At 43.7% G+C, this 72089-nt stretch overlaps 1 protein-coding gene and 2 long non-coding RNA genes across 3 annotated transcripts; 2 read left to right on the top strand and 1 right to left on the bottom strand.

Annotated features, from left to right (window-relative positions):
• Positions 1–14628: 14628 nt before the first annotated feature.
• On the top strand, positions 14629–15938 carry LOC310785296. The gene is made up of 3 exons (XR_014553161.1): positions 14629–14663; positions 15538–15605; positions 15854–15938. It is a non-coding gene; the product is annotated as an uncharacterized lncRNA (long non-coding RNA).
• A 12226-nt stretch (positions 15939–28164) lies between these two features.
• On the top strand, positions 28165–29955 carry LOC310785801. The gene is made up of 3 exons (XR_014553195.1): positions 28165–28207; positions 29549–29668; positions 29870–29955. It is a non-coding gene; the product is annotated as an uncharacterized lncRNA (long non-coding RNA).
• A 2082-nt stretch (positions 29956–32037) lies between these two features.
• On the bottom strand, positions 32038–52535 carry LOC310784812 (GTPase IMAP family member 9-like; the record flags this gene model as incomplete). The annotated part of the gene is made up of 3 exons (XM_083645852.1): positions 32038–32085; positions 36011–36675; positions 52517–52535. The coding sequence occupies 3 exons, from the start codon at positions 52533–52535 to the stop codon at positions 32038–32040; spliced, it is 732 nt and encodes a 243-aa protein (XP_083501978.1).
• Between the last annotated feature and the right edge of the window lie 19554 nt (positions 52536–72089).

The raw sequence follows: 72089 nt of genomic DNA, 5'->3' as shown, positions 1-72089 counted from the left end.
AACCTAAAGGGAGAAAAGGAGCAAATAAATATTGATGCTTAAATGATTTCACAACAGTATTGCAACAGCATGCAACTTTTATATACTAATATTATTCAGTTATGGAGTTATTTTTCCGTGACAAGTCTCATCCTAAAATGAGATATTCCTCTAAATCTGGTTAATCGGAATATTTAAAATGAGTTATACCCCTAAATTGGCCTTCAAATTGCCTCAAATTTCGTGCCCTTTTATGAATTTGAGCCCCTGCCCTTCTAATGTTCTGTGCACGTCCCTGTGCTTGTGTGTAATAAACCCCCAAAGGCCCATTCTGAGATAGGGAAAAACCTTTTGCGGTTTACATTTCAAATACATTTTTATTTTAACATAACCACTATAGACTAATATTAGTCTATAGTGGCTCACTCAGTGGCTGACAGTTTGGGGTCATAATTTAGGGTGTTTTTACACTTCATTCTGCCCACTATGTTGAGCCTCTCTGAACCTCAGTGATATGGAATTGCAGTGTTTCAGATGCCTTCTGTCACTGAGTATATTCTACAGCCATTTGTATTTGACTAAAATCCCTAAATAATGACCCTGTTGTTAGCAGAGCAATGGTGTAAATAAAGGTTAAGCCATCACTGGAGTCTTGAGAATGGTCTTGCATTGACCTGGTCTCGGTCATGTGGTCTCAGTCTCGTCCCCCCTCGGTCTTGGTCTTGGTCTTGGTCTCATTGACCCCCGCCCACCCCTGGTCTTGGTCTTGGTCTTGACTAGGTCAGGGTTTAGGACAGGTGGTCTGGACCCCAACACTAAGCAGCACTTCTATATAGTCACTGCTCAGTTGGATGTTGTTAATAATATAATCTGCATGCCTGCTGTAAACACTATTATTCACAGACTGTGTATAGTTCCTTGTGAACATTTTGTTCCTCCTCCTTCTTCTACTTATTCACAACAGGCTGCTGACAATGAAGAGAATTTGATCTACAGTGATGTTCATCACATTAGGACACCTCCAGCCCAGGTACTGTATGAATGTGTCCACATGCACATAATGATACAGTTTGCATGTTCTCCCCATATCTGCGTGCATTTCTTCCGGGTGCTCTGGTTTTGTCCCACAGCCAAAGACATGCAGGTCAGGTGGATTGAAGACTCTAAATTGCCAATAGACATGAGTGTGTTTATGTAGTGTATATTATGATGTATGTAACCTATATCATCATGTCTATCAGGGATGTAATACCAAACGGGCCTACTGGGCCCAGGCCCCCAAGAGCTCAGGGGGCCCATAACCAGAGATGGGGACTTGAGACTTGGTGACTCGAGTCGACTCAAGCCCCTGTTTTGATGACTTGCGACTTGACTTGACAAAAACATAAATGACTTGAGACTTATTTGGACTTGGAAGTTAAAGACTCAAGACTTGACTTGACTTGAGAGTTGATGACTTGGTTGTTAGTGTTTGTCAGTTTAAATATTAAATATGAACAAATGTAATATAATCTAACAATGTTTGATGTTGTAGCCTGGCTGTCAGTGTTTTGACTGTTTATCAGTGATCGAGAGGAAGCATTTTGATTGAGAAGAGATAAATACTGTACGTTTAAGTCATTTGTTTTTGTTTGATTAGATTGTAGTCTTGTCAGTATTTCACTGGAAATTGTTTTTTACTGACTTTTGTTTGTTTACATTTATTTCACTGAACATCAATAATTATAATATAAATTAATTTCATTGTCATGAACAGGTTAGATAAGTTGGCCAATAGCACTGCAGGTACTAATACCTCATATTTTTTGTAATAAAGGAAGGTAAGACTTGGGGTGGGGGGAAGTAACTTGACTTGGGACTTGACTTTCCTTGACTAAGGACTCGACTCGACTTGACAAAACCTGTGACTTGACTTGTCCAAAACAAAGTGACTTGAGACTTCAGACTTGGACCAAATGACAAATGACTCCAGTGGAGCTGCTCAGTAGCCAGCAGAGCACTCCTGAAAAAGAGAGCATTGCTCTCAGTGCAATCTGGGAGCCCAGTCTATTTCAGCATGTAAATTGTCGAAATAGATTTATGCATCCAGGCCCAGGGGCCTGTCATGTCATAATCCGCCTATGACGTGTATAGTATTTATGATCATGTAGTATTAATTTGATATGTAGCTACTGTATGCTATGTAAAAGTCCTTTAAGACATGCTTGTGATTATATAAATACAGACTACTACTACTACTACTACTACTACTAGACTGGACTACTACTATTCAAAGGGGAACACACAAAAATGGAAGTCAAGTAACTGTAGTCGAAGACATGAGATTAATGTTGTATTTCAAATTGGTCCTTGTAGGTCCCACAGACCAGTGATCCTGATGCTCTGTACAGCAATGTTGATCCTGATGCTCTGCACAGCAATGTTGATCCTGATGCTCTGTGCAGCAATGTTGATCCTGATGCTCTGTGCAGCAATGTTGATCCTGATGCTCTGTACAGCAATGTTGATCCTGATGCTCTGTACAGCAATGTTGTGAAAGACAGGAAAGTCCAGGAGGTAAACATCAAGGCTGTGTCCACATTAACAGGCCAAACCACTATTTAATATTTCTGTTCAAATCATAGAAAAGCAATGAAAAAATACTACTATTACTGCAAAGCTGTTAGTATTTTTTATTGTTGTTACTGCTAGTGCATTCATTTAATGTCATAATTTGCTTGTGTTTGCCTGCTTTTTTCCATTAGACTGAAGCAGCAGAAGCCAGTGTGATCTACGGTACAGTGGTTCCACACTAGAACATGACCAGTGTGATCTACGGTAGGCCTACAGTGGTTCCACACTAGAACATGACCAGTGTGATCTACGGTACAGTGGTTCCACACTAGAACATGACCAGTGTGATCTACGGTACAGTGGTTCCACACTAGAACATGACCAGTGTGATCTACGGTACAGTGGTTCCACACTAGAACATGGCCAGTGCTAATAAACCCAAAAGGCTGGAGGACATTGATGCTACAACACATCTAATGATAATGTCGTATTGATGTGATGTGGCACTTATGTCCTCAGTTATGAGTTTGGAGAAATGGACACGGTAAGAGAGGTTATCTGAGTTACTGAAGCCTTTCTGTCGGCTCCAACCAGTCTGAGCTCTCTCATCAACAAGACATTTCCATCCACAGAGCCACCCCTCACTGGGTGTTTTTGGTTTTCACACCAGTGTCAATTCTAGAGAGGTGGTAATGCAACTTAAAGGATGCCAACTGCCATAAAAAACCACAGAAGAAGAAGAAGAGACTGTAGTGCAGCGATACTCAACTGGCTTTGCCCGGGGGCCACTTTTGCAAAATGACAGGAGGCCAGCGGCCAGTTAATAAACAAACATCAATATTTTTTCTGTATTTGATTGTAGGTTTTTGGGGTGTCAGCTGGAGTTTAGTCTGACAATTTTGTGCACACAGGATAGTTAGTTAGTTAGGTTAAGTTAGTTAAGTACATATAAGTGTGTGGGCGGCGAGAAGGTGGTGATATTTGACAATTTAGCTGGAGCTCAGTCAAACTTTATTGAACATGAGATTTCATTGTGAATTAGAAAATGGTTGGGGGGCCACTCTGCACCCTATCGCGTGCCGCATCTGGCCCCCGGGCCACAAGTTGTGTATCACTGCTGTAGTGTGTGAAAAAGATCCGCCATTTCAGAAATACTTCACTGAGTGCACATTTTGATGTTTGATGTGACGCTGCTGACCTCTATCTGCATGATCCTGCATTGCACTGCTGCCACATGATTGGGTGAATGGATCATTGCATAAATAAGCAGGTGTACTGTACAGGTGTTTAAAGTGCTCCGTCAGTGTATATATATATATCGAGGGATTCGAGTCAAAGTAAGTGAGATTTGGGGCAAATATGAGTTATATCAATTAAAAGGTCTCAGTGAGATATTTTCATTTAAAAAGACACAACTGAAATCATATGAATCAAAAGTTTTAATTAAGCAAAAAACTGAAAGCCGTAACAGTAAAAGTAAGGGTTTGTTTGCTGCCAAAAGGGTGTAACAGCACTTTTGACACTGAACAAGCAATGTGGCTAGTTAGTTAGCACTTAGGCTAGTTAGTTAGCACTTAGGCCAACTCAACATGCATGCTGACATAAGTAATGCTGCCAGCATAATCATATCATTTTTAGTAGCCTATCCTATTCATATCCCAATTAATAGTTTAGGTCAATATTAGATTAATGTAAATATGTTAATATTCCCATGAAATACTACTTTAGGCATATAGATTCAAAATGTTATTTTATAATGTTATGAGCGAGTGTGAACTGGTCAAGATGAGCTCTGGTAAAGACTGCAAAGCTGAACTTATCCCTCAGTGTTATGAGGAGTTTTACAGGTCTTTTTTTAGGACCCTGGAGCTCATATACCCTAGCTGACATATGTCAGACATGGCAGTAAAGCTATAGGACTCTTGTGGTGCTCAGATGAAATGTAGGGGTACTCAAGAACCCCTAAAAAGGGTAAAAATGCCACTGATTTTGATCATTGTTTGGGTGAAGTAAAAATATGTATTTATGTACAGATCCAGTTTGTATATCATGGTGTACATAAATAAAAGTTGTATTATCTACCTTGGCTGTTGCAATTGATTATTTAATTTTGATGTCAGTGACTAAATTAGAGTTATTCTTTGCTGTAACTGTCTCATCAGCCACTGACTGGTTTGTCTACTGGTTCCCATGATGGCACAAAGCATGACTCAGTACAATCAACTGAGTTGTACAAGGCTTCTATACCTCCATTTTATTATCTATAGAACCTCCTAATCTGCTCCCTGGCTGGATAGCTTCACTCATTCAGCTGTACAAAAACACTCATATAATATACATGACAACACACTAGAAACAACAATGTAGAAACTCATGTGACTCACCCCTAGATGGTGCAAATCGCTCTCTCCTGTGTTATTCTGCTGTGAAGAAACATCTCCCTTCACAGTGTGAGCCGAGGGCTGCTGATGTCATGCTGTGAAACTTTTCATATTTATATTGTGGTAAATGTAATATACAAGTGAAAGAGGCAGTAGGCTCTACTCTGGGCTACTGGGCTGATATGAGACAGCACACGTTCTCATGTGGACTAGAATAGTGAGATCTAGAGCGAGGCATGTCAGAGATAACACTAGTTCATTCAAGAACACTCAAGTCATAGAATTAACCATTTATTGTATTATGAATACAATGCATACAATTATGTTTGGCGTTGAACGCTCCGCTCTTAGAATTAATTTAATATTTAATTTAATATTTAATTAATTTAATTCTCCCTGAACTCGGCTCAGCAAGCATGCTACGCCGAGCAGGGAGAGCAAGCAAAATCCCCCAAGGGAATAAAATATTCCAGATACATTTAAACCATGGAAAGTAAAAGAGGGAGCCTAAAAGCAAGACATGGAAACATGTTCATTTTTTGAGCCATGCAGACTCCAGAGCTACAATACATGATAGTATTTGATCTAAAAGGTGGAGGCTGGGGTGGAGGGGGTAAAGCGTTGCCAGCAGCCGCAACGATCAGCAAGGTGGGGAACAGATTAGTGAGTGAGAGGCTGCCATATTTAAACGGACCGCCTTGTTGTGAGAATGACTGTGATTGGAGAATTGGTTAAACGGTGAACCAAACAGAAGCTGTCAGCTGGTACAGCTGGGGCGTAGCCTATGACATCATGTCTTGAATGAACTAACGCAGGCTTCATTTGTGTCTCTCAAAATGTTTAAATGATCCATTTCAAATAATTAATTTAAAACACACCACTTTCTTTTTAAGAAAGAATAAAATGCATGAACCTGATTAATTGTAACAATTGTATAAAACATAGCACAATAACATTATAGATATCATTTTAAAGCAGGTCCAAAATATCTTAAAAATAGTGCTGTGCTTTATGTGCTGTTCTAAACAAATTAAGTCCTCTGTTATTGAAGAAAGAATCCAGACTGCTTATTATGTTTCCACCCTGGGAGTGAAGCAGTTTGAGCTGAGGTCCTGACTCACTCCTGCACTTTGTCTGCCCACAGAGCAGCTAGGCTGTGCCTGCTCCTCCTATACTGACATGGACCGACGGACGTAGAGGAGGTGTTGGAGGAAGACAGAGATGGCAGCTGTGCTCGTGGATAAAGAGGAACATGGGTTCTGAAGGTCCAGGGCAAAGTGATTGTGCTCAGGCATTTCCCAGGCCACCACCTCCTGGCCACAGCGTTCACAGCTGAGCTCTGGCCAGGCTGTTGCTCAGAGGAGTCAGGGGAAGGCTGGGGCAGAGGAGAGGACAATCTGACCTCCAGGAGTGATTTTCCTCTGGAGGAATGTCCAGTTCTTCCCTCAACTCTTCAGACAGCGATTGATGAGATGGAGACTTTGACCTTTGTCTTAATGGCTACCTCAATCTGTTCTTTGAGGCAACACCAGCAAGTCCCACAGTGTCTAGTACTGTGTTGCCTCTAGAGCCCCTTTTAGATTCACCAAAAACCCAGTCCACAAACCCCCGTCTTTTTCTGTTAGTGACAGCTGATTAGATGGATCTGCAAACGACACGCTATTCATCGGATCAGCTGTGAACACACGTTATATACGATAAATAGCACACCAGCTGAAAACGGTATATTTTGCATCTTGATAACATATCATTTTTGGCCTTTTACACTCACACACAATACATCCTCAATTATGATGCAATACTTTAAAAAGAGCCAGGGCCCTAATGAAACCAATATCAGTGATGCTGGGGACGTACGTGTCCCCGTCACTTCTTCAAATGGCAGATTTCGTCCCCATCATTTTTTTAAAGCATAATTTGTTAAAAATTTTCCTATAAAAATTGCTTGCACCAAGAAATGTTAACTAACAAATAAGAATGCATTTATAATGTTTTATTTGCACAATAAGAAAACATACAATGCAATGAAAATGTAGAAAGAATTATTGTCCAAAAATGAGTAGTGTCATTCCTTCAGGTGTTTGTACTTGGTCATATTTTGGGGCAGTGATATTGGATATTGTTATTGCTGTGCTGACTGACATGGTGCTTAGATGTGATATTGGCATTGTTCGTTTGACATGGTTTTGCAGCTGTGGATGTGATGCTTATGGATGACCGTACTTGTGCGGTCGACATTGTATGTTGTGCATTGTATGCTGAGCCTATTTTCATATTGTCCACTCTGTAGTAGCCTATAGGCATGCCCTTTAATTATTTTTTATTTATTTTCCATATTATGCCTAAAATTGCATAATATGTGATTTTAGCAGAGTGGGATTTTAGATGAGACTGGGAGACAACAGTTCTAGTCTCCAATCTGAAATAAAACTGCTTGTGCTGCACAGGCAGAGGTGTGAGTTTCATGTCACACTTTGCACACTAGTGTTAAACGGCCCCATGCAGCCAGTAGAGAGCACAGTGTTGACTCATTCTAGGTGACAACTCAAACTCCCACGATGCTGTTTGACCTTGATATGTAGAAGACTATTAAAAATGCTTTTTTTCATCCGAGCCCTTATCCAAGAGTGTCAACACAAATTGACACTCTTGCATAAAGAAATCACCACATTGCGGGAAATGAAATCTTGGTCTGCATTTCACAATAAAGATATCAGTGACATTCTTAGGGGGGAAGTACGTGTAGTAGGTTTGTACGTGATAATCCCTTATTTTTAAATGTTGGTTGTGCTATTTCGTTGTATCCACTCAGTGGCACAGACAGGGTCGGACTGGCCTTAGGGAGCATAGGGAGTTTGACCGGTGGCCTGGCCTGCTAAATGGCCTGCAGGTGCATAAAGAAACACCACAATGCAGGAAATGAAGTGTTTAACCCTCAGAATTTGCCTAGGCCCCTCCCATCTTTATGCCCCCCCCCCTCCCTCCATTATCATTGTGTAATTTGCACTCTGGTAGCAGTGCACAACAATTCACCAGAATGCAGGAAGTGTCTTTATAACTCAGATCTTAGGAATGGGAAATGATAACTGAAAGACAGTGGAAGACCACAAACTCTCTGTCATGGAGGGAGTTCCAATGGAAAAACCTAGTTAGATACTTTTTAACGCCAATTCAATCAAGGGGAGGTCAAACAGGCTGTTGGAGGGGGTGTGGAGAAGAAAGAGCGGATCATTACCATATATTTTGGAGTTGCCCTGTGATAAGTATGTTTTGGGGGGAAATAAGAAAGAGTATGGAGAAGGTGCTAAAGATTGAGATTCATCACAGTTTTGAGGTTTTGTATTTGGGAAGGGTGCCCGAAATGATCAATGGTATTGAAGATATGTACATGTTTAAACTGATGCTAGTTGCCAGCAAAAAGGCTATAACGAAGAGATGGTTGAATAAAAGCCCACCGGCTCTGTCAGACTGGCTGAATGTAATGCATAGCATATATGTAATGGAAAAGTTAACATTTGCTCTGAGACTCAAGACTGATGCTTTCGAAATGTACTGGGAGGGATGGGGTGATTTTGTCAAACCGTTGAGAACAGATTTTTGTTGAAATAAGAGACTGAAGGGAGGTTGATGTATGCTACATGTGTCCATTTTGTATTTTGTTTCTGGTTTTTTGGTTTTTGTATATGTTTTTGTTTTGTGTGTGTATGTCTTGTGTGTTGCAAAAAAAAAAAACAACAACAACTCAGATCTTCCTGGTGGAGGACCCCCAGACCCGCTTATTAAAAAGTGCCCTGACTGCCTGACTGGGGCTATATTTCGCTCTATATTTCCTGGCCTGAACGATTCTCCCAGTCCACCCCTGAGCACAGCACAATACTTCTGTCATCTTTCACCACATTGAAAGTCTCACACCATCAAACCGCTCATGCAGGGGAAATGCTTAGAACTGCAGTTGTGGGTGTCGGCTCGTCGCAGCCGAAATTAAACTGGTTAAAAACATGAGCAGTTTGAGCTTCCGTTTGTTTGTTCTTCTTTTGATGCAAACTTTTCTCAAAGCGATATAATAATCTTCCCTGTGTGCGTAGTTCTATTGCTTATCCTCATCTCAAATTATATTAATAACAATAAAATACCAACTTTTGGCTGTTAGAAGACATGGCAACATTATTTCATTAAGTTAATTTCCAAAGAGTCTTCTTTCCCTACATTTTAATTTGTAGACGCATTCATAGTTTTCCTACAGCATCCCTGTGGAAAGAGTGAGGTCAGGTGTGTGTTGGGAGGCAGAGAGAAACAAGGACCGCCCTCCTCCTCCATGTATATGCCTCTACGCCCCGGACTCTCCTAGTAGCCTGGGGCCCCCAAATCTGCAGGGGTCCCCTAAGAAATGTATTTTAAGCACCTGGACGAGAAAATCAATCCCTCATTTGGATTGAAAAAAGACCCTTGCTCTAGAATAGGCTTTTCTGCACACCTTATAGCTTTTTCATATTTACATAAAAGTATGACTTTACTCTACTCTCTTATAAAAATGTCTAAAATGGCTTTTCCCTGCCACCTGTTGTGCAGCAGAAATTCATACGCAGCAAATGAGTCCCTGCATGGAACCAGTAAATAATAAAGAAATTATGAGTTATGACAGTTACAGTCAACCACAGGCTGATCTTTTCCATGATTGGAAACTCTTGTGTGAGACAACAAAGTCTTTTGTGGGATATTGGATCAAATATTAGTAAGAATAGATGGTGACAAAAAAAAAAGGTGATTGAACTATTTCTATGTGGGGAAATGAAGGAGACTTACGCTTTGTGGAAGTTGCAACAAACAATGCACAAAACTATCTATTGATTCTATAGAGAGCCAAAGTGGAACGTCACTTCCTGCTTCAGCACTGTACCAAATATTTTCATCCACCATTTATTTTCCCATACACATTTCGTAAAATGCTTATAAAAATTGTTTTACTTGTTCAAACCAAACGGTTCAGATATATTTAGAAACAGGAGAGACCACATAACATTTCACTCGGACCAAAACGTAAAAAAAAACTTGAGAAAATATTTTTTCAATGTTTTTTAAAGTTTTGGTCTCAGTGAAATGTTCTATGGTCTCTCCCGATTCTAAATATCTCTGAACTGTTTGGTTTGACCAAATACAACCATTTTTATAAGCATTTTACGAAATGTCTATGGGAAAATAAATGGTGGATGAAAATCTCTGGTACAGTGCTGAAGCAGGAAGTGACGTTCACTTTGCCTCTCTATACAGTATAGAGCCCACATATGAGGACAAACAAAAATCAGAAGTGTCAGCAACAATATAGGCTTTGGTTGATGCCTAACTGGAAAAGGGAAGCAAATTAAACTCATTCAAATATATGTATGTAATGTATTGTAGATAGAGATATGAATGCAGTATATTTGACTCTGTATGCTCAATAGATACGCAGCAGCTTATAGGACAGGAGGTGTGTTCAGAATGAGGAGGAGCAGCAGTTAGCCCTGCAGTAAGAGTGACTAGAGAGGGAGGTAGTGTTCACTCTCATATTGAAGCAGTAAGAGTGACTAGAGAGGGAGGTAGTGTTCACTCTCACATTGAAGCAGTAAGAGTGACTAGAGAGGGAGGTAGTGTTCACTCTCACATTGAAGCAGACATGGCTTTGACCTGCATCCCTCTGCTTCTCCTCTGTGGACTCATTGGTAAGTGAGCAAAGTCTTCATGAGAACACTCTTAGTTTAGCTTGAATAACTGTTACCTGTGATGATGATGATGATGATGATGATGATGATGATGATGATGATATAAATGTTGTATAGTAGTGACATGATATTCTGGAGTAATGAACTTTGATTCACATATTTAAAGTGACAACCACCTCTAATATTATAAGATGAACTGTTCTTTCCTCATTATGTTTGAATGAATTTACAGTCTACAGCAGGGATACTCAACTTGCTTTGCCCAGGGGCCCCTTTTTGCAAAATGACAGGCGAGGCAGCCAGGGGCCAGTGAATAAACAACAACATTATAAATATTATTTTTTTATGTAACGGATTGTAGGTTTTGGGGGTGCCAGCCGGAGTTTAGTCTGACACATATATGATTTTTACATGCTGCCATGAACCCAGACAGCATCAATCTGAACCAAATAATCAAAGCAATAACCAGAGTGACAATGCAAACACAGACAAGTTCAATATCAGTGTATTGGAGCTACAATGAAAACCACTTACAAAAGAAAAATGTCCTTTGCAGGCAAGTCCAAATAGTCTAATCCAGTGATTCCCAACCAGGGGTGCGTGTACCCCTATAGGGTACTTGAGCAGCTTGCAGGGGGTACTTTAAAAGATTGGGGATTACAATTAATTTCCAAAATGATAGGAAAATATTCCAAGTCATTTCATAAGCTCATTGCACTATGCACGCTGCAACTAGTTGCCCCCTGACAGGTGTGAACTGTTACACTCTGTGAAGAGGTCACGCAAACTAGCTACTAGCAAACATGAATAAACGTCCAGTTGATGTCACTATGGATTCAGGTTTAGGGACCAAAGGAAAAAAGAGCCCAAAGACCAAACCCCGGCAGTTCAGTGAAATATATATTTTGCATGGATTTATTTACTACTACGTAGGCTATGCGTGCGTGGATCCACTGCAACCAATGTTTTCTTTGCGGCACAAAGAACGCGCATGAGTGAGGGGTACTTTTGGCATGGCAAACAAAGGGGAACATGAGACAAAAAAGGTTGGGAACCACTGGGCTAATAAACCAAACTAGATGTTATTAAACAATCAATAACAATAAACAAGTTAGAAATTAATTGTATTCACTTTAATTCAGTTCTCAAGTCTGTTCAGAGTAAACCCACTTCCCAAACAAATCAATAAATCTCTCCAAAAAGCAATTCAACAAAATGTCTCTACTTTGTGCACACAGGATAGCTAATTAGTTAAGTAGCGTACATATTGTCCCTGGGTGGTGAGGAGGCTGCGATATTTGACAATTTAGCTGGAGCTGCTCACTCAAACTTGATTTAGCATTGGTTTTCATTGTGAATTAGAATGGTTCAGGGGCACTCTGTACTCTACACTATCGCGGGCCGCATCTGGCCCCTGGGTCCTAAGTTGAATATCACTGGTCTCTAGTTTCTATGTTTCTGATTGTGATATAGTTGTGAGATCTACATGAAGCCAAATAAAGGGATTATATTGTAAACTATGTACCTCATGTTGTTGTTGTTGCAGGAATTCACAGCATAACTACAGTGAGCAAAGTGTCAGTGAAGACAGGAGGCAACATCTCTATTCCTTGTCTCTATCAAGAAAAGTACATAAACCATGTGAAGTACTTGTGTAAAGGGATGAAATGGGAGAGCTGCAGTACTGTGGTAAAAACAACCCAACGTACTTCAGGAAGGTTTTCTATCTCTGATGACACCAAGCAAAGAATCTTCACTGTGACCATTAATGACCTGGTGGTAGAGGACACCTCTTATTACTGGTGTGCTGTGGAAATTAATGATGGGGCAGATGATGGACAGTATTTTCACCTGTCAGTCTCCAGTAAGATCAAGTTATTCATTTCAGAACATGTGAAACCCTTTCTGTGAGATTATAACACCTTTGTGTGTGTGTGTGTGTGTGTGTGTGTGTGTGTGTGTGTGTGTGTGTGTGTGTGTGTGTGTGTGTGTGTGTGTGTGTGTGTGTGTGTGTGTGTGTGTGTGTGCATATGCTGCTGTGCATAGTGCTGTCACGAATTGGCTATAATTGGGATAATGAACTAATTATTATAATTTGTTGAATGACAAGATTGAATGTAAATGGAATGGTTTGAAGATATTTGAATGTATGCAACATGCTGTTCCATATTTGATATTTCATTATCATCATTTTGCCAGTGTAGAGTATTACATACAATGTTCTATTGATTGTTGCTTGTTCTCCCTCAAGGTACATCTGGACTCAATGTGGACCAGCAGAACATATCAGGATTTAATAGAGGAGATATAATTATCAGAGGTCACCATAGTATCCCTGGACAAATAAAGTGGTGTAGACTGGGATGGTACTGTGAGAGACAGTCTGGATCAATCGATGGAACACAAGTGACAATCTTCAGTTCCTCAAGTCTGTTCAATGTGACTATGAGTGGACTGAAGGTTGACAGCAGTGGTTGGTATTGGTGTGCTAAAGGACACCTACAGATGCCAGTTCATGTCACTGTTCATGAACGACCCTCAACAACTACTATGAGCTCCACCATAAGTATAAGCTCCACCACAACAAGTAAGAATCAAACCTTCTTCCTCATCTTTCATATTGTCACATATGACTGCCTAATAAAAATGAAGCCATTAATCGGACACACACACGTATCATAAGTCAAACTCTAAAAAAGTTCAAATAATCATGTATAAAATTCAGCCTTGTCATTTACTTTGGAAATGTGGGTTTATGATGATTCAAAATGTATGATCAAAATAGTCTGATAACAAATACAATGAGGATGAACATGTATTTTCACACTACTTCCTCCAACCACTCACCAACATTCCTCCGTGCTCACAGGTACTGAGCCATCTAGTGGTCAGCCCACAAACTCCACTGCAGCTGGAGACAACCTGCCAGACCCACAGCAGAGGTCAGTCTCCTTTATTTAGAGCTAAGACACCTACCATGTTCTCACAACACCATGGATTCAAATCTGATTCACATTTGCTCTCCACCCCTGTATATCCTGTCCCTCTCCACTGTATATCCTGTCCCTCTCCACTGTATACCCTGTCCCTCTCCACTGTATATCCTGTCCCTCTCCACTGTATACCCTGTCCCTCTCCACTGTGTATCCTGTCCCTCTCCACTGTATATCCTGTCCCTCTCCACTGAATATCCTGTCCCTCTCCACTGTATATCCTGTCCCTCTCCACTGTATATCCTGTCCCTCTCCACTGTTTATCCTGTCCCTCTCCACTGAATATCCTGTCCCTCTCCACTGTACATCCTGTCCCTCTCCAGTGTATATCCTGTCCCTCCCACTGAATATCCTGTCCCTCTCCACTGTATATCCTGTCCCTCTCCACTGTATATCCTGTCCCTCTCCACTATATCCTGTCCCTCTCCACTGTATATCCTGTTCCTCTCCACTGTATATCCTGTCCCTCTCCACTATATCCTGTCCCTCTCCACTGTATATCCTGTCCCTCCCACTGAGTATCCTGTCCCTCTCCACTGTATCATGTCCCTCTCCACTGTATCCTGTCCCTCTCCACTGTATATGCTGTCCCTCTCCACTGTATATCCTGTCCCTCTCCACTGTATATCCTGTCCCTCCCACTGTATATCCTGTCCCTCTCCACTGTATATGCTGTCCCTCTCCACTCTGACTGTCTGATAAAGGCAGCAGACTAAAGATGATCAAACACTAGTTTAAAATAGTGTCCACCTATAATTTTAATCAAATGTAGCTCATCTGCATGTCTTCTGCTAGATCCACTGACCTCAAGATTTTCCTCATCCGCCTGGTCTTGGTGGTATTGCTTGTAGCGTCTGGCTTGTTTGTCTGGAGGATAGTGATACATAGTAAGTCCATGGCAAATGCTGATTATGCAAATTCACAACACAAATATTACTTGTGTCAAATATTTTCTTGAAAACTGATTCATCCTACAGTCATTTTGAGAGAGAATGACATGATATTACCTTGTGTTTGTTTCAGAGAAGGTCAAAGCTGAAGCATCAGCCATCACAGTGGTAAGATAGAGCCATGTCATTTCCCAGTATCACCTTGCAGGCTGATGTGTGGTCATCACCTCATCATTTGCATATATCTATCTATACTTTATGGATGGATTAGGACACACAATAACCTTCTAACAATGTAATTTAGGGTCTTATGTGCATAATCGTATGCAAACTTATTAGTTTTAGTCCAAATCCTAAATATTGCCATTTAAGTTTTTTGTATATGTTCCTTATGTTGGGTTTGAAGTAAGCGTGCTGATGCACGAGACTTGTTCACAATAAACTCTGTGATCCAATCAGGCTGAAATGCCTCTACCGGAAAAAAGAAAGAGGAAGAAGAAGAAGGAAAAAAAACCATTACGGGTGACCAGAGAAATGCTTAGTTTTTCATAATCCTTCAAATTTAAGCTGGGTGGTTAATGACACATTTTTCTGTGGTGTGACAAACTCAAAACACATTTATTTGTATTGTCCAGGGACTTTAAGTCCTTGACCATGCAAGTACGGTGGGTTTCTACAAGTTAATGTGAGTTGTTCCTATTCCTCCTCTGTCTTCTGCTTATTCACCACAGGGTGCTGACAATGAAGAGAATATATGCATTAATGTTGCACAGATTAGGGAAACTCCTAGCCAGGTCTGAATGTGTTGACATACCCCGTAACTCCATAATCAGTAATCCAATATAACGGCGTTGTGTTGATAGTAGTTGCAGCAACCCATGTTAGGGGCTTGCCCAGGGGTGGATTTGAACCACCGACCTCCAGCTTCCAAGGCGGTTACACTTACACTCCATCATAGCCTCTTTAACACAGTGATAAATCATGTTGTACTTTAGGGCACTGGCTCAGTGGTCCTCCTCTTTCTTCTGCTTATTCACAACAGGCTGCTGATGCGGTCTCAGGAGAACCTGAGGAGGGCTGAGAACAATGAGAAGAAGTCACAGATGTTTTGTATGTTCTCTTTTATTAACTCTTGGTTTCATCTTGTATCTTCATTTCAAATCTCTTTATGTTCTTTGGGTATCCTAGCTCAAAACACATTATGAAAAATTCCCCAATATACATATTGGGGAATTTTTCGACAATTATATTTAATTTTACAATTAAATATACCCAATTCAAATATATTCTATATATGTTTCATTGAATATCTCAGGAATACAAGGAAGGTGCAAATGACTTCCTTTTTTTCATCACAGGAAACAACTTCACCACTTCACTTCACTGGAGGGCTCTTGCAATTGTAGCACTATCAGAAGCTTTGTAATCCAGCCTTGAACTACACGTCCATTTTGAGATTAATATATATGATCATTATTGTGCTTACTGAAAGCAAGGAAAATCTATGAAATCTGCCATCCTTAATATTTGTATTCTTTCCACACAAAAGTTTAACGCATATTAACTCCCACATTCTTCACACCACATAGACATGCCAGACCTCAAAATGTGTGGCTCATTGATGACAGGTACCCTACGGATTCGTCAAGCGGTTTGGGCGCTATTCGTGAGTACGTGCAAGTTTTTTTCCTATTCACTTGAATGGGGTTTGGAAAAATCTTGCATTAAATTAGCGGTATCTCAGAAACGATATGACCCAGAGCTACCAAACTTGCTACGGAGGTTCACAGAGGGACCTTTTACTATCCACGAAAGAATTACACCAATTGACCTGATGGTGGCGCTATAACAGCCCTCTTTACATTTTGGTCCATAACTTTTGAACCGTAGGGTCCCCAATCATAATTCCCTGGATTTCTTGGGTCCTTCCGCATCTACTGATATAGGCCATGCCCATTTCCTTCTGATTAGATTTTCTGCCATTTTGAATTTTGTCCAAAATCTTTTCTTTTTTTTGTCAAATTTTGTCCAATCTTCACCAAACGAAAGCAGACATCATGTGTGGACTGTCCTGCACAAAATATAATTATATAATTATACATTATCATACTTATATAGTGATAAAAAATAATAGTAATAATAATAATAGTAGTAGTAGTAGTAGTAGTAGTAGTAGTAGTAGTAGTAATAATAATAATAATAATATAATAATAATAATAAATATAGCCGCAAGCGGCGATGCGGGGTCCAAGCTTCCGGTGAAAGTTTCAAAGTTTCAAAGTTTCAAAGTTTCAAAGTTTCAAAGTTTCAAAGTGTCAAAGTTTAAACATTTATCATTTCAAGACGGTTTCACGTATCCAAATTCTTTATACAACTTTAGATCAGGGAAGTCCAGAGATGACACAGAAAAAGTTTGGGCTCATTCGGGCAAATGGCCTAGGACGAGTTCGTTTTTTTTTTTGGAAAATCTAGCAGGCTTAAATGGGTGTGAGTTATGGGTCAATACGCAAAAGGGTCTGTTATAGCGCCACCATCTGGCCAATATGGCTAATTTTTTGTCTCTGAGCAGTGGGGCACATTTCCAACCTATGTGCAAGGTCTGGCTACTGTAGCCCTTACGGTTTTTGACGTGCATGCTGTTTTAGGGCAGAATAATAATAAACATTACAGATACAATAGGGATCCACGCACTTCGTGCTTGGACCCCTAATAATGGTGGTGGTGGTGGTGATGATGATGATGATGATGATGATGATGATGATGATGATGATGATGATGATGATGATGATATAATATAATATCAGAATATACTTGGGTGGAAAAAACTAAAGGGCTTCTTTATGAAAAATGTAAATAGTTTTTTTTGTTCTCTGTTTGTTTTTAATACATTTGTGTGAGATTCAATTTCTGCCTTGTTTTTTCTTTTGTCCTTATAGTCATATAAGAATTGATATATGAATATGACATCATTGCAGCATACGTGTGATGATAGCCCTTGTACATAAAACTCTGGAGGTCTATCACTTGATGGTCCATTACAGGGTTGAGGTTATACAAGCAGCATTATTACACAAGGAGACAGACGGACCAAAAATAGGACAAAATAATGCTTAGACCCCAGAGGGTTAATATCACTTTTTCTTTGCACAACTCTGTTCCAATAGCAGCAATACACATATTCTGCATACTGTATATTGTATAATCCTGTATGTGTATGTACATGCTCCCTATACCTTATACAAGGTTCACAATTTGCTTAGAAATGTGCTTCAATTAGCATTAGCATTTATAGGTATACCTGGTTTATATGTAACCAAAATCACCATGACATTTATGTAAAAAATCACCGCCATGGCTTTACCAATTTCTGTAATGATTTGATGTTGTACTGCTCATTAACTCATTGACTATAATTACTTTACTATTTTGCAACCACAAATGCAAGGATTGTCCCCTATAGCAAATTATTGATTGAGTGCTTATTTTGTTGATTGATTATGAACTATGGCCCTTCTAAGATGTATTTTGTGAACTATGTTCTTCACCATTGCAGAACATTGCTGTACAGGGAGAACATGTATCTTGCTTTGAGGGAATAGACTGGATTGTTATGTCTCGTGAACATCAGATTAACTATTGACGTCATGGAAATATACTGAGTTGGAGAGAGGTTGAATGAAGTGGAAAAGTACTGCCCTCCAGGGTAGGGGGCGGGTGTCATAGTTTCAGTATATGATGAGATGTAACAATGACTCGTGGCTTTTTCATGACAACGTGGTCGGGAAGAGACCTCTGTGCACAGATGTTATTGTAGAATAAAAACTCCTAAATACACTTGAAACGGATATCTCATTATTGATGCATCAGCAGAGCATTTCAGCTAATTTTGCCATCACCCCCCCCCCCCCCCCCCCCCCCCCCTTTGACTGAACTGTAATATTTTAATCATTGTTGGGTGAAGTACAATGTATTTATGTACAGATCCAGACCAGTTTGTACCGTAATTTCCGGACTATAAGCCGCGGCTTTTTTCCCGTTTTTTGGCCCTGCGGCTTATATAACGGTGCGGCTTATCTATGGATTTTTTCAGAAAAAAAAAAAAAAATACAAATAAAATCTCTCTTTTTTAGCACTCTTTCTAACTATAAATCCACTTCTGTTTTAATTTCCTCTCTTGCCCTCTTTTCACCACACCGCGGACACTGTGTGCACTGTAAAAATAAACAAAGGTGGTGTTGTGTTATGTTGTTTTGTTGAAATGTTACGGTAATACGGTAAATGGGAGCTTCCTCAAACAGCCATCTCTTTCCCGACAATCCCCTCTGTGCGTGACCCCTTACATATGGTAATTACGGTAAGCAAACGGCCACTCGGCCAACAACTCCCTCCCCCGACTACCAGGAGAAAATCACAAACTTCAGCGAATTCACACAAAGGAAGATCAAGGAATATTCCATCGAACCGGAGCAGATCATAAATATGGATGAAGTGCCTTTGACGTTCGACCTGCCACTCACTCGGACTGTTAACAAGAAAGGTGAATCGTCGATCACATTGAGAACCACTGGGCACGAGAGAACGAATTTCACTTGTGTTCTCGGCTGCTCTGCATCTGGAGTAAAGCTGCCGCCAATGGTGATTTTTAAGCGGATTACGATGCCGAAAGAGAAAATTCCCAGTGGGATATGCCTCAGAGTCAACAAGAAAGGGTGGATGATGGAAAGTGTCATGAAGGAGTGGCTGGCTGAGTGCTACGTCAAGCGCCCTGGAGGATTCTTTCACCAAAAAAAAGCTTTGCTCGTTCTCGACAGCATGAGGGCTCATATAACAGATTCCGTGAAAGCAGCCATCAAGACCACAAACTCCATTCGGGTTCCGAAAGGCTGGACTGCTGCGTGATGATGACGCCGGCACAGCTGGGCGCCTTCAGAGGCTGTTCGATTCCGACACCGACAGTGACGAAGAGGAGTTCCTTGGTTTTGAGAGTGACAACGAAGGAGAGAGGAGAGTGGTTGACAAAGCCACCCTGAACCTGTTCGTTTCCGACACTGAAGTTGAGGACTTTGCTGGTTTCAGTACGGAGGAAGAAGAGGAAGACGAGGATTAGTGACTTGACTTTGACTCTGACTCTGTTTTTGACGCTGCACCTTCACCTAAAAGATGAAGACAAGGATTACGGTACCTGGTTTGATTGTTGACAGCACCTTTTGTTGAAATGTTAATAAATGGGAGCTTCCCCAAACAGCCATCTCTTTCCCGACATTCCTCTCTGTGCACGAACCCTTACATATGGTAATTAAACATCAAAACACCCGCGGCTTATAGTCCGGTGCGGCTTATATATGTAAAAAACAGTCAATTTTGCTGCTGCGGCTTATATACCGGTGCGCCTTATAGTCCGGAAATTACGGATATCATGGTGTACATAAATAAAAGTTGTATTATCTACCTTGGCTGTTGCAGTTGATTGTTTAGTTTAGTCAGTGACTACATTAGAGTTATTCTTTGCTGTAACTGTCTCATCAGCCACTGACTGGTTTATCTACTGGTTCCCATGATGGCACAAAGCATGACTCAGTACAATCAACTGAGTTGTATAAGGGTTCTATATACCTCCATTTTATTATCTATAGAACCTCCTAATCTGCTCCCTGACTGATGCACGACACAAGAAATAGCTTCACTCATTCAGCTGCACAAAAACACTCATATAATATACATGACAACACACTAGAAACAATGTAGAAACAATGTAAAGAAAAGCATGTGACTCACCCCTAGATGGTGCAAAATCGCTCTCTCCTGTGTCATTCTGCTGTGAATAAACATCTCCCTTCACAGTGTGAGCCGAGGCCTGCTGATGTCATGCTGTGATAGAATTTTAAACTTTTCATATTTATATTGTGGTAAATGTAATATATCTACCAAGTGAAAGAGGCAGTAGCCTCTGGGCTACTGGGCTGATATGATACAGCACATGTTCTCATATGGACTAGAATAGTGACACCTCACCTAAAGGCATGTCAGAGATAACACTAGTTGTGTCTCTCAAAATGTTTAAATTATCTATTTCATATAATTAATTTAAAACACACCACTTTCTTTTTAAGAAAGAAGAAAATGCATGAACTTGATTAATTGTAACAATTTTATAAAACATAGCACAATACCATTATAGATATAATTTAAAGCAGGTCCAAAATATCTTAAAAATAGTGCTGTGTAGAATCCAGAGTGCCTATCATGTTTCCGCCCTGTGAGTGAAGCAGTTTGAGCTGAGGTCCTGACTCACTCCTGCACTTTGTCTGCCCACAGAGCAGCTAGGCTGTGCCTGCTCCTCCTATTCTGACATGGACCGACAGACGTAGAGGAGGTGTTAGAGGAAGAGAGAGGTGGCAGCTGTGCTCGTGGATAAAGAGGAAAATGAAGGTCCAGGGCAAAGCGATTGTGCTCAGGCTAGGATGTTGCTCAGAGGAGTCAGGGGGAGGCCGGGGCAGAGGAGAGGACAATCTGACCTCCAGGGTGATTTTCCTCTGGAGGAATGTTCAGTTCTTCCCTCAACTCTTCAGACAGCGATTGATGAGATGGAGACTTTGACCTTTGTCTTAATGGCTACCTCAATCTGTTCTTTGAGGCAACACCAGCAAGTCCCACAGTGTCTAGTACTGTGTTGCCTCTAGAGCCCCTTTTAGATTGGCCCAAAAACCAAGTCCACAAACCACCGTCTTTTGCTGTTAGTGACAGCTGATTAGATGGACCTGCAAACGACCATGGCTATTCATCGGATCAGCTGTGATCGGCACGTGATATACGATAAATAGCACACCAGCTGAAAACGGTATATTTTGCATCTTGATAACATATCATTTTTGGCCTTTTACACTCACACAATACATCCTCAATTATGATGCAATAGTTTAAAAAGAGCAGGGCCCTAATGAAACCAATATCAGTGATGCTGGGGACGTACGTGTCCCCGTCACTTCTTCAAATGGCAGATTTTGTCCCCATCATTTTTTTTAAAGCATAATTTGTTAAAAATGTTCTGAAAAGATTGCTTGCACCAAGCAATGTTAACTAACAAAAAAGCATACATTTATAATGTTTTTATTTTCATATTGTCCACTCTGTAGTAGCCTATAGGCATGCCCTTTAATTTTTTTTTTCAATTTTCCCCCTCGCGGTATCTACTCTCTATACTGATCCTCCCATTATGCACTGCCTAAAATTGCATAATATGTGATTTTAGATGAGACTGGGAGACAACAGTTCTACTAGTCTCCAATCTGAAATAAAACTGCTTGTGCTGCACAGGCAGAGGTGTGAGTTTCATGTCACACTTTGTTAAACGGCCCCAGCCAGTAGAGAGCACAGTGTTGACTCATTCTAGGTGACAACTCAAACTCCCACGATGCTGTTTTACCTTGATATGTAGAAGACTATTACAATGCTTATGCAAGCCCTTATGCAAGAGTGTCAACACAAATTGACACTCTTGCATAAAAAAATGACCACAATGCGGGAAATGAAGTCTTGGGCTGCATTTCACAATAAAGATATCAGTGACATTCTTAGGGGGGAAGTGCGTGTAGTAGGTTTGTACGTGATAATCCCTTATTTTTAAATGTTGGTTGTACTATTTCATTGTATCCACTCAGTGGCACAGCAGGGTCGGACTGGCCTTAGGGAGCATAGGGAGTTTGACCAGTGGCCTGGCCTGCTAAATGGCCTGCAGGTGCATAAAGAAACACCACAATGCAGGAAATGAAGTGTTTAACCCTCAGAATTTGCCTAGGCCCCTCCCATCTTTATGCCCCCCCCCCCATGTTCAAATGAAGCCTACAAGTGCCTGCATCATATTGTGCCATCCCCCCCTCCCTCCATTATCATTGTGTAATCTGCACTCTGGTAGCAGTGCACAACAATTCACCAGAATGCAGGAAATGTCTTTATAACTCACATCTTCCTGGTGGAGGACCCCCAGACCCGCTTATTAAAAAGTGCCCTGACTGCCTGACTGGGGCTATATTTCACTCTATATTTCCTGGCCTGAATGATTCTTCCAGTCCACCCCTGAGCACAGCACAATACTTCTGTCATCTTTCATCACATTGAAAGGCTCACACCATCAAACCGCTGATGTAGGGGAAATGCTTCTGCAGTTGTGGGTGTCGGCTCGTCGCAGCCGAAATTAAACTGGTTAAAAACATGAGCAGTTTGAGCTTCCGTTTGTTTGTTCTTCTTTTGATGCAAACCTTTCTCAAAGCGATATAATAATCTTCCCTGTGTGCATAGTTATATTGCTTATCCTCATCTCAAATTATATGAATAACAATAAAATACCTACTTTTGGCTGTTAGAAAACACTGCAACATTATTTCATTAAGTTAATTTCCAAAGAGTCTTCTTTCCCTACATTCTAATTTGTGGACCCATTCTAGTTTTCCTACAGCATTCCTGTGGAAAGAGTGAGGTCAGGTGTGTGTTAGGAGGCAGAGAGAAACAAGGACCGCCCTCCTCCTCCCTGTATATGCCTCTATGCAGCGGATTCTCCTAGTGGCCTGGGGCCCCCAAATCTGCAGGGGTCCTCTAAGAAATGTATTTTAAGCACCTGGATGAAATCAATCAATTGAAAAAAGACCCTTGCTCTAGAATAGGCTTTTCTGCACACCTTCTAGCTTTTTCATATTTACATAAAAGTATGACTTTACTCCACTCTCTTAAAAAAATGTCTCAAATGTATTTTCCCTGCCACCTGTTGTGCAGCAGAAATTCATATGCAGCATTCCTGTTGAGCAAATGAGTCCCTGCATGGAACCAGTGAATAATAAAGAAATTATGAGTTATGACAGTTACAGTCAACCAACTATATCCACAGGCTGATCTTTTCCATGATTGGAAACTCTTGTGTGAGACAACAAAGTCTTTTGTGGGATATTGGATCAAATATTAGTAAGAATAGATTGTGACAAAAAAAAATCGACTTAACTATTTCTATGTGGGGAAATTATGTGTTAAGAGAGGCTTATGCTTTGTGTAAGTTGCTTCAGCAAAAATGCTTATAAAAATAGTTTTACTTGTTCAAACCAAACGGTTCAGATATATTAAGAAACATGAGAGACCACATAACATTTCACTTGGACCGAAACGTAAAAAACTTAGAAACATAGAAAATATTGTTTCTATGTTACCGTATTTTGTTTTAAGTTTTGGTCTGAGTGAAATGTTCTATGCTCTCTCCCGATTCTAAATATATCTGAACCGTTTGACTTGACCAAGTATAACTATTTTTATAAGCATTTTACGAAATGTCTATGGGAAAATAAATGGTGGATGAAAATCTCTGGTACAGTGCTGAAGCAGGAAGTGACGTTCACTTTGCTTCTCTCCCACATATGAGGACAAACAAAAATCAGAAGTGTCAGGAGTAATATAGGCTTTGGTTGATGCCTAACTGGAAAAGAGAAGCAAATTAAACTCATTCAAATATATGTATGTAATGTATTGTAGAGGATGGAGATATGAATGCAGTATATTTGACTCTGTATGCTCAATAGATACACAGCAGCTTATAGGACAGGGGGTGTGTTCAGAATGAGGAGGAGCAGCAGTTAGCCCTGCAGTAAGAGTGAGGGAGGTAGTGTTCACTCTCACATTGAAGCGGACATGGCTTTGACCTGTATCCCTCTGCTTCTCCTCTGTGGACTCATTGGTAAGTGAGCAAAGTCTTCATGAGAACACTCTTAGTTTAGCTAGCTGTTACCTGTGATGATGAGGATGATGATGATGATGATGATGATATGAATGTTGTATACTAGTGGCATGATATTCTAGAGTAATGAACTTTGATTCACATATTTAAAGTGACAACCACCTCTAATATTATAAGATGAACTGTTCTTTCCTCATTATGTTAGAATGAATTTACAGTCTACAGCAGGGATACTCAACTTGCTTTGCCCAGGGGCCCCTTTTTGCAAAATGAGAGCGGCCAGGGGCCAGTGAATAAACAAACATTATAAATATACATTTTTTATGTAGTGGATTGTAGGTTTGGGGTGCCAGCCGGAGTTTAGTCTGACACATATACATTTTTTACACGCTGCCATGAACCCAGACAGCATCAATCTGAACCAAATAATCAAAACAATAATCAGAGTGACAATAATGCAAACACAGACAAGTTCAATATCAGTGTATTGGAGCTACAATAAAAACCACTCACAAAATAAAAATGTCCTTTGCAGGCAAGTCCAAATAGGCTAATCCAAGTGATTCCCAACCAGGGGTGCGTGTACCCCTATAGGGTACTTGAGCAGCTTGCAGGCGGTACTTTTAAAGATTGAGGATTACAATTAATTTCCAAAATGATAGAAAAATATTCCAAGTCATTTCATAAGCCCATTGCACGCTGCAACTAGTTCCCCCCTGACAGGTGTGAACTGTTACACTGTGAAGAGGTCACGCAAACTAGTTACTAGCAAACATGAATAAACGTCCAGTTGATGTCACTATGGATTCAGGTTTAGGGACCAAAGGAAAAAAGAGCCCAAAGACCAAACCGCGGCAGTTCAGTGAAAATATATATTTTGCATGGATTTACTACGACGTATATGTGCGTCTGTGGATCCACTGCAACCGATGTTTTCTTTGTGGCACAAAGAACGTGCATGAGTGAGGGGTACTTTTGGCATGGTAAACAGCTAAAGGGGTACATGAGACAAAAAAGGTTTGGGAACCACTGGGCTAATCAACCAAACTAGACGTTATTCAACAATCAATAACAAATACACAAGTTAGAAATGAATTGTATTCACTTTAATTCAGTTCTCAAATCTGTTCAGAGTAAACCCACTTCCCAAACAAATCAATAAATCTCTCCAAAAAGCAATGTAACCAAACGTCTCTACTTTGTGCACACAGGATAGCTAATTAGTTAAGTAGCGTACATATTGTCCCTGGGTGGTGAGGAGGCTGCGATATTTGACAATTTAGCTGGAGCTGCTCACTCAAACTAGATTTAGCATTGGTTTTCATTGTGAATTAGATTGGTTCAGGGGCACTCTGTACTCTACCCTATCACGGGCCGCATCTGGCCCCTGGGCCCTAAGTTGAGTATCACTGGTCTCTACTTTCTATGTTTCTGATTGTGATATAGTTGTGAGATCTACATGAAGGCTTATAAAGGGATTATATTGTAAACTATGTATCTCATGTTGTTGTTGTTGCAGGAATTCACAGCATAATAACAGTGAGCAAAGTGTCAGTGAAGACAGGAGGCTCCATCACTATTCCTTGTCTCTATCATGTAAAGTACATAAACCATGTGAAGTACTTGTGTAAAGGGTATACTTGGGCCGGCTGTGATTATGTGGTAACAACGAAGCAACGTACTTCAGGAAGGTTTTCTATCTCTGATGACACCAAGCAAAGAGTCTTCACTGTGACCATTAATGACCTGGTGGTAGAGGACACTTCTGGTTACTGGTGTAACATGGAAATTGATGCGGGGGGAGATGGTGGACAGTATTTTCACCTGTCAGTCTCCAGTAAGATCAAGCTATTCATTTCAGAACATGTGAAACCCTTTCTGTGAGATTACACGCCTTTGTGTGTGTGTGTGTGTGTGTGTGTGTGTGTGTGTGTGTGTGCGTGTGCATGTGCGTGTGCGTGTGCGTGTGCGTGTGCGTGTGCGTGTGCGTGTGCGTGTGCATTGGCTATAATTGGGATAATGAACTAATTATTATCATTTGTTGAATGGCAAGATTGAATGTAAATGGAATGGTTTGAAGATATTTGAATGTATGCAACATGCTGTTCTATATTTGATATTTCTTTATCATCATTTTGCCAGTGTAGAGTATTACACACAATGTTCTATTGATTGTTGCTTGTTCTCCCTCAAGGTACGTCTGGACTCAATGTGGACCAGCAGAACATATCAGGATTTAATAGAGGAGATATAATGATCACAGGTCACCATAGTATCCCTGGACAAATGAAGTGGTGTAGAGTGCGTGGGTCCTGTGTGGAGAGATGGTCTGGATCAATCGATGGAACACAAGTGACAATCTTCAGTTCCTCAAGTCTGTTCAATGTGACTATGAGTGGACTGAAGGTTGACAGCAGTGGTTGGTATTGGTGTGCTAAAGGAGACCTACAGATGCCAGTTCATGTCACTGTTCATGAACGACCCTCAACAACTACTATGAGCTCCACCATAAGTAAGAATCAAACCTTCTTCCTCATCTTTCATATTGTCACATATGACTGCCTATACGATGGCTAATAAAAATGAAGCCATTAATGGGACACACACAAATGTAACATAAGTCAAACTCTAAAATAGTTCAAATAATCATGAAGTATAAAATTCAGCCTTGTCACACTACTCACTCTTTATAGAGACGCTTCCTCCAACCACCCACCAACATTCCTCCGTGCTCACAGGTCCATCTAGTGGTCAGCCCACAAACTCCACTGCAGCTGGAGACAACCTGCCAGACCCACAGCAGAGGTCAGTCCCCTTTACTTAGAGCTAAGACACCTACCATGTTCTCACAACACCATGGATTCAAATCTGATTCACATTTGCTCTCTCTGTACATCCTGTCCCTCTCCACTGTATGGACTTAAAATTGACATTTTATTGCTCTAGTTTATAATTGTCAATATTAGTGCAAAAAAGGAAAATTGTAATTATAATCCAAACACACAAATGTGTCAGATAACTTTTATGGTTGTGGGGGGAAAGTGTGTGTCTTTAATCAAACATACCTCATCTGCATCTATCTTCTGCTAGATCCATTGACCTAAAGATTCTCCTCATCCCCCTGGTCTTGTTGGTTTTGGTTTTAGCATCTGCCTTGTTTGGTTGGAGGATAGTAATACATAGTAAGTCCATGGCAAACGCTGATGAATCAAATTCAGAACCAAAATAATAATTGTGTCATTACATTTTAAATGTTTTCTTTAAAAAAAAATTACATGATATTTTAAATGATTTTCTTTAAAAATTATTACATGGTATTTCCTTGTGTTTGTTTCAGAGAAGGCCAAAACTGAAGCATCAGCCATCACAGTGGTAAGATAGAGCCATATTTCCCAGTATCACCTTTGATGGTCATGTGTTGTCATCGCCTCATCATAAATTATCTTCTTTGTGATAGTATAATGCTTTATGGACTGATCATAGGACACTCGGAACAAACAACATTTAAGGAACGTGACCATGCAAATAGTCTACTGGTGTAATTATTTTTATATAACTGAGTGTGAGTTGTTGGTCATACTACATGGATTATAGCAGCACTATAGTGCTGTGCTGTAGTAGTCGAAACCGGTCTTGGTCTCAATATCACATTTTGATGGTCTCGGTCTTCTGGAACTCGTCCCCCCTCGGTCTTGGTCTTGGTCTTGGTCTCGTTGACCCCCGCCCACCCCTGGTCTTGGTCTTGACTAGGTCAGGGTTTAGGACAGGTGGTCTCGACCCCAACACTAAGCAGCCCTTCTATATAGTCACTGCTCTGTTGGATGTGATGAATAATATAATCTGCATGCCTGCTGTAAACACTATTATTCACAGACTGTGTATCGTTCCTTGTGAACATTTTGTTCCTCCTCCTTCTTCTACTTATTCACAACAGGCTGCTGACAATGAAGATAATTTGATCTACAGTGATGTTCATCACATTAGGACACCTCCAGCCCAGGTACTGTATGAATGTGTCCACATGCACATAATGATACAGTTTGCATGTTCTCCCCGTGTCTGTGTGCATTTCTTCCAGGTGCTCTGGTTTTGTCCCACAGTCCAAAGACATGCTGGTCAGGTGGATCGAAGACTCTAAATTGCCCATAGACATGAGTGTGTTTGTGTAGTGTATATTATGATGTATGTAACCTATATCATCATGTGTATCAGGGATGTATTACCAAACGGGGCTACTGAGCCCAGGCCCCCAAGAGCTCAGGGGGCCCATAACCAGAGATGGGGACTTGAGACTTGGTGACTTGGACTTGAGTCGACTCAAGTCCCTGTTTTGATGACTTGTGACTTGACTTGACAAAAACATAAATGACTTGAGACTTACTTGGACTTGGAAGTTAAAGACTCGAGACTTGACTTGACTTGAGAGTTGATGACTTGGTTGTTAGTGTTTGTCAGTTTAAATATTAAATATGAACAAATGTAATATAATCTAACAATGTTTGATGTTGTAGCCTGGCTGTCAGTGTTTTGACTGTTTATCAGTGATCGAGAGGAAGCATTTTGATTGAGAAGAGATAAATACTGTACGTTTAAGTCATTTGTTTTTGTTTGATTACATTGTAGTCTTGTCAGTATTTCACTGGAAATTGTTTTTTACTGACTTTTGTTTGTTTGCATTTATTTCACTGAACATCAATAATTATAATACAAATAAATTTCATTGTCATGAACAGGTTAGATAAATTGGCCAATAGCACTGCAGGTACTAATACCTCGTATTTTTTATTATATAGGAAGGTAACACTGCAGTAGCTTGGGGTGGGGGGAAGTAACTTGACTTGGGACTTGACTTTCCTTAACTAAGGACTCGACTCGACTTGACAAAACCTGTGACCTGACTGGTCCAAAACAAAGTGACTTGAGACTTGCTTCAGACTTGGACCAAATGACAAATGACTCCAGTGGAGCTGCTCAGTAGCCAGCAGAGCACTCCTGAAAAAGAGAGCATTGCTCTCAGTGCAATCTGAGAGCCCAGAGTCTATTTCAGCATGTAAATTGCCGAAATAGACTTATGCATCCAGGCCCAGGGGCCCGTCATGTCATAATCCGCCTATGACGTGTGTAGTATTTATGATCATGTAGTATTAATTTGATATGTAGCTACTGTATGCTATGTAAAAGTCCTTTAAGACATGCTTGTGATTATATAAATACAGACTACTACTACTACTACTACTAGACTGGACTAATACTATTCAAAGGGGAACACACAAAAATGGAAGTCAAGTAACTGTAGTCGAAGACATGAGATTAATGTTGTATTTCAAATTGGTCCTTGTAGGTCCCACAGACCAGTGATCCTGATGCTCTGTACAGCAATGTTGATCCTGATGCTCTGTACAGCAATGTTGATCCTGATGCTCTGTACAGCACTGTTGTGAAAGACAGGAAAGTCCAGGAGGTAAACATCAAGGCTGTGTCCACATTAACAGGCCAAACCACTATTTAATATTTCTGTTCAAATCATAGAAAAGCAATGAAAAAATACTACTATTACTGCAAAGCTGTTAGTATTTTTTGTTGTTGTTACTTTTCCTTCCTGCTAGTACTTTTATTGAATGATGTCATCATTTGCTTGTGTTTGCCTGCTTTTTTCCATTAGACTGAAGCAGCAGAAGCCAGTGTGATCTACGGTACAGTGGTTCCACACTAGAACATGACCAGTGCTAATAAACCCAAAAGGCTGGAGGACATTGATGCTACAACACATATAATGATAATGTCATATTGATGTGATGTGGCACTTATGTCCTCAGTTATGAGTTTGGACAAATCAACACGGTAAGAGAGGTTATCTGAGTTACTGAAGCCTTTCTGTCGGCTCCAACCAGTCTGAGCTCTCTCATCAACAAGACATTTCCATCCACAGAGCCACCCCTCACTGGGTGTTTTTGGTTTTCACACCAGTGTCAATTCTAGAGAGGTGGTAATGCAACTTAAAGGATGCCAACTGCCATAAAAAACCACAGAAGAAGAAGAAGAAGAGACTGTAGTGCAGCGATACTCAACTGGCTTTGCCCGGGGGCCACTTTTGCAAAATGACAGGAGGCCAGGGGCCAGTTAATAAACAAACATCAATATTTTTTCTGTATTTGATTGTAGGTTTTTGGGGTGTCAGCTGGAGTTTAGTCTGACAATTTTGTGCACACAGGATAGTTAGTTAGTTAGGTTAAGTTAGTTAAGTACATATAAGTGTGTGGGCGGCGAGAAGGTGGTGATATTTGACAATTTAGCTGGAGCTCAGTCAAACTTTATTGAACATGAGATTTCATTGTGAATTAGAAAATGGTTGGGGGGCCACTCTGCACCCTATCGCGTGCCGCATCTGGCCCCCGGGCCACAAGTTGTGTATCACTGCTGTAGTGTGTGAAAAAGATCCGCCATTTCAGAAATACTTCACTGAGTGCACATTTTGATGTTTGATGTGACGCTGCTGACCTCTATCTGCATGATCCTGCATTGCACTGCTGCCACATGATTGGGTGAATGGATCATTGCATAAATAAGCAGGTGTACTGTACAGGTGTTTAAAGTGCTCCGTCAGTGTATATATATATCGAGGGATTCGAGTCAAAGTAAGTGAGATTTGGGGCAAATATGAGTTATATCAATTAAAAGGTCTCAGTGAGATATTTTCATTTAAAAAGACACAACTGAAATCATATGAATCAAAAGTTTTAATTAAGCAAAAAACTGAAAGCCGTAACAGTAAAAGTAAGGGTTTGTTTGCTGCCAAAAGGGTGTAACAGCACTTTTGAAACTGAACAAGCAATGTGGCTAGTTAGTTAGCACTTAGGCTAGTTAGTTAGCACTTAGGGCAACTCAACATGCATGCTGACATAAGTAATGCTGCCAGCATAATCATATCATTTTTAGTAGCCTATCCTATTCATATCCCAATTAATAGTTTAGGTCAATATTAGATGAATGTAAATATGTTAATATTCCCATGAAATACTACTTTAGGCATATAGATTCAAAATGTTATTTTATAATGTTATGAGCGAGTGTGAACTGGTCAAGATGAGCTCTGGTAAAGACTGCAAAGCTGAACTTATCTCTTATTTACTCTACAAGTGAAAGGCAGTAGCCCTGCTGGTTTTCTAAAACATCCAAACCTTATTACCAGCAGTATACATGTCTGTCTTATATAAATTATGTATGTCTGCATCTGTCACTGGCTGATCACACAGCAAAATATACATACATAGAGCATACATACAGAGTGGGCATTCCTGTGTATATCTGCAAAACCAGCCAATTTCCTTGAATCTAAGAGCAACTGGGCTGATATGATACAGCACAAGTTCTCATATGGACTACATTTGACATAGAATAGTGACATCTAGAGGCATGTCAGGGATAACACTATTGTGTACCTCAAAATGTTTAAATTGTCTATTTTATATAATTAATTTAATATCTTAAAATAGTACTGTGCTTTATGTGCACTTATTCCTACACAAAGTCCTCTGTTCTTGAAGAAAGAATCCAGAGTACCTACTATGTTTCCGATGCAGGAATTAGGCAGTTCTGGCTGAGGTCCTGACTGGCCCCTGGACTTTGTCTTCCCCCGGGATGGCTGTACCTGCTCCTCCTATTCTGACACGGGACAGAGGAACGATGGACGTAGAGGAGGTGTTGGAAGAAGAGAGAGAGATGGCAGTTGTGTTCGTGGATGAAGAGGAAAATGAGTTCTGAAGGTCCAGAGAAAAGTGATAGGCATTGTGCTCAGGCATTTCCCAGGCCACCACCTACTGGCCACAGTGTTCACAGCTGACCTCTGGCCAGGCTAGGATCAGAGGGGTCACGGGGAGGCTGGGGCAGAGGAGAGGACAATCTGACCTTCACAGGTGATTTTCATCTGGAGGAATGTCCAGTTCTTCCCTCAACTCTTCAGACAGCAACTGGTGAGATGCAGACTTTGACCTTTGTCTTTACCTCAATCTGTTCTTTTTTCTGAAGGTCTGAGGCAACGCCAAATAAGGCCAGTCCAACAGTGTCTTAGAGTACTGTGGTGTTGCCTCTAGAGCCCATTTAGATTGGCCAAAAAACCCAGTAATATCCATAAACTACCGGCTTGGCTATTTATCAGATCAGCTGTGAACGCAAGCGATAAAAAAGCACTACAGCTGAAAACAGTATTTCACACCTTGATAACATACCCATTTTTGGCCTTTTACACTCCTCAATTATGATGCAATACATTAAAGCATAATTTGTTAAAAAAAATTCTGGAAAAAATTGCTTGCACCAAGAAATGTTAACTAACAAATGAGAATGCATTTATGTTTTATTTGCACAATAAGAAAACGTACAATGCAATGTAAATTTATAGAAGAAACAAAAAATGTAACGCTATTCCTTCAGTTATTTGTACTTTGTCACATTTTGGGGCAGTGATATTGGATGTTGTTATCGCTGTGCTGACTGACATGCACTGGTGCTTAGATGTGATATTGGCATATAATAAGCATGAGCGCGAGCTGGCGCGCGTGCACTGTACTCGCACGCGCCCAGCAGCTGCCTGGCTAAACACAATGAATGACAGCAGAGGTGTTGCTTTGTAATGTTAGCTGATAAAAGTCACTTGAAAACGGCAACCTGGACAATTTATCAGCCAGAGGGATTCTGGACGGATTAGCAGACGTCATGGTGGCATGTTTGGTCATGTTTTGGATACTCACATTTGATGGAAATAGCTTGCTCCGTACACTCTAATGACTAGGGCTGATGTGAGCGAGACGCGACCAAACGGAACAGTCAAACAATGTTCCAGAAGCATAACAGTAGTAATGTTAGGCATATTTACGACTGTTATTATCCATGCAAGATGGTGACATTATTAGTGGAGTTCTGGGTGGTAATCGATTATCTATATTAGTTAGAAAGCAAGCTAATGTTATGATAGGCAGCCTCAGCAGCCAACTGCTGACCAAAGGGAACAGATATGTTACTGCAGTCAGTCAAACAATGCACAACGGTAGTAAGGTTAGGCATATTTGTGACTGTTACATTATCCACACAAGACGGTAACATTATTAGCTTCTGTGTGGTAATTCCATAGTCTTGTTAGCAAAGAGCTAAGCTAATGTTATCTATAGCCGGACCAAAACCACAATATCATCACAGCAGCCAACAACAAGCTAACATAGCCTTCTTCTTCGTTAGTGTTTAATAATGGCTGGCTGAAGTGCTGGAAGGCAAGCCTTCTTCTTCATTGGTGTTTAACACGTTCACTGCCAATGACGTATTAATCCGTCAAAAAAAATCCAACGGTTGACTGCCAATGACGTATTAACACATTGACTGCCAGCCCTTTTTTCAATGCTGTAGGTAGGTTCTGCCAGGTTTTTTTTTGAGGATTCTGGCTCATTTTACAAGAGCCGAGGATTCTTTTCTGTTAAGACTTCCCCCGTTTCGACGGACTAATAGTGGGATGGAATTGCTGTGTGCCATGCAATCGGTTGGTCAGTGAAAAAGATGAGGTTACTCATGTCACTCTTTTTGTAGAGGTCTGCAAATAGACACTCTTGCCTCTCCTGCATCAGCTTCTGTTTGTGCTGTTTGCTGGTGTTGTCATGTTTGACCTCTGGAGGGTAGAGGGTAGGCTCAGCACTCGGCGGAAGGTAGAGAGCTGCGCGGGCCTGAAATCTCGGCCCGAGCCCTCCCCGGCCCGTGACATGCAGACCCGTGCCCGATCCGGCCCGGATGAGTTATGAAATTAATTGGCCCGAGCCCGTTGCGAGGCCCGAAGCCAATATTACAATATAATGACACATCTCTCCCTCTCTCTCTGTTCCTCAGCTGCTGCTGGCGGCGCGGCCGTCCTGCTCCTGCAGCCTCTCTCTCTATTTGACTCTCTCTCTCTCTCTCTCTCTCTCTCTCTCTCTCTCTGTTCGAAGCAGTCTGCTGTACACCGACGGACACGGCACACACGGCTTGTTTCGTTGTTTTTTTACATACTGACACAGCACGCTGTCTGTCCCTGACTGAGCGGAAAGCTACATCTCATGACATGAGTATGACTGGCAGACTAACGTAACGTCACGTGAGGGTCTGTGGCTGGGGGAGTGTCTGTGCACTCCTCTTTGTCTGACTGCAACCCGATCTCCAAAAAAATTGTAAAATAGCAACGTTGCTATGTTACATTTTCGGCTCTGCTGTGTAAAATCAAGCGAGTACTACAACGTTATTTAATTTAATTATTTAAACGGGCCCGACCCCGGCCCGGACCTATTAATTAAAAAAAGGAAAAAACAAGCCCGGCCTCGGCCCGTATTGGCAGGCCCGAGGGCTCTCTAGCGGAAGGTGGGTCATGGTGCTGGTGGCCTCTGCTGCTTTGCTGCTGCACCTGGCCGGTGGGCGGAGGAGGGTCAGCTCCTACAGTACCTGCTCTGTTGTAGAGTGTGGTCGGAGGAGGGTAGGCTTAGCAGTTGCTTTTCTACTGTGATTATCTTGTTATTTCTGGCTTCTTTCTTTCTTTTTTTGTCCAGATTATTGTAGAAAGTTGTTTCTTGTTGTTTCTTGTTGAGGCCGATGCAAAGAATAAGAGTTTATCTCACTCTAGAATCCAAAAGAAACTTGAAAATTCAGAAGGTAATTTTGGCTGCTGCAGTGTCGCTCAGGTTCTACCTTCTCTAACCCTAACCCTTTTAATGTGTCTATATGTTCTGTGTTGTACAACAAATTCCCTCTTTGGAGAACATTCAAGTTTTCTAAGTGTATGCCCCCTAACTGCTTCAGTTAATAGAGAGCCGCAGGAATGAGTCCGGAAAACAACGATGCTAACACTCCCGGTTCTTCACTGTTTTCGCCTATGGGATTTTTGAATGGGTTTTTGGCGCGATGCTTCAAATAAGGTCTGTGGTTAACACAAGCTTTTTCAAACGCGAACCAGTGTTCAGCAGGATAATCTTCACACATGAGGACCACTTTTATGAGTTTTTAAGCTTTTACGTGCCGTTAAAAGGGCGGCTAGCTAGCAAACGGCTAAATGAGACTACACTGTTGAGTCGACAGGGATATTATACGTCAATAATGTCATCACTTCAAAGGACGAACACAGAAATTCTCTTTCCCTCACCTGGTTCAGCCCGGGGTAATCAGTGCACAGCAGCACACACATCAACAACACTAGGTTGAGTGGTGAGTGACGTGACGTGGAAGCCTATGCGACACTGTGTGTAGTTCTGGATTAGCTTAGCACAAGCTTTTTACTTCTAGGGCTCGCATTTACGCTTCAAAACTCATGAAAGTGGTCCTCATGTGTGAAGAGTATCCCGCTGAACACTGGTTCGCGTTTGATTAAGTTTGTGTTGCCCAGAGACCTTATTCGAAGCATCGCGCCAAAAACCCATTCAAAAATCCCATAGGCAGAAACAGTGAAGAACCAGGAAGTCCGGGACTTCCGCGTTCCGACTACAAAAATACGTCATCCCTGCGGCTCTCTATTCCCCCACAGATTTGTCCGCACCTGCCCCCAAACACGCCGCCAACCTGTTTTAGTTTCTGTTCCGACAGCTCTTCCAGCCAATACTCCCACGATTACACCACCAACTCCTCCAATTACTATCCCTACCACCATACCAATTGGCCCTCCAACAGAACCTACTACAAAACCTTCCACTACCCCTACTATTAAAGTGCTCACAATGGTTGCTACTGCTCCACCAGCAACTCCACCCATAGTTGCATTCTCTTTGTTTATCTTGTGCCTTCGTTTCTCCTTTTCTACCCTCACCTGTTCTTTCTGTTTCTCCTTTTCTACCTTCACCCGTAGTTTCTTTTGTTCCTTCGCTAGTCTCTTCTCTTGAGCCTTCTTGAACATCTCACTGGTGTAGTGCTTTCCTCCATTGTTTTTCACCATCTTTTCAATCTTCTGCAGCAGCTTTGTGACCTGATCCTCATTCTTATTGTCTCTGTTGTCAAATACATGATATCCACCACGGCACTGTTTTGTCAACTCTAAAAGTTCTCCATTCTCTCCGATAAATGTTTTGATGTCTTTACCATCCAGATTGTCTCCATGAGTGAACAGCACAATTGTGTACTTGTTTGCCTCAACACCAAAGATGTCCTGAATGATCTTCACTGTCTTCCCCTCCTCCTTAGTGAATCTGCCCACCTGTAACACCACCAGGAATGCATGGGGACCAGGAGAGGTCATTTTGATGCACTTCTCAATCTTCTTGATGACCTTCTCCTGGGGTTCCTCTGGGTCAAACAGGCCAGGAGTGTCAACCACAGACACCTTTATATCATCCACAGTCACTGTGAATATTTTACAGTCTGATGTCACAGAGGAAGGGGAGGCATCCTTTTTAAATATTTCTTTCCTCAGGATGGTGTTTCCTGCTGCACTCTTTCCCACTCCAGTCTTTCCCACCATCACAATCCTCAATTCCTCTGTGGAAGAACAAGTGCATATCAGTTACATATCTCACATTGTTGAGCTTATAGCAGTGTTGTAATCAAGTCACTATATCTCGCGTTGAGTCTCGAGCCCCAGTGTTTGTGTCCAAGTCCCGAGTCTTCAGTGACTACGTTTACATACACACAATATTCCGGTTATTGCCCATATTCGGAAAATGACAATATTCCAACTAAATTAATAATCCACTAATATTCCTGTTTACATGAGGCCGTAGCTCGCCCTCTCCGACACGTCAGGGAGGGGGAGAGAGAGAGATGCAGATGGAAACAGCTGAGTTTTTCTGTTGAGAATAAACAAGAGAGCAGCACTGACTCTATTCTTACCAGCATCACTTGGTCCATTTCAGGAGCTTGCTGCTGAAAAGTTAGGCGTTGCAATATTTATGCATCTGTGATAGATGGAATTCGGGTATAGCACAATAAATGCATGGCCTGTGCTAAGATTAGAAGGATCATACAGTCATGGGAACAATTGATAAAAGTATGTTTAGAATAGTTAAAGCAGTAAAAACTCATATTTTGTTAAAAGGCACAAAATCGGTTAAAATGCTTGGGACCAATTGATAAAGTATGTTTAGAATAATTAAAAGCAGTAAAAACTCATAGTATTCGGGTATAGCAGAATAACATGAAGCATTTGTTTTTATAGTGATTTCATAGTTATGTTGTGGTGTTTCATGGTTGCATTTCTAGCTATGTTTAGTCATTTGAGAACAGCATACATGTTCTGTTTTATTATGCTCAGGTTTCGTAAGTTTCACAAACAGTAGTAATTACTGGAGGGCACCAGCAGGCGGCGCCTAAGCGCTTGGAGGGATATTGTGGGACGCACTGCTTCCGCCCTTCAGACAAAATACACTTTGATGTGGGAAAGCAGCGTCATCTATTGTTTCCACACCATATCCCCCTTTTACAGGGCTTTACACATCCAAGTCTTTCATAAAAAGTAGGCTAGTACGTTATTACCTCGCAAGCATTTTGGAATTCCGTGGGCGCCACTCTCTCTTTAATTATCTCTCTCTTTAAATCGATGTTTCTCATCTCCTGCCAATCAGAAATGTCGTCTTTTCTTTTTGCATGCCAGAGATGATGGATTATATGATTATATCACCTGTTCTAGCGCTTTCTAGCACACATCAGCTGCCCGCAAACAGGCAACATGCATCGCAAACTGCGGTAAAAACCCTGATTGAGACGCATATTCCGAATGCGCTGTATATGATCAAAGAATCCTCCTAAAACCTGAATAATACTGGAATAACCCACGTCTTAATCGAAAAATGCCAAATTCGGAAAATGCCAAATTCGGAAAAGGCCAAATTCGGAAAAGGGCCAAATTCGGAAAATACAACTGGAATATGCTGTTTACATCATCATTATCAAATTCTGAATATTGTCATTTTCCGAATAGTGGAATATTGTGTGCATGTAAACGTAGTCAATGTTGAGTCGGCAGGGTTGACATTTTGGCATTTTAGGGTGTCAAACATTTGTTTAGGGCACCGGCCATGAGTGAAATAAAATGATTTGGAGCATAGGGTCACTGTGAGCATTTCTTAAAAAGATACTCTGTGTTTTCAGAGAAGCCCACCTGACAGTCTAAGACTGTACCAAGATATTTGAATTTAGAGAGAACAGGGAAATGGAGGAGGTGGGGAGGGAACAAGGGAATGTGGGGGAGGGGAGAGCAGGGAAAGGGAGTAGGTGGGGAGGGAGCAGGAGGAGAGAGAGCCGAACAGGTAGAATATACATGGGTACATATATATATATGGGTGATATGGTCATGAATAGTCACAAGGGATAGTAAAAACAAGTGAAACTGGCTGTTTCCAGATCTTGTTTGGTACACATGATTAGTTCTTTAGTTTTAGCCACGTTGATTTCCAGCTGGCTAATGTTACACCATGATTCAAGAGCCTTAGTGTGGGCTAGATAGTGTATATCGATATCGGTATCGGATCCTATCCGGCCCAAATCACTGGATTGGATATTTGGTGGGAAAAAGAAGTAGAATCCAATTCGATCCATCGCCTAAATTATCACTAAATGCTTCACTAAACTTTGAGCAATGCGCCGTCACGGACACAGATGAACAACCGCAGCATCATGCATGTGAACAGAGTGAGATTGCACTGTGTTGTCAGTCACCACAGCTGTGTTGATCAAGGAAGAAAAAAGCTGCGTGCAATAGAGAGCCACAGGGATGACGTATTTTTGTAGTCGGAACGCGGAAGTCCCGGACTTCATGGTTCTTCACTGTTTCTGCCTATGGGATTTTTGAATGGGTTTTGGCGTGATGCTTCAAATAAGGTCTCTGGGCAACGCAAGCTTAATCAAACGCAAACCATTGTTCAGTGGGATAATCTTCACACATGAGGACCACTTTCATGAGTTTTGAAGCGTAAATGCGAGCCCTAGAAGTAAAAAGCTCGTGCTAAGCTAATCCAGACACACAGTGTCGCATAGGCTTCCACGTCACGTCACCACTCAACCTGGAGGGTTGTTGATGTGTGCGCTGCTGTGCACTGATTACCCCGGGCTGAACCAGGTGAGGGTAAGAGAATTTCTGTGTTCGTCCTTTGAAGTGATGACGTTATTGACATATAATATCCCCGTCGACTCAACAGTGTACTCTTATTTGGCCGTTTGCTAGCTAGCCGCCCTTTTAACGGCACGTAAAAGCTTAAAAACTTATAAAAGTGGTATTCATGTGTGAAGATTATCCTGCTGAACACTGGTTCTTCTGGTTATTTGAAGCATCGCGCCAAAAACCCATTCAAAAATCCCATAGGCGAAAAAAGTTTTACCATCGATGTTTTCCGGACTCATTCCTGCGGCTCTCTATTTAATACGATGCGAGTGTTTTAAGCATTGGAGACTGCCTGCCTGATAGGTCACTGTATCACACACAATCTGACTGCAACCTTACAGAGAGAGGGAGAGAGGAGATCAGATGCAGATATCACTCCAACTAGACACCGGTGAGCCACAAAACACACCACCAGCCGCATCAATTACACGCAGCACAGCATGCTATCACAATCAATAATAGGCTACGTTACCATTCCCAGAAGTGGTCAAATCTACACACTTTCTGCATATATTTCTGATTAACGCTAATAAACACTCACCCAATGCAGCAACGATAAAGTTAGTTTTTTTCTCCGATCCTGTTAGTCCTTATTATAATTAATCCCAAAAGTCCAAATCTTCCTTGAAACGCCAAATAAAACTAGATTAGGCCATGTGCCCGTGTTTACAAACACCATGATCCGTGAACTGCACTCCGCCCCTTGTTTCATGCAACACGAAAGTAGGGGAGACCAGGGACAGTTATAACAAGGACGTGTGTGTGTGTGTGTGTGTGTGTGTGTGTGTGTGTGTGTGTGTGTGTGTGTGTGTGTGTCTGTGTGTCTGTGTGTGTGAGTGTGCGCCCGCGCATGCGTTTGAAGGCTTAAAAAGAAGCAGCAAGCATTAGTGCATTACTAAGTCTATGTTCTGAGCTATAGACTTTCATTTAAGGAATAAATGTTCCACAGATTGAACATGCTGTTTAGATGGCTGGGATACGCAAAGTGCGGTAACACTTTACAATAACGTACACAAATACTGTAGTAGTTACTAGTAAACTAATCATTAACTAATAGTTAGTTAATGAGTAGCTAAGGAATAATTTGTCATTAGTCAATCACTAGTTAATCATAGGTAATGAGTAGGTAGTCATTAGTTAATGATTAGTATCTAAGTTCCTGAGTAGAGTAGTTAATCAATACTTAATGATTACTAAATGTCAGCTCGTGAAGATAGTAGTTAATCATTAGTTACTGATTAGTCGGTCAGTTCCATGAGTAGAGTAGTTCATCGTTCGTTAATGATTATTAAATATCAGTGCGTGAATATATTAGTTAACCATTAGTTAATCCTTAGTTAAGGACACATTGTGAGTATAGTAGTTAATCATTAGTTCATGATTAGTTGTTAGTTCCTTAGTAGAGTAATTACTCATTAGTTAATGGTTAGTCAATGGTCAGTTTGTGAGTATATAGTTAATTGTTAGTTACTCATTACTTAATTATTACATGTCCATTAGTTATTTTTTTTGTGTACCCTATTGTAAAGTGGTGCATCATACTCAGTAGTTTATGAATACTGAATCATTACCTGTCCATTTGTTACTCTTTTTGCGTACCCTAATATAAAGTGAAAGATATCCTTATCAAATAAACACTCACTCCAGGTGAGATTCTAACCCTGAACCCGAAGATTGGTAAATTGTAAGTCTGGGTCTCTACCATCTGAGCTAGCCCAGCCCAGCCCAGCCATTGTTCCCAGGCGCAAACGCAACAAGGCAGAAAAGTGTGCATAATGGTGCGAAGTACATTATGGCGACATATGCCAGGTGCAATAGCGATTCCAACAATCCACATCAGACAGAAGAACTGCTTAAAAGAACCAATAAAATAGGTTTAAAGTCTCAAAAAAGCAGACAGTGGTGAGCACAGGGTCTGCAGCAGAGCTGCGCCCAGGGAACCATGTGACAACTTCAAATCCTATAATAAAATTGCCTAGACCAGGGGTGTTCAAACCTTTGTGAATGGGGGCCAGATTAGATCATGTGAAAATACCTGGGGGCCAGCTGCTTCTCTCATCATATGGTTATAGAAAAAAATCACATACAATACAATTGTACTCTTAAGGATTTTGTTTACTGTCTGAAAACATTAGTTCCACCTGTGTTGTATCTACTTGGTGCTTGTCTACAAATTGTATTATAGTGCTGCTGTCATCATTAGGTGAACAGAGAAAATGCAAAATTAACTTGCTTGATTAACAAATGCTGGGTGGAGGGCCACGTATATTTTGAGAGACAAGCCACGGGCCATTTAAAATCGGTCCGCGGGCTGCAAAATTGGACCGCGGGCCGGACTTTGGACATGCCTGGCCTAGGTGGACGGGCGGGTTGGCGGTGCCTGACTGTCTGTCAGTCACGTTTTGTGTCACAAACGTGACATCAGCGCCCCCACCCTGCCCGCAGACACCCCACCCCCCCACACACACAGACACCCCCCACCCACCCCAACGCTCAGACACCGCCCACCCCCACACACACAGACACCCTCACACAGACACTCCCCCCCCTTTCCACCACAGACACCCCTTTAATAAACGAGAGAGCGAGTGGAGTTTACAGTCTGTGGTTAAACAAAGCTAAACTAGCGTTAATGGTCTCTAGTCGGACCTACGTTACATTGATTAAATGTATCAGCTAACGCAACTTACGTGTTGATGTCCTGATGAGTCACTGTTTCTTCTGTAGCTACTGGAAGCGTGGGCTGAATGTGTGTTATCACTTTCTGGACATATACTGTGTAGACATTAAAAGAGGCCGACTGAAGAGCACCATTTCCAGAGAAGTGCACTGGGCAGTGGGCTATAATAATGTTGTCGCAGTACGCGAGTCCTTTCAACCGGAATAAACACGCACATTTCCGGAAGTAGAGCCTGCCCATAGGGGCGCTCAAAAATAAGGTGAATATTTTAATGTAGAGTATAGCTGGTAGCTTAGCTTAGTACATTTTCCGAGTAGCTTAGTTGTGACTGTCCACAGTTGTCCATACTCACATGTTATTTGGAGGACATATCCTTTTCCCATTAGTGTTACTGTTTGGATCAGGTCTTTATTCTTTTGCTACTGTAGTTTGAGTTGCATTAAAATAATGTGTATGAAGCCTATAGTTTGTCCTGCAAATATGCCCAAGTCTCCAATTTGTTGTTGTTGTTGTTGTTGTTGTTGTTGTTGTTGTTGTTGTTCTAACTTATGTTATTTTTCTTGTTTATTATGTTACAGTCTTTTATTTATTATGGTTTATTATGGCCTGAAAAAATATTTTGGAATTCTGTTTTTGGACTTCTGTGTTAAGTAAACTTCACTGTGATCCTCATTATTATGAATCTAGAAATAAGTTCTGTTCAAAAGTGTTTTTCCTATTATTCCTCTCTCCCAATTTTACCATCTGCAGTAATAGCCTAGTAGCCTAATATTGTCCCCTTGAATATCAGTGGGAAAACCATATGCCTCTTACAGATGTGCTCAAATTCCCTTTTCTTGATCACTGAGATCAAATTGATTGGGCAAATAAAGTAGCTTCGATGTACAGTATAAGCTACTTTTATTTTGTCATGTAGCTTGTAGTGTAGCTTGTTACATTTCCCTGGAGATAGCTTCAATGTAGTGAAGCTATAATTAATGTAGAGTAGCTGGTAGCTTAGCTTACTACATTTTCCGGGTAGCTTCCCCAACACTGGTTTGGTGGTATCCTCTGTAGTTGCAGGGGAATCATCTCCAGCTGGTGGGACAATCATATATAGTCATAAATAGAACATCCCATGCAGAGAAGATAACAAGATAAATCATACAAGGTAATATACAAGTACAAGAAGACACAAGAAGTACAAGAAGACAACACAGTGAATTGTGATTTCGAAACAGATTTTTATATTGGCTGGTGCACAAATAGCAGTATCAGTATATTTAGGGTTTCAAGGTGATTCCCATTAAATTAATGGGCTGCTTATCCACCTTATTTCTAGGCATGATGCCTTACGTGGGTGCTTCTTCCAGTGTAATCCTTACGTTACGTTGCTGACATTGATCCTTCTGTAAATTATGTTTCAAAGCTGCAGGTGAACGGAGGAAATCAGGTCCAGCTTGGCAAAAATCTTGTCAATATCCAGAGTTGTTCAAAGAGCAACAGCTCCATTGTTAATTCTTCCTTGCCAGCCATGCTATTTGCTAAGTTAGAGAAACCTGGGACCTTAGAACATTTACATTTACATTTTGTCATGAAAAACTCTGTCCGGATTTTAAATCAAATAATTAGGAGTGTTTTGAGTCTGCCGTGTCTTTCAATCATTCATTTTTGGCTCCATGGTTAGACAAAAACTACCATGCCTGGAGTGAGAAAGGACTAGTAGTTTCCATCAAAGACCTATACATAGATGGCCATTTTGCATCCTTTGATCTACTGAAGGGAAGTTTGGGTTGCCCGGCACAAACTGGCTCAGATTTCTGCAAATCAGAAATGATGTTCGATCCAAGATTCACACCTTTGAAGCGCTTCCAAATGAACATGCTTTTTTTTAATGTATTGCTGAGCCCTTCTCACTCGAGCATCTGATCTCAAGATTTGTATGTCTGTTTAATAACTGCAACATGGCCTCTACTGAGATAATTAGAGAGGCGTGGCAGGGGGAACTTGGCATTGATTTATCTGACATTATGGGAAAGGAGTCTGTCTGTGGTACAACTCATACATAGATGGAGAGACTCAGGTCCCTGAGGACCAACTCGCTTGGGAGGTTCTCAACTGTCTGTGAACCGTTTCTGGCCCACTTTGACGAGGTTAAGAATGACAGGTGACTGAGGTTGGGGGTGATGGTTGGCTTGCCCAGGGCCTCCCAGAGAGATGGCAGTGCCCCTGAGGTCCAGCCACTATGCCCCCCCCCCCCCCCCCCCCCGCACGCGCTTTACTCATATTATCAATAACAGATTATTATTTGGGTCTAAAGCCCTTGCCTGCTCCCACTTTTTTTTTGCCTTGCGAGTTTGGCATCCTGACTTTTGTTTTGCTCCTGACATTTTGCTATCACCGGTCTTGTTTTGTTTGCTATCACCTGTCTGTGTTGTGTGTTACACCATAAAAACAAAGGTGAAACAAATGAAAAAACGCTCGCACACTACAAGGGCTCCTTTTCAATAGCTTTATTGCACCAAGTGCAAGTGGTAACGTTTCGAGCTACATTAGCTCTTCGTCTTCGTCTAATCGTCTTCCCCCATCCGACTGCACTGGTCGGATGGGGGATTACATCAGAATGGCACTATTTTCCACAGGAGCACTCCTGCCCAAGCATGCCTTGTTACTGCTGCTGTGTTTTATGTATTTGTTCGACTCCTTGCAAAAAAATAAATTAGTTGCCGCATTTTCAGGATGGGAGATATATTTTAGTGTTAAAAAAAATAAAAAAAATTGGCCTGGCTTCAATGCCTTCCCTAGACGCCCCTGGAAGCTTACCCCTTATGGGCGGCCCTGGGCTTGCCCAGCTGGTGTCTTGTGGACCCCTTACGTGAGATCCCAAGCACTTTATCTATTACATACATGAGCGCCTTGAGCAGCTGGTAGAACCACATTGCAATGTTAAATGTCAATGATGTATGTATGTTTTGTAGGGGTTCAAGCCCTGAAGGGGTTGAAACGTTAGGGTTGTACTACAACCCGGGTTTTACGAGTGAGAACGAGAGCTCTCACTCTAGTGCCTTATTCGCTGCGCACGCAGCCCTATGGAAGACTGTAATTTTGCTCCGAAAAATTACTTTTCATTGAAACCGACCACCCACCAGTAGGTGGCGTGGTGCCCCCCTGGGGCTGACGTGGTTCCACATGACTACGTCACGCCCCGTCAGCCCCGGGTACGCCACTCATCCTTCCAGCCAGCTGAGATCCGACGCAACCAACGACGCATCGACGCAGCAAGGCTGGGTAGTGAGAGCTCTCGTTCTCACTCGTAAAACCCTAACGTTTTACTTCGTTTCAAACTCAAGTTCTCACTCTAGTGCCAAATTCAACCGCCCTTGCTGCCGGGAGCACCCGACAGGGTGACCCGAAAGGCATCGGTGAACCACGGCCGTATGGCAACGTTCATGCCTGACCGTCAACCAGAGCGGCAACGATACTACTTTCTTGCCACTGACAGTACCACGTGCGCGAACCGCGAACCGGACACGTTGAGACTGTAGTACCTAACAAACGTGTGATGAGAGGACCATGAGGCCGCGGCACACATGTCCTCCACCGAAACACCACGTAACAACGCAGAGGATGTCGCAACACCCCGTGTAGAATGCGCCTTGATACCCTCCGGGGGTATCTTACCCACGGCAGAGTATGCCAAAGCAATCGCCTCCACTATCCAGTGTGATAAGCGATCCTTGGAAAGGGGCCCACCCTGGGCCTTCTGCCCAAAGCAGACCAACAACTGGTTTGTAGTGCGTAATGAACGCGTCCTGGCCACATAGGCCGAGAGCGCCCTTACTGGGCACAGCATGTGCAAGCGTCTCTCCTCACCCGAACTGAACGGCGGGGGACAGAATGCTGATAAGTCTATGACCATAGACCTAAAGCTGGCATCAGGGGCGGCGCCAGGGATTTTGGGCCCCATGACAGGACATAGTATGGGCCCCACTGATGCCGGCGTCCGAAGGGCGCCGGCCGAAAAATTTGGGCTGTTTGAAGCTGATTTAGAGGATAATATCGCATTTTAAATTATATTAGGATAACACTGTAGTGTTGTCATTATTCAGTCTTAACCATCAATATTTGCTCCTTTTCTCACTCTCATCCCTGTTGAATCATCATACTCTCTCTCTGCTCTGAATACACCAGAGGGAACAAAGAAACACTATCAACTAATGACTAGAAAGAATATTGATACACATGTGGAGTCCAACAGGAGAGTGTTTAGCATGAGACTGTTGTGATATCATTATTCACTCTTAATATCATTATGTTCTCCTTTTCTCATTGGCTGTCATTTGTGGGCTGCTTTTCCTTTCATATAATGGTCATTATGTGGACAAATAAATTGTGTTGATCCTTCTTATTTTTTTATTATTATTATTACTATTATTATTATTATTATTATTAGTAGTAGTATTATTATTAGTATTACAAATAAATCCCCACAGACCCACTGCAATTGTGCCAACTACCATGTCATTCAACACAATGCTGCTGTGTGTGTCTCACCTCCTTCATCAGTTAGGAACGGCTTGCAAACAATTGTTTGCATTGATTAAATGTTCGCTAGACAGGAGGGAAATGTAAACACTCTGTGAAGTAAGCATTTCACTAAGGTCTAACAGGGTCATTTCCAGTAGTTAACTCATTGAGTGCCAAGGACGTCGATCGACGTCAAAGTAAATAGTGACGTAGAGTGCCAAGGACGTCGATCGACGTCAAATGCGTTTTTTTGACGGTGTGACGTGGATCAAAGCCTCAGGCATCTCCTGTACAAATATTGGAGCTATTGGAGGTGTATAACCTATTTTACGGACTCATTAGGTGGCGACAGTGCTCTCCAGATTAGAGAAAGGTCCGGAAAACAGCAGGAAAAAGCTGTGATCAAAGAGAAACCGATGCATGCTGCTGCCAGAGCCATATAGATTGCTCTGTCTGGAGATGACGTTGGCTGCGAACAGCAGTCAATCTGCGCCCACAACTGAGCCTCTCTGTCTCTGCTGTATAGTTTCTCCACACGATTAGCCGCCAGAAAAGCAGCACCCGACGCCAAACCATTCTCAGCAGTCCGGTTTGGCTCTTCCGTGTCGCGCTGGGAGCCGGCGCACAAAAACGGAGCACTCCGTAAATAGACCTGGGTGCGTGTTAGGCTGTGTGTTAGTGTGGGGAGGAATTTGCAGCTGAGGGGGGGGAGAGGGGGATGGGGCACCACCCCGCAGGGCACCACACAACTACACCACGTCACTACATCAGAAAATATTATCTTCAGAGTCAGTGAATGTGCTTGAAATGCTTCATTTCACAAAAGGCGGAATAACTCAGCTTCTAATTTGAAACGCCTGTATTTGCTCAAAACGACCTATCTTCTCCGGCTCATAACTAAAGAACGGAAAATGGTATCAATAAACTTTTTTTTGCTGATGATACAATAGAGCCAGCTCGTTCTTTGTGCGTGTTCGGTGTTTACATAGTAATATCACACAATATTCTGTGGGCCTCGAGAAATCACGGAAAACGCTCTGAAACTCTGGCACTGGGAGCGTCCGTTCTCCAAAAGTGGCTGGCACTCAATGAGTTAAGAAAAGTTGAATAAATGTTCAGATGGCGCCGGACAGACTAGACCAGTGATACTCAACTGGCGGCCCGCGGGCGCCCCCTATGTGGCCCGCGATGGAATTGCAAATCTTTTTTTTTTTTTTTTTTTAGGGCCCCTGTCAGCTTCAAGGGCCCCTAGAATCGTCCTAGGTTTCCCCCCCTATACGGCGCCCCTGGCTGGCATTAATATTTTTAGGTTGGTAAGCCGGGTTAGGTCGCAACGTAACCCTGCGCCCATCATTCCCAAAAACCATACAGGCCTGCTGCACCGAGAGGGCAATCAGGTCACCGACTCTCTTTCCTGATGACAAGGCCAGCAGCAGCGTGGTCTTTAAAGACAGAACCTTTAAATCGGCGGAGTCCAAGGGCTCAAACGGATGACCTGTTAGCCCGTCCATCACCGTAACCAGGTCCCATTTGGGAAAAACGCACCGCGACGGCGGGCGCAGTTTACGCGCCCCCTTCATGAAGCGCGAGACCAAAGGGCACGCCCCCCATGGGGCTCCCTTCAATTCCCATGTGGCAAGCAGAAATCGCGGCTACGTACACCTTAAGCGACCGGGGACTGACCCGCGTCAAGCAGGCTCTGAAGGAAACAGAGAACTGGTCGCACACTGCAGTTCACTGGATCCACGCCCTTACTTGTGCACCAACGCGAAAAGACCCGCCACTTGTACGTGTACTGAGTGCGGGTCGAAGCAGCCCTAGCACTCTGAATAGTGCATACCACATTATCGGGCAAGCCCTGGGCTAGCAACTGGTCCCGTTCAGGAGCCAGACTGGTAGCTTCCACCTGCCTGGGGAGGGGTGGAACACCTCCCCCTCCGCCTGGGATAGGAGATCGGCCCGTACCGGCAACGCGCAGGGCTGACCTTGCGCCAGGCAGACCAGGTCCGCAAACCATGTCTGCCTGGGCCAGAACGGGGCCACTAGAACGTCCTGTCCAACACCTGACGGATCAGGGGGATCGGTGGAAACGCATAGAGCCCCTCCCGTGGCCACGCGTTTGCTAGTGCGTCGTGTCCCAACGGGGGGCTGTCCTCCTGGATCGAGAACCACAGTGGGCGGTGTGTCCCGCGCCGCGATGTGAAGAGATCGACACGGGCACGACCAAACCTGGCCCAAATCTGTTCCACCACCTGAGGGTGGAGGCACCACTCAGTATGACGGGCATAGATAGCCTCGAGACAGCAGGTCGGCGCCGTAATTCAGCCATCCCAGCAGATAAACCGCCGACACTGAAAGGAGATGGGGATACGCCCACAGGTGAATCCCCGCCGCTAACTGGTTCAGCGCCCCCGACCGCACACCGCCCTGTTTGTTCAGGTGGGCGATCACTGCCATATTGTCCGAGCGAATCAGAACATGGTGCCCATGTGTGAGCCGCTGGAAGTGTTACGTGAACGTTGCCTCCACAGTCCCCCCAGCCTGCGGAGGCAACGTTCTCTTTCTAGTCCGACCACATGCGGACTTGTCCGGCAGTGCCGTCCCCAGGAGAGCTCCCAACCAACAATGGGCCCACGGGGCCATTGATGGTGGGCTTGTCCTGAAGCAGAGCCAGGCGAATCGCCTTCAGCTCTAGCACGTTTATGTGGCGAAGCTCCTGGGCCTCCCACCGGCCGTTCGCCGAAAAATGCCCGCAAATCGCACCCCATCCCCAGAGGGAGGCGTCGGTGCGAATCACCATCCTGAGCGGGACAGGGCCCAACCGAGTACCTCTCGAGAGGTAACGGGGGTCCGCCCATATGGCCAGCGCCTGCCGGGCCTGACCTGTCAGAGGAACCCTGCGATGACGGTCCCCGGCCGGGTCCAGGCGAAGCCTGAGGAACCAGATTTGGACTACGGGCGCATGTGTAGCCTCCCCAGTCGGAGCACATGCAGTGCTGAGGCCATCAGGCCCAACATCACTGTGCACTGATACCCAGGGCACAGACCTAACATCCTTGGCTTGCTGTCTGCACCGTGTGAGCCTGTCGCTCTGGCGAAAGGCTCGCAGGGAGTCTAGCTCGAGCCCCAGGAAGGTTGCCGCCTGCGCTGGGACGAGGCAACTCTTCTGCCAGTTCACCAAAAACCGTAAGGTTTGCCGGTGATCGGTCACCACCTTGGTATGTTCCGTGGCACGGACCCTCGAGTCGGCCACTATGAGAGCGTCGTCGAGATATAGGAAGATGCGGATCCCCCTCATGCGGAGGGGAGCCAAGGCTGTCTCCACGCACACCGTGAAGGTTCGCGGGCTGAAAGACTTGCCGGATAGCAAGACACAGCACTCGTAAGCCTTCCCCAGGAAGGAGAACCTCAGGTATTTCCTATGTCTCCTGACCATGTGGACATGGAAGAACGCATCTTTCAGATCCACGGAAGTAAAGAAATCCCCCTGTCTCGACGCGTTGAACAGGCGGGGAAAGAGAGCATTCGGAACGGGAACTTCCTCAGCGCCTTGTTGAGACGCCAAAGGTCCAATTCTGGACGCATGGAGCCGTCCTTCTTGGGCACGACAAAGTACCTGTGGTAGAAACCCAAGTGCACCTCTGCCTTGGGAACCGAGCGAATCGCCCCTTTGGCGAGGAACGAATAACCTCCTTGTGGAGTATGTCCATGGACTCCCCCTCCACGGCCGTACCGGGGGTCCCGTCGAACGTGGGTGGGGGCCTGGCAACTGTAGAGCGTATCCCTTCTGGAGGGTGCGCTGTTTAATGGGGACGGGGAACATAGGTGCTCCCAGGCATCAAGCCTGTTGGACAAAGATGGTCTCTTGTGGCCAAGGAGCGGAACCCGTCCTGAGTGTATTGTTGGGCACCAGGACCTGATCCGGTACCCTGATGGGGGGGGCAGGACGTGAGAGGCTACGCCCCCCTGCCGCATGGTCAGCTCCGTAGAAGCTGTGCATGCTGGGGGAGAATTTCTTATGCAAGCTCCGCCTACTGACGCGCCCCGTGGGTGCGTTGTATCGAAGTAACCCCCCGTTCTCTTTTGAGTCCGGCCGCACGCGGACTTGTCCGGCAGTACGGTCCCCAGGAGAGCTCCCGACCAGCAATGGGCCCACGGCGCCATTGATGGTGGGCTTGTCCTAGGAGCCTCTAGCCGAGGCCAGGCCGTAGCCATGGACCAAGGCGAGCCTTGATGACGGGTATGTGACCCTGGGGGAGCTCCCGACTGAACTCGGGCCTTGGGTGCGTTGGGCCTAAAGCTACAAGCCGCAGGCTGGAACTGAGCCCAGCCTTGGTGAGCCAACCGGTGAGCTTGACCTGAGCGCTGCCAACCAAGGCCAGGCCGTGGCCATGGACGAAGGTGCACTGTGCCCCCTGTCAGGCTCCCTGCGCTTGCAGGGGACGCCCCAACAAAGGGAATGTGACCCATGGAGAGCTCCCAACCACCCCGGGCCCTGGGCACCAAGGGCGGTGGGCTTGTCCTTAGAGCTACAAGCCAAAGGCTGGCACTGAGCCCAGACCTTGGCGAGCTGTAACCCCTGCTGGACGCGTAGCGCCAGCAAGGGGCGGTACATCTATTGTAGACCATTCTAACGTTACTCCAGCCGGAGTAAATGTGCGTGCTCTACACGGAGGTAGCTTGCGCCCAATGTACTTAGCACACAGATACTAACTGCACGGGTGCACGCCAGCTATCTGCAACAATACTATCGTTCTGTGCTAAACAGTACTAATGCTATCTGCACGTATAGCTAGCTTTCACACTCTTTTGAGAGCGGACCTTAAGCAGTGTAAGCACTGAGAGACAAGCGTGCGCTAACACAAGCCTACGCACAAGCCGGTGCAGCGAGTCTCTACCCTGAGTAACATGGGGAAGCGAGCGTGACCGCAAGCTGAAAGCCAGCGGCCCGCGAATCTAGTCAATCTCAGAACAAACTCCTCAGAGGAAGTTACAATCTAGTAGATGCTATTTGCACGACGGCAAGCAACACTTAGCAGACAAGCAAGCTGGCTAAGATGGCGTAAGTACTGAGAGAAGTGGCTAACACACTAGTGTGGAGCGAGCTTACCTAGCTAGCGTATTCGCTCAGCTAATATCTCAGAGCGCCCCCTCCGGGGCCGACGTCAGTAATAGCTACACTACAAGCACTATGTAGGTCCCAGCAACGCCTGTGCAGCGTGCTCATGCCCTAGGCAGTGCACACATTCATTGTGCCGGTCGTAACCGGCCAGCGTAGCCTCACAGCTAACAGCACCTGGCTGTCCCCCCCTCTCTCTGCTAACAGGAATTAACGGGGGTTATACCGTGTAAGCTGACTAACAGTAGCCTGCAACGGTAAGATAGCTGGAGTGCTACACAACGCTAGATGCTGGCTGCACGGGAGCAAGCTAGCTATCTAGCTAACTGGAGAGCACGGCTTCTAGCTACTACTCTCGCTTAACGTTACTCCAGCCGGAGTAACGTGCGCGCCCTACACAGAGGTAGCTGGCGCCTAAAGTACTTAGCACACAGACACTAACTGCACGGGTGCACGCTAGCTATCTGCCACAATACTGGGTGCGTTACCCTGTCTGGGGACACAGCCTGCTAATTAGTCTATTGTTCTGTGCTACACAGTACTGACGCTAATCGCACGTATGCAACTAGCTTTCACAATTTTTGAGCGCAGACCTTGGTCAGCTCTCAAGCTTAATATTGGCTACCCCAGCCAGGGAAAACGTTAAGCACGCTACGCGGCGGTAGCCTCTTATACAGGTGTTAACTTTAAGAAGACACTCTTAGCTTTTAGATGACTTGTTCCGACGCCGCTGGTGAAGAGAACAGGATCGGGTCCCCGAAGCCTGCTTTACCTCGTCCACGCAAACCTCTCAAGGTGGGCAAGTGAGACGGAACGAGCCTTATTTCTATAGCTACTGAGAGCGCTAACTTTGAGCTAACACATGGAGCTATTAGATAACACGTCCTCTGCTGGCTGGAAGGAGCGATGAGTGGCGTACCCGGGGCTGACGGGGGCATGACGTAGTCACGTGGAACCACGTCAGCCCCAGGGGGGCACCACGCCACCTACTGGTGGGTGGTCGGTTTCAATGAAAAGTAATTTTTCGGAGCAAAATGACAGTCTTCCATAGGGCTCCGTGCGCAGCGAATAAGGCACTAGAGTGAGAGCTTGAGTTCGAAACAAAGTAAAACCCTATTGTTTTTGTGCTGGTTTGTTATTCTTGTCCTTGTCGTTGTTCATCTGCCTCAACGCAAATTCCTGTGATTTGGTAAATGGCTGAAATTTGGCACAATGACAGATATTGGTGGCTTGTTTCTGCTCAAGAAATATCTTTGGAATCGGCCTGAAGGTGGCGCTATAACTGAAGGTTTTACATTAAAGGCCATAACTTCCACGCCGTTTGTCCGATTTTCAAACTTTCTTTTTCCACATGTTCAGGTGAACCTGCTCTACAAATTTGCCATAAGGACCCTAAAGGTCTGTCTGGAACATTTTTGAGATATTTTGAAAAGTTTGGAAAACACATTTTTGACATCTCCTCCTAGACCGTTTCACCAATTTCCACCAAACTCGCCAGGACCAAGCTCTACAAATTGGCATTTTGAAACTTTTGAAATCTATTTTCGAAGATATTAACCCTTAAATTTGTGAGAGGGCGTGGCCTCTCAGGTAAATTGTCATAACTTCATGCCCGATTAACGAATCTTCACGAAACTTGCTGGGGATGTTCGGGGATCATCACAGACCATGTGTCTCAAATTCTGTGCAATTCGACCAAAAGGGGGCGCCATAAACGCCAGAAATGGGCGTGGCCTAACACAAAAAAGGCCGTAACTCCGCACCTCTTTGTCCAATGATCGTGAAAGTAGGCAGATATATCAAGGAGGATGTCCTAGTTAAAATCTGAAGTTTTGTCATCATTGGTGAAAGTGGGCTATGGTGTAAGCATGTAATAGCGGTAAATCAAGTCAATTTGCATAATCGGTTGCAAACTTCTCAGCCTCATCTGGAATGGCATTTCTGACATGCTATTTCGCAATTTGATCAAAAGGGGGTGCCGCATACGTAAAAAGTGGGCGTGGCCTAAAACAAAATATGCCGTAACTTCACACCCGTTTGTAACGCCCAGGCTGTTTCTCCAATTTTCAAGCAACTTTTTTCCACATGTTCACCTGAACGTGCTCTGCAAATTTGCCTCAAGGACTATTAGGTGTTCAATTTGCACAAGGCTTGAACCCCTGCCATTGCCGCTTGCGGCTATATTTGTTTTTGTTTTTGTTTTTTGATTTTTTTTTCTTGTTTTTCCCTGTGTCTGAGCATGTCTGTCTTGTATTGTCTCATGTATTGTTTCATAAAAAATTTAAAATAAATATTGAAAAAAAGAGAAAGAAACCGCAGCAGAAATCAAATGACTGATTTGAAAATAAAAGCAATAACTTTAGACAGTCCTTCAGTTACAGACATAATTATTCAACGCAGACGATTCTGACATACAGTAAAGCTCCGCTAATTAATACACTTCGATGTGCGCTTTCAATGAATGAGCAAATAGGCGTGTCTGATGCTGTAAAATCTGGAGCTGTCCATACTGCATTGTTTTTGGCTAGTTGTTACAAACCACGCCTCTTTCGTGGGCACGAGCTCCTGTTCACGAGCATTTACATGTGCACAAGCTCAGAGCTGGATAGGAAAATCCTAAATTGACAGACCCAGCTGATAACCGCCGTCGTGGTACTGATTAGCTTGATTGTAATGATCTGGTTAAGCCAAACCAGAAGGCTGTACCACGAATGTTGTATAAGAAGATCCAAGATGGGGTGGAGCAGTGGTAAGCGCTGTCGCCTCACAGCTCGAAGGTCCTGGGTTCGATTCCCACCTGGGACGCTGTGAACGCTGAAGGAATGCGTGCCTGTCCGCATGTCCTCGAGTGCCCACCGCCCGGGTGGGGTCGTCAAAAGGGCCTTTCTGTGTGGAGTTTGCATGTTCTCCCCGTGCCTCCCGGGGGTTTCCTTCATATAGGAATCCCTTCACCAAAACATGCAATATCCTGGTTGCTGATGTGGTGCCTCCTCTGGTCGTTAATGGCGCCTGTTCGGAGGGAGGGGAACTCGTTGGAATAGCGTGTACCTCCCACGTGCTATGTCCTACCGGTGAAGCTTCCCCTCTCAGGTGAAAAGAAGTGGCTGGCTAACTGCCCATGTCTCGGAGGAAGCATGGAGCCAGTTTTCGGCTCTCCCCAGATCGGCAGAGGGTGGAGCAGCAACCAGGATAAATAAATTAAAATGAGCACTAATGGGGGATAAAAATGGGATAAAAAATCGGGGGGGGGGGGGGGGGGGGAGATCCAGGATCTGTCCCTTGATCTGGTTTGGCTAAACCAGATAATTGCCATCTAGCTGGATTCTAGTTAAGTCATACCACGAATGTAGTTATCAACTCGAAGTGGATCCAGGTTTTTCTAATCAAGTTGAGAGCGCGTGCACATGAAAATGCCCGTGCACAGGAGCTCGTGCCCGCAAAAGAGGGGTGGTTTTTAACAACTAGCCAATCACAATGCAATATGGACTGCTCCAGCTTCTACAGCGACAGACACGCCTATTTCCTCATTCATTCAAAGCGCAAATCGTGAAGCTTTACTATGTATGTCAGAATTAAAATCCCTATTGGATATTATTAGTCTGTTCCCGAATGACTGTCTAAAGTTACCACTTTTATTCACAACAGTAATTTCTTTGAAGAGCGGTTTCTGCCTCCATGTAGGCTGGCTACAGCAGCTCAATTCACCCTCTCAATAAACTCAATATAACCTGCATGTCTATTTCCAAAAGCCGTAGGCATTTTTAGACCATTTAGGCTCAATGAATAATAATGATCTCATGATGTGTTTGGTTGCACTGATGGAATAATTCCTATAGGCTAATAGGCTATCAATAAAAAAATGATAATAAAAGTAAAAAAGGCTGCTGAACTGAATCGACGTGGTACGTGCGGGCATAGATTTCATTTATAAAAAATAGCCTATTTTGTGGTCACATATAGGCTATTGGCAGCAGAGTCGCATATCTCCATATTTCATACAATGACTATGCTGGAAACAATATGAAGTTCAATCACATCATACAGGCCAAAAGCAACACAGTTGCAGCTGCAAAATGCAGGAGTAGCCTAGATATGAATAATCTGTGTGCAGGCGATCCCATATTAAATTGCTTAGATAGTAGTAGGCTATTCTGGCATGTATGACCATGTCCAACCCAACGTCAGCCTCAGCTCCATTGCGCAACATTTATGTAACCTTTTTATGCCGGTTTAGTGATATTTCTCCACTCACCATTCAGCTGCAATCAATCGGCGGGGTCAAACGTATCTAGCCTACTTGAGAGCACAAAAATTGAATATATAAAAACATATTCCAAAGTGGCAAGTAGGGCTTAATTTAAATGTAGTCTGCTATGCAACAAGTGCAAGGCTTCAGTCCTCGATTAATTCAACAGGAGCCTTTTTTTTTTTTTCTTCATTTGAATGCAATGTATTTTTCATATGGGGACCATATTATAAATGGTGACTGGCTGTTTCCAGAGAACTAATTGGTAAGCAGGTTAGCCGTAGAGCAGGGATACTCAACTTACTTTGCCTGGGGTCCACTTTCGTGAAATGATAGAAGGCCAGGGGCCAGTTAATAAACAAACAATATACATTTTTCTGTGGCGGATTGTAGGTTTTTGGGGTGTCAGCCAGAGTTTAGTTTGACAATGTTGTGCACACCGGATAGTTAGTTAGTTTAAGTTAGTTAGGTTAAGTACATACATAAGTGCCTGCATGGGTAGCGAGCAGACGGCAGTATTTGACAATTTAGCAGCTAAATCATATATTATTGAAAGATATTCCATATTCCAGACTGAAATGCTATAACAGAAGTGGAGTATTGGCCAGAATGACATGAACATTTGGACACTATTCAGCGGGTATCTTGCATGTTGCGTTCAGGTGCACTGTAAAAAAAAAGAAAAAAAAAGTTTTTGCAATTCCATCGCGTGCCGCACAGGGGGTGCCTGCGGGCCGCAAGTTGAGTATCACTGCCGTAGAGCATAAGTTGCTATGGTGATCTATCTCGGTAAGAAGTTAACTAGCGTTGTGGTACGGCAAACCTAGGGTTAAACCTGAAGTTACCTCGCTAAGCCACTACTCTTGCTTCGTGGTACAGGCCTCAGATCAAGGGACAGATCCTGGATCGTTTATCCTCCATTTGTGATATGGGCCCCTGCTCTCACTCAGAATGTCAAAATATAAGCGGTGTGATGTATAGTTTTTGAGATATTAATGTTTGTTTGACACAACTCATACGGGCAAGCTGTAGAAGCTGTTTGGATTTTTGAAATCTACTTTCCTTTCGAAGATATTAACCCTTAAAGTTGTAAGAGGGCGTGGCCTCTCAGCTAAATTGTCATGACCGATTTTCAAAATGACATCACTGGTGTCACAATATCTATGACATCACTGATGATGTCACAATGTCTATGATGTGATAGGATAGTGGATGTTGATTGTGTTCGTGTCGGTCGGCTGTTATAGATTTATACTATCAAGTAAATCTAGGCGGGGCCTATGGTGTAACAAAAAAAGAAGAGAAAACCACAGAAGAAGAACATAAGCGCATCTGGGGCAGGGCAGAGTTGACTCCGTCTGTTGTGTTGTGTACTGTAGCTTAGCAGCCTGCTTAGCATATAGATATGATCTGATTTCAAGATTATTCAAGATTCAAGATTCAAGATTTTTATTGTCACTCCGTAGTACAAGTATCACGTGTGAAATTCTTGTGCTGTGAACTCCATTTACAACATAGTACAAATATAACAGGGCATATGAGTGCAAAAACAACAAGAGACACAACAAGCAATAAGGCAGTAGAGTGATAAGACAAGTCAGAGACAGTGGCATATTCACTGCACATAGGTGCACATGTCATGTGCATACTTTGGACGTACTTAAACATTTTAAATTCGACGTATTTGACATACAGGTGCAAATAGCATATACCTAATTAAACATACAATTAAACATTAGACATACATAATGGTAGCATCTACAGTGCGGTACAGTACAGCTACTACACTATTTGTGTATGTTAAGGAGTCTCGTGGCCTGCGGGAAGAAACTGTCCCTCAAGCGATTTGTGCGTGCTTTTGGGACCCTGTATCTCCTCCCTGAGGGTAACAGTGAGAACAGGCTGTTGTGGGGATGGTTTGTGTCTTTGATGATCTTCAGGGACCTCCTGAGGCACCGCTGGTTATATAGTTCCTGCAGTTCTGGCAGCTCACATCCTGTTACGTGCTGGGCCGCGGGCCTCACTCTTCGTAGCGCCCTGCGGTCCATGGTGGTACAGTTCCCGTACCAGGTGGTGAAGCAGCCAGTCAGCAGGCTTTCAATGGTGCCTCTGTAGAAGTCCTTAAGGATTTCTGGCCTTAGCCCAAATTTCTTTAGGCGCCTGAGTCCGTGTAGTCGCTGTTGGGCCAGGATCCAGTGGAGAGGGGGAGGAGAGGAGGGGCGCAGGTGGGGGGGAGAGGAGGGGGGAGGGGTGGTGGTGGGGGGGAGAGGTGGCAGGGAGGAGAGGGGGGGGAGAGGCGGGTGGGAGATGTGGTGGGTAGAGGCGTGGTCCGATTTGCCGAATGGGGGGCGGGGTGTTGCTTTGTAGCAGCTACGGATGTTTGTGTAGCACACATCCAATGTGTTTTTTCCCCGTGTGTTGAAATGTATGTTCTGGTGGAGGGTGGGCATTATGGACGATTCAATGAAATTGCCGCTCATATGGAATAAGGCCATATATCGATTACAAACAGCAGCGGGAGATAAAGCGGGAGGTGTTATCATGTGACGGACACTCGGATAGAAAACAGAGCAGGCTGTCGGCAGCACGGAGGTTCGTTACATACGACGTGACAGAAAATACGTTATTTCCAGTGTGAATGACGTATGCCCCATCTACGCCCATTTTGGCCAGTTCCAGGACTCTACTCGGATCTTCTAGGGCAGTGGTCCCCAACCACTGAGCCGCGGACCGGTACCGGGCCGCAACGCATTTGGTACCGGGCCGCGAGCCGGTAAAAAAATAAAAATAAAATAAACATAGGCTATAATATTATAGGCTGTGTGTGATAGTTGAAACATAGTTTCAAGTTGACGTTTATTTATGTTTGTAGTTAAAACAAAAACATAAATACTGTAGGCTACATACAGTTCAACACAAAAGGCTGTTATTTACCCTTTGTCGCCACCTGGTGAGTAAATATATATGTAACTAAAACCATTAAAATTGACAACCTGTCCGTCACATTTTATTCCATGTACTGTATCTACCGGTCCTTGGCACAAAAAAGGTTGGGAACCCCTGTTCTAGGGGGATCAGAATTAAACCTAAGTTATTTGGGTGAGTAAAACGGATGGGATATCGTTATCGGGATATCGGTATTGGGTGCCGATATGACGTAATTCACATAGCCTATCGGATATCGGACTGTCGTCGCTGATCCACATTCCGATCCAGACTCCATTCATAGCCTGCAGCACTGGACCATAAACCCACCGTAACATAACATGAAGTAGTAGAAGTGAGGTAGTAACAGTAGTGGTTAGCTAACATATTTTGGGGGTTTCCCACTTTACCAAATGTGGCAAAGTGGCAGGGTGTTTAATTGACGCTTATTTGTTGAAATGTTATTGTTGTAATGTGAATGTTCATGTTTGGGGATTTCTATCAGGCAGGCAGAGGACCACTAAGGGGTCCTGGTGGGGGTCCTAGCGGGAGCCTGTGTTTCAGTACAGGGGAATTAGGCGCGAGTTGTAACCAGTGACTAATCAATAAATGACTGCAGTGCCGTTGCTGAGTCAATAGAGAATTGAGTCTGTTTACTAGTATTGAAGTTACTACATTGGCGACGAGGATACTTCGGAGATTGCCCAGCATGGCGACATACGGAAAAATAGCCGAGTTTGATCCGGAAACAGACGACTGGCGGCAGTATATGGAGCGTCTGGATTTCTACTTTGCGGCGAATAAAATTGACAATGCATTGCAGATGCGTGCCATCTTCCTGAGTGCATGTGGTGGAAAAGTCTATGCTGTGATACGGGATTTATGTCAGCCGCACAAGCCGGTAGATTTTACTTTGACGGAGCTACTGGCGATATTGAGCAACCACTTCACACCGAAACCCAGCATCATTGTGGAACGCTTCAAGTTTCATTCAAAGGTGAGACGCCAGGGACAGTCAGTGGCATCGTTTTTGGCCGAATTGAGGAGACTCACTGAGCACTGTGGGTTTGGGACGGCACTGGATGATATGATCAGAGACAGACTGGTGTGCGGCATTAATGACGATCGCATGCAGAGGCGTTTGTTATCAGAAGCGGACGACAGACTAACGTTGGCGAGGGCCATGGAGATAGCAACGTCAATGGAAACGGCAGCTAAAGACGTAGCAGAGCTACAGCAGGCAGGAGTGGAGATTCCTGTCCACAAAGTCCAGCCCAGAACCTCACCGGCGGCGGCAGGTTGTTTCAGATGTGGAGGAAATCACGGAGCTGCTGACTGCCGTTTTGTAGATGCAGTTTGCCACAACTGCCAAAAGAGGGGGCACTTGGCTAGAAAATGTCGCAGCGCCAGGCAACCCAGACAGGACAGAGGTGATGCAAGGGGAACGGCAAGAGGCGCAACCCACATGCTGGAGGATGAGAAAAATGAAGAGGAGTATACGCACATGCTGTACAATCTGGATGATGGACAGAGAGTGGAGCCATACAAAGAGCGGATGTTGGTGAATGGCCATGACATTGACTTTGAAATAGACACTGGGGCAGGCCTGACCATCATTCATGAAAAAACATATAGGGAGATGGGAGGGAGAATAAAACTATACACCTACACCAGAGACAAGGTGGGGGTCTTAGGTGAGTTGATCGCACAAGTGGTCTACAAGGGAGAAACCAAGCGGTTGGCAGCACTGGTGGTAAAAGGGGAGGGCCCAAATTTAATCGGGAGAAGCTGGCTTAAAGCCATTCAGTTAGAGCTATTTTCAGGCTGCAGATAGGGCAGCAGCAGGAGTTAAAAGCATTACTCTCAAAACACGAGGATGTTTTCAAGGGCGACCTGGGGACTCTAGTGGGGGCCACGGCGAAAATTTATGTGGACCCAGAGGCCAAGCCACGTTACTTTAAAGCCCGACCGCTGCCGTACGCTCTCAAAGAGAAAGTGGAAACAGAGTTAGCCAGATTGGAGAAGGAGGGCATCATTGAGCCAGTGAGTTTCTCAGAGTGGGCTGCTCCTATAGTTCCCATATTAAAACCAGATCAAACAACGAGAATATGTGGGGACTATAAAGTCACTGTGAACCCGGTGTCCAAGTTAGACAATTACCCCATTCCAAAGACAGAGGATTTGTTGGCCGTACTAGGGGGGGGGCAAAAGTTCACAAAACTAGACATGTCTCAGGCATACCAACAACTCCCTCTTGAGGACACATCTAAGAAGTTCACCACAATCAACACACACCGTGGGTTGTATCAGTACACCAGACTGCCCTATGGGGTGTCATCGGCGCCGGGCATATTCCAGCGCACCATGGACAACCTACTGCAAGGACTTCCACAGGTGGTAGTGAGAGTAGATGATATTCTGGTGACTGGGAACGATGATGCCAGCCATCTGCAGAACCTAGGGGTGGTACTGGGAAGGCTCTCAGCGGCCGGACTACGACTGAGGAGAGACAAATGTGTTTTCATGGCACAAGAGGTTGTGTACCTGGGTTACAGAATTAACCACAAGGGGATTCAAGCCGTCTCAGATAAGGTTACGGCCATCGTGAAGGCCCCACAGCCGACTAACCAGACACAGTTGAAGTCTTTCCTAGGCATGCTCAATTATTACCACAGATTCCTGCCAAACGTGTCAACCGTGCTGGAGCCGCTACATGAGCTTTTGAGGAAAGGGGCCCCATGGCGGTGGAGCAAACGTCAGGACGTGTCATTTGAGGAGGCAAAGAAGTGCCTACAGTCTGAACAATTGCTAGTGCATTTTGATGACTCAAAACCCCTCTACCTCGCCTGTGATGCATCGCCATATGGCGTTGGGGCGGTTTTATCCCACCGTTTTCCTGACGGCACAGACAGGCCGATCGGCTACATGTCTCGCTCACTCTCACCAGCAGAACGGGGATATTCTCAGCTCGAGAAGGAGGGGCTAGCCATCATCTTTGGCCTGAAGAAATTTCACCAGTACCTGTATGGTATGCACTGCACCATCGTGACTGACCACAAACCGCTGCTGGGTCTCTTGGGAGAGAGTAAGGGCATCCCACAGCAGGCGGCGGCCAGGATGCAGAGGTGGGCGTTAATCCTGGCAGCATACGAGTATACACTGGAGTATAAGGAGGGCTCAAAACATGGGAACGCAGATGCACTGAGCCGGCTCCCACTGCCGACCAGCCCTGTCACCACGCCACGAGAAGGGGAGGTGGTGATGCTCATGGAGCACATGAATGGAACACCACTGCAGGTGAAACAGATCCGGGAGTGGACTCGCCGGGACCGTGTCTTGTCCAGAGTGCATCAGTGGGTGCTGCAGGGTTCCTGGCCCCGAGAGTGCACAGATCCAGAGGTGCAGCCGTACATGAGGAGGCAAAATGAACTGAGCGTGGAGGAGGGCTGCATTCTGTGGGGCAGCAGGGTAATAATACCACCGCCGGGGAGACAAACCATGATCGTAGAGCTTCACGAGGCTCATCCGGGGGTCTCAAGAATGAAAACATTGGCCCGCAGCTACGTGTGGTGGCCAAACATGGATGCAGATCTGGAGTCAGCAGTGCGCAAATGCCATGCATGTCAGTCAAACCAAGCCACTCCAGCCGCGGCGCCGCTACATCCATGGGAGTGGCCCAACCAACCATGGATGAGACTGCATCTGGATTTTTGTGGGCCAGTATTTGGAAAAATGTTTCTGATCGTAATAGATGCCTACTCAAAGTGGATCAAGGCTCACCCAATGCCGTCACCTCCGCAGCTACAGTAGAGAAGCTGAGGAGCATCTTCGCCACCCATGGAATCCCAGCAGTGTTGGTCAGTGATAATGGGCCTAGCTTGGTGAGTGCAGAGTTTGAGCATTTTGTGAAGAAGAATGGCATAAAGCATGTCACAACCGCACCATATCACCCGTCATCTAATGGCTGTGCTGAGCGTGCTGTGAGAGTGTTTAAGGAAGGAATCAAGAAGATGCAGAGGGTAGTGTGGAGACAAAGCTATCCAGGTTCCTGTTCAAGTACCGATCAACCCCTCAGACCACGACCGGAGCCACACCGGCTGAGCTGCTCATGAACCGGAGGATCAGGACTCAGTTGGATCTGGTGCGTCCGTCACTGGCGGGCAAAGTGGGACTGAACCAGGCCAAACAAAAAGAACGTCATGACAAGCATGCCCGGGACCGCACATTCACAGAGGCGGACTCAGTCTATGTGCGTGGGTATGCGGGGCAGAAGTGGATTCCAGCAACACTCATTGAGAGAACAGGCCCAGTATCGTGGAGAGTGAAAACACATGACGGCAAGCTGGTGAGGCGACATCAGGATCAAATCCGCCCACGTTACGACAGGACACAAACTGAATCCAATCTTCAAGAGGAGAGTTTCCCGGTGGACCCGACACCACAAGCACCAGAAAATCAAGAGCGACAGGATCAAGCACCAGAGAATCCAGAGCGACAGGATCAAGCACCAGAGAATCCAGAGCGACAGGATCAAGCACCAGAGGCGGGAGTGCCTGTACCCCCAGAACCGGACCCTTGCAGAGACAACCCTTATCCAGAGCGAGTTAGGAGGGCACCCCCTTATCTTGAGGGTTATTATACTTGAAGGGGCAGAATAATCCCCTGGGGTGTCTCGAGGAGGGCCGTCGACTCCCTACCTCGTAGATTAGTTGAACTTCAAAGAAAAGAGAAACACTGGAAAAGTTCAAGTACACACATATATATTTTGTTATGTGTGGACTATGGGGGGAGGGAATGTTGTAATGTGAATGTTCATGTTTGGGGATTTCTATCAGGCAGGCAGAGGACCACTAAGGGGTCCTGGTGGGGGTCCTAGCGGGAGCCTGTGTTTCAGTACAGGGGAATTAGGCGCGAGTTGTAACTGATTGATTGATTGATTGAATACTTTATTGAATCAACGAACATGAGAAATACAGGGTACAACCATATCATTAGAGACAAAAGGAATAAAACACAACAAAGCCCGAGGGCTTATTTCCATTGTGGTCCTTAGAGTGAGGCAAAATGGAATGAATGAGTGTGTGCGTGTATGAGCGCGTGTGTGCGCGAGGGACATTCAACACTACAGGACATAACAAGCACTTAACACATGGAAATAATTTAACGATTTCTAAGGCAAAAATAAATAACATGTGTACTAAAACCACCTATACACACAAATCTGTACATACCAAAAATATATACAAGAGATCTTAAAAGAAATTACCTGTATATGCAGGAATATCTAGTATAAATATAATATATAATATATAATATATAATATATAATATTATATATTATATAATATATAACACAAACAAGAGAAACTAAAAGAAATTACAATTCTGGAATAAAAACATTACGACCCCTTTTCTGCAAAAAGGGCCAACCTTAGGGGCCGTTCTGTAGCCACTGTTTTAAGGTGGACTTAAACGTGAGTTTGGACCCAAGAGTTTTAATATTTTCGGGGAGGCTGTTCCACAGGATCGCTGCTGAGTATAAAAAAGTACATTTACCTGTTAAACTTTTAAATTTAAAAAGTACAACGTTTGTGTAACTACCCCTGGTGGAATAGCCGTGCACCTCGCTAACCCTCCGGAAATAACCGGAGAGGTACGCAGGGGCTTCCAGGTTCATGATCCTGTGGACCATACATAGCTTGATCTGAGAGACCCTCTCCTCCACTCTCAGCCACCTAAGGCTGAGGAAATGAGAGCGGAGCAGAGAGGTTCTGGGGTGAAGGCCCTGGACAACCCTCACCAGCTTGTTCTGGGCCGTCTGAAGTCTAGTTTTTAGTTTGGCTGTGGTGGCCGTAAACCAGGAGGAGCAGGCGTAATCGAAATGGCATTGAATTAGTGCATTTGCCAGAATCAACAACGTGGCACTGTTTATGATTTTGGAGATGCGGGCTAAAAATTTTGTCTTTTGAATTACTTTGGAAATGACTTTATGAGCCATCTTCTCGCCTGAGAGCTTGTTGTCCAGGATACACCATACGGCCGATTCACACACACGCTTTGCGCGACGCCTTGCGCATACGCTTTAATCGACGCCTACGCATATATAGGCATTGCTTCATGCACGCCTGCCGCCTATTTTCGTTCACACAGGACGCCACGCTCTGCGCTACGCTGAACACATGAGCAGCGGTTTTTTTACACTTTTCAGATCTGATTTATAGCATGGGTGAGTCCTCTTTTTTATTGTAATGTGCAAGTGAGGATGTCTGTCTATTTCCTGGCCCGCTGTAATTGTTATTTTCCCTCGGGTAATCATGTGACTATGAGTCATCAACACCATGAGTGAAACTTGCATTGAGACAGGGGGGGTATATATACATCTGACAGAAAAGACGTTAATAGAAGAACACATGAAGGACAGCTCTCCTCTCCCACTATGCTCCACCCTCCCTTTTGGGCAAACTCGGTAGAAAATATGGCCCAAGTCCACCAGAAACAACAGCCAGCTTGACAGTTCAGCGCGCCTAGAGCTGAAAAATAGAACAGACGCCTAAACGATAAATGCAGCGCAGCGTAGGCACAGCGCGAGCGTGGCTTCAGCACAGCGTGGCAGCGGTATGTGTGAACGCTCTCGTCTGTTAACAAGGACGCCTAAATTTTAGGCGTTGCTTAGGCGTTGCTTTAAGCGTCGCTCTAGGCGTGTGTGTGAACCCGGCGTAAGTAGGTAATCTCTTCCTTTGAGGGTACAGACACGTCACCCACCTTGATAGAAAAACCCGGGGATTTTTTTAGCTTAAATTTGGAAGCAAATAAAATGGACTCCGTTTTCCCTAAATGGAGAGACAGTCGGTTTTCCGAGAGCCAAACCCCAACATTTGACAGCTCCTTGCTAAGTTTTTGCTCGACCACCCCCTTGTCCGTGTCGGAGAACAGGAGGGCGGAGTCGTCGGCGAACAGGAACAGAGGGCAGTCACAGGCAGATTTCATGTCATTTATGTAAACCAGGAATAACAGTGGACCCAAAATGCTCCCCTGGGGTACCCCACAGCTAATGGGGCAAGGGCGGGACAGAGTCCCATTTATGTCCACCACCTGCTGCCTACCTGTCAAGTAGGACCGAACCCAGTTTAAGGACGTGCTGTTGAAACCCAGAGCCCTGAGTTTACTGAGTAAGATGTTATGGTTTACAGTGTCGAATGCTTTTTGCAGGTCCAACATGACCATGCCACAGAACTTACCGTTATCCACTTCCTTTCGGATGTGATCCGTTAGGTAAAGCAAACAGGTGTCGGTTGAATATGATTTTCTAAAACCGGACTGGAAATCAAACAGGAGTTTGTGAGAAGTGAGATAATTATTGATTTGTTCAAAGATTACTCTTTCCATTATCTTGGAAATGGAGGAGAGAATCGAGACGGGGCGATAATTACCATGTTCCAATTTGCTTCCTTTTTTGTGCAGAGGGATAACTCTGGCGTGTTTGAACTCCTGGGGGAACTGACCAGATATGATAGACAGATTAATAATGTGTGTGATAACAGGGGAGATGATGACTGCAGCGTCTCGTATGAACCTGCTTGGAATGTTGTCGATACCTGTGGCTTTTGATGGTTTGAGAGCCCTGAGTTTCAACAGCACGTCCTCCTCTGACACAGCCCTGAGCTGAAAACCGTCAGCCTGCGCTCCCAGACCTCTGTAGTAGCTGTCCACATGGTCCTGGCCATACCGCCCAGAGAGGGATGGAAGCTTACTTACCAGAGTGTCTGCAATAGTCGTAAAATAATCATTAAAAATGCCCGCAACCTTGAACTTATCCGAGGTGACGGTGCCCTTGTGCATAAGGTTCAAGTTAAAAGATTTAGTTTTAAGCTTGTTGTTGTACCCCAACTGCTTCAGGGACTTCCAGAGTTTTTGTGGGTTATCTCTGTTCTCTATACAAGCATCGGTGAAATGCTCCGATTTGGCCTTTCTGATCAGTCTAAAAACTTTGTTCCTCAGTTGTTTAAAGATGCCCAGAGATACTTCATCCTTATTTTTCCGGTGAATATACAGACTCTTATTTCTGGCTTTAATGGCTTCAATAATGTCTGTATTGAACCAGGGCTCTGTTCTGGCTTTAAAACGAACCGATTTAACAGGGGCCAACTTATTTATCACACTCAAAAACATGAATTTAAAAAGGCACCAAGCTTCATCTACAGACTTAGACAGGAGGACACGGGACAGGTTCACTTTTCCCAGCTCGTGCTGAAAGGACTCGGCTGAGTAATTCCTCAGCGATCTGATTTTGACCGTGTGGTGGCAATTTATTACCGGTCTTTGAATTTTGCGTGTGCAGTAAATGATTGCATGATTACTTATCGCACAATCAATTACACCACTGCTGGAAATGTTGTGCCTGTACACCACTGCTGGAAATGTTGAGCGCGTGTGTGCGCGAGGGACATTCAACACTACAGGACATAACAAGCACTTAACACATGGAAATAATTTAACGATTTCTAAGGCAAAAATAAATAACATGTGTACTAAAACCACCTATACACACAAATCTGTACATACCAAAAATATATACAAGAGATCTTAAAAGAAATTACCTGTATATGCAGGAATATCTAGTATAAATATAATATATAATATATAATATATAATATATAATATTATATATTATATAATATATAACACAAACAAGAGAAACTAAAAGAAATTACAATTCTGGAATAAAAACATTACGACCCCTTTTCTGCAAAAAGGGCCAACCTTAGGGGCCGTTCTGTAGCCACTGTTTTAAGGTGGACTTAAACGTGAGTTTGGACCCAAGAGTTTTAATATTTTCGGGGAGGCTGTTCCACAGGATCGCTGCTGAGTATAAAAAAGTACATTTACCTGTTAAACCAGTGACTAATCAATAAATGACTGCAGTGCCGTTGCTGAGTCAATAGAGAATTGAGTCTGTTTACTAGTATTGAAGTTACTACAGTTATCTTAATAATTTTGAGTGGATCAATTGTTTTGTAAATATCGAATTACCTTTATTAATTGTTTAATTGAATGAGATAACTGATTGCCAAACCTAAATACTAAATTATGTCACAGTAGGAGCCAGCTACTATGTAAACGTGGAGGCTGCAGCTCCTTGGGAGAGTTGCCAAGAGCTCTGGTATCGGAATCAGTACATCTTGAAGCTGGAAATAAGGTCTGGGGTGTAAAAAACAGGAATTCTCCTTTAAGCCACAGGACCGAGCACACCCTGAGCTGCACTTTTTTCACACCCTAGCCCTAATCTTAACCACATTTTATTCTTGCCGCACTTTTTCAGGAAGAATCAATTGCGGCGACCAATAAAATGAGTTCGGAGGCGGGGTTTTCCTAGCCCATACTATGAAAAAAAAAAAAAACAACACCAAGACGGCGATATCAGGAGGTGCAATGGAGATTACAGCATGCATCGTGCAAATTCATTCAAATTCACTTGCAGAAACGGTTAAATGCCATTCTTAAAATGAATAGACAACACCTCTTTGATATTCCCTTGAGAAATAAGATAAGAAATAACATTATTTGGGTTATTTATGTGAAAATTATGAGGTGAAAATGTTTTGTTAATATGATCGATAACGATAATACAAATATGTGTTGGGTTCTCCACACCCGCGAAGGGTATAAAGGGAGTGAGAGAGGGAATCCGATTGGTTTGATTGATGTAATGCCCAGTATCTGGGCTTTACATCAATCAGACCAATCAGTGTGGCCTGCATAATTCTCGCTATAAGCACGCCCATATCCTTTTAAAACTTCACATAGGGTTCTACAATGTTGCTATCTTTTATGAGATGGTATAAGTGCTTAGTTTTGGTTTATACCAAGTCAACAGACTATTTATCTTTATACATAACAAACATTTTACTCATAGCCTCTTGGATATCACAAAGTAACCTGTTGTGAAAAATAAATTACAAATCGTTCAAATAAAATAAGGATTTCAATTAATTTGCCCAGGGATGTCTATGGGTGATGTTCCAGTTAAATATATTTTTAGTAAGTGTCTGGTCAGACATTTCCACAAGTCTATTCCAGAGTCGAAGCTTTTGACCTTTATGTCTCATATTTGGAGAGAGCCAGAACTGAAGTGAATTTATGAACTCCTAGAAATTAACGGATGGCCCTGTGATGCACAGTGTTACAACTTAGATGTTCACGGAACCCCCAAACACCAGAAGCATAATCTGACACAGCTACAGTAGGACAGTGACATGAATTATACAGTTGTGTATATGAAATCCCAGATTATCACAGTGTTTACCTTTGTTCATACAGTATTCAGTATACAGGTTGCACACACAACTGTTCAAAGAGAAGGCTGTAGGAAATGTTCACTTACCAATGCTTTCATAATCACTGGTTGTGTCAGAGTCAGCATCATGAGATGGTGCTCTACCACCGTCTGAGAAAGTGAATATATTTTTTACAGTTATTGTGAGCAGAAAATAATGCTTTATTGAAAGTGGAGGATACAGCAACCTTACTGAATGGTAGGTTTCATTATAACCATTTAAACCAATCAACACTGCATGCAAAATATTCATCTTTTGTCAAACCAATGGTTCAAATTTCTCCCAAACAGTGTAGGGGTTATTTTGTCTTTTTTAAGCCTAGTTGTTGCACAGTGTGTGTGCACACACACACACACACACACACACACACACACACACACACACACACACACACACACACACACACACACACACACAGACACAGACACAGACACACACACACACACACACACACACACACACACACACACACGCGCGCACACACCCTCACACTCACACTCACACTCACACTCACACTACACTCGCACTCGCACGCACGCGCACACACACACACACACACACACACACACACACACACACACACACACCGTACGGCCCAACAGTGGGGCTGGGGCCCATACTTTGGGAATCACTGAGTTAATAAGTAAATTCAGCAAACAAATGTATTAGGTTGAGGGTATATTCAATTCAAACTTTATTCAGGACACATAGAACAACAAACACCGAACAGAGTAGAAATATTTAAAAAATTGAGATATATAGAGAAACAGATTATAAAAGCACAGGTATTACAGTTGTTCCACCATGGTCATTTTACATACAGGCTAAAGCGCCAGTGGTTACACAGTTTGGATCAGAACCTGACAGAGCTGAGAACAGGGTTAGTTAACACTGAAATAATACTGTTCGCAGAGTCTGTTAACCTGCACATACATCTGTAAATGAGGTTTTACTTCGTTTCGAACTCAAGCTCTCACTCTAGTGCCATCTCACGCAGCCACTGGAAGAATGTTATTTTTGCTCCAAAAATGATCTTTATATAAAACCAAACCACCCACCAACAGGTGGCGTGGTTCCCCCTGGGGCTGAGGCGGCCACCCTCATACCTCACCCACGTGACTACGTCACGCCCGCCCAGACCCAGGAGGCCACTCCTAAGTTCTTCCACCTCGCTAGAGGACGTGTTTTTTGAAGCTCCGTGTGTTAACTCATAGTTGCGCTCTTAAGGTAAGCTAATTCCATCTTATTTGCCCACCTTAACTCATTCACCGCCAATGACGTCTTTGACGTGTTATCAGCAATGGCCTTCCCCGCCAAGGACGTGTTTGACGTGTTTTTGTTTTTATTGGTGCAGCGCCTGCAGCAAACACTTGCCCAGCCTGTCACACAGACACAGGTCCCTGCCTTCAAAGGGTAGCCGACAGCACGCGATCAAACACATACCGCAGCTGTTGTTTTATAAATTGAGCAAGAGGAATAGCAGAGAGCGGGTAACGCTTCCTTGTGCAGACAGGAGAAACGCCATTGTAACGCCGAGCTGGAGTCGCCTTCCTCTGTGCCAGCCAGGAGAAAACGGGAGAAAGTAATCAAGAGATGTGTTTGATCATCGGAGGAATGAGGAAATGATCGATCAGTTTGCGAGGGCGGTGAGGACGTGTTGAATAGCCGAGGGGAAAACGGGAACGATCATAGATATGACAGGGAGACATGGACGAGGACGGTGTACCAGAACAAATCAAAATAAACACAGGAACAGCTAGGCAGCAGCGGGCAGAAGGCACTCACAGCAGCCCGCTGTCCTTCTCAAGAGCTATTCAGTTGGTTCATGTAATCGCTGGGCTGCTCGCCCTCCAGTGTTGCTCCTGGCCAATCCCAGCGCCACAGGGCGTGGTTATTGCTTATCCTATGTTGGGTTAGAAATCTAAAAGGGGGATCGTGTGTGTGTGTGTGTGTGTGTGTGTGTGTGTGTGTGTGTGTGTGTGTGTGTGTGTGTGTGTGTGTGTCTGTCTGTCTGTCTGTCTGTCTGTCTGTCTGTCTGTCTGTCTGTCTGCACACTCACACCGAGTAAACTGTATGGTTGAATGTAAAAAAAAAGCACTTCATGTGTGTATATATATATATATATATATATATATTTTTTTTTTGTCATTTGTGTCCTAACGAATAATATTTACATGTCTGATGTCAATACAGTTCAAAATAAAAGAATTGAGAGTGAGTTATGCCTGAGATTGTGCCCTTTTACAAAAATGCTTTTTTCTCCCTTTTCTCTTCCCAGACAGGCTTTTTTTGGTGAACATGGGGTGTATAAAAAGGGTTATAAGTAGAGTACAGAACATGCTAAAAGCTAACTTTCTTTTTGGGGGTGAAAGTAGAGACTTAGATCTTCATTTCGAGGTATTGGACATCACTGTAGTCCTAGTACAGAATTTACTGTGGGTCTTGAAAGATGACCAAACATTATGGAAATACTTGGCCTGTGCCAAAAATGCCAGTCAGATATTGGCAGTGAATGAGTTAAGAAGGCTTGCGTGGACGAGATTCTTCATGCTTCGGGGACCCGATCCTGCATCTCTTCACCAGCGGCGACGGACGAGCTCATCATAAGCTAAGAGCATCTTGCCTTATTGTGTGGTTAACACCTGTTGCTACTGCCGTGTAGCTTGCTTCGTTCACCCCGGCTGGGGAAACGACAAAGAAAGGGCATTCTGAGAGTTAACTCGAGTGGTTGCCGCTCTCAGTTTTTGAATAGATAGCTAGCTTGCATCCGTGCGGATAGCATCTTATCTTGTGTGTTAGCACATTACATTTAGGCTACCACCGTGTAGCTGGCTGCGTCCTCCCCGGCTGGGGTGACGTTCGTCTGAGAGTGTAACCCGAGGGTTGCCGCTCTCAGTTGTGAATAGATAGCTAGCTTGCACCCGTGCGAATAGCATCTTGCTTTGTGTGCTAGCATGTTAGGCGTAGGCTACCGCCGTGTAGCGCGCT

This window comes from Poromitra crassiceps (genome assembly GCF_964638095.1).
Source record: "Poromitra crassiceps genome assembly, chromosome: 11".
NCBI lineage: Eukaryota > Metazoa > Chordata > Actinopteri > Beryciformes > Melamphaidae > Poromitra > Poromitra crassiceps.
Note: the sequence above shows the minus strand (reverse complement) of the source record. Positions and strands in the feature narration are given on the sequence as shown.